The sequence below is a fragment of the Brachypodium distachyon genome, chromosome 4, assembly GCF_000005505.3.
Source record: "Brachypodium distachyon strain Bd21 chromosome 4, Brachypodium_distachyon_v3.0, whole genome shotgun sequence".
Taxonomy (NCBI): domain Eukaryota; kingdom Viridiplantae; phylum Streptophyta; class Magnoliopsida; order Poales; family Poaceae; genus Brachypodium; species Brachypodium distachyon.
In genome coordinates this window covers 2,371,688-2,432,635 of record NC_016134.3, presented here as the reverse complement: position 1 = coordinate 2,432,635, position 60,948 = coordinate 2,371,688, and the positions used below count along the sequence as shown (strand labels likewise).

General features: G+C 43.2%; 6 protein-coding genes across 8 annotated transcripts; all 6 read right to left on the bottom strand.

Annotated features, from left to right (window-relative positions):
* Positions 1-365: 365 nt before the first annotated feature.
* On the bottom strand, positions 366-2,148 carry LOC100846049 (putative F-box/LRR-repeat protein At5g02930). The gene is made up of 3 exons (XM_010240580.3): positions 1,092-2,148; positions 870-1,004; positions 366-791 (listed from the first exon to the last, which is right to left on the bottom strand). Exons 1-3 carry the CDS (start codon positions 2,007-2,009, stop codon positions 756-758), a joined length of 1,089 nt encoding a protein of 362 aa, XP_010238882.1. The 5' UTR covers positions 2,010-2,148; the 3' UTR covers positions 366-755.
* A 1,424-nt stretch (positions 2,149-3,572) lies between these two features.
* LOC100845744 (putative F-box/LRR-repeat protein At3g18150) lies at positions 3,573-8,066 on the bottom strand. Its single transcript, XM_010238792.3, has 3 exons — positions 6,070-8,066; positions 5,679-5,815; positions 3,573-5,586 (listed from the first exon to the last, which is right to left on the bottom strand). Exons 1-2 carry the CDS (start codon positions 7,033-7,035, stop codon positions 5,792-5,794), a joined length of 990 nt encoding a protein of 329 aa, XP_010237094.1. The 5' UTR covers positions 7,036-8,066; the 3' UTR covers positions 3,573-5,586; positions 5,679-5,791.
* Positions 8,067-10,151: 2,085 nt separating this feature from the next.
* Positions 10,152-12,175, bottom strand: LOC100845443 (putative FBD-associated F-box protein At3g50710; the record flags this gene model as incomplete). Its single annotated transcript, XM_014902243.2, has 3 exons — positions 10,152-10,892; positions 10,970-11,104; positions 11,192-12,175. Coding segments are annotated over 3 exons (1,470 nt in total), but the record flags the coding sequence as incomplete, so codon positions are not given.
* Positions 12,176-13,195: 1,020 nt separating this feature from the next.
* LOC100845137 (transcription factor bHLH139) lies at positions 13,196-15,020 on the bottom strand. The gene is made up of 5 exons (XM_003579167.4): positions 14,318-15,020; positions 13,990-14,214; positions 13,827-13,892; positions 13,664-13,729; positions 13,196-13,570 (listed from the first exon to the last, which is right to left on the bottom strand). The coding sequence occupies exons 1-5, from the start codon at positions 14,783-14,785 to the stop codon at positions 13,490-13,492; spliced, it is 906 nt and encodes a 301-aa protein (XP_003579215.1). The 5' UTR covers positions 14,786-15,020; the 3' UTR covers positions 13,196-13,489.
* A 3,824-nt stretch (positions 15,021-18,844) lies between these two features.
* LOC100823819 (adenine phosphoribosyltransferase 1) lies at positions 18,845-21,920 on the bottom strand. Its single transcript, XM_003578109.4, has 6 exons — positions 21,668-21,920; positions 20,566-20,676; positions 20,335-20,427; positions 20,090-20,239; positions 19,723-19,781; positions 18,845-19,161 (listed from the first exon to the last, which is right to left on the bottom strand). The coding sequence occupies exons 1-6, from the start codon at positions 21,873-21,875 to the stop codon at positions 19,108-19,110; spliced, it is 675 nt and encodes a 224-aa protein (XP_003578157.1). The 5' UTR covers positions 21,876-21,920; the 3' UTR covers positions 18,845-19,107.
* Positions 21,921-22,842: 922 nt separating this feature from the next.
* Positions 22,843-37,317, bottom strand: LOC100844828 (kinesin-like protein KIN-12F). Of its 3 annotated transcripts, none has more exons than XM_010240577.3 (38): positions 36,882-37,317; positions 36,132-36,786; positions 35,525-35,680; positions 35,357-35,440; positions 35,155-35,274; positions 34,927-35,040; positions 34,462-34,554; positions 34,213-34,373; positions 34,056-34,130; positions 33,861-33,948; positions 33,718-33,776; positions 33,562-33,625; positions 33,398-33,463; positions 33,141-33,323; positions 32,724-32,828; positions 32,397-32,632; positions 32,246-32,315; positions 32,107-32,166; positions 31,966-32,022; positions 31,755-31,834; positions 31,598-31,673; positions 29,693-31,492; positions 29,203-29,541; positions 26,309-28,669; positions 26,095-26,202; positions 25,858-26,012; positions 25,649-25,736; positions 25,331-25,405; positions 25,011-25,244; positions 24,828-24,926; positions 24,658-24,729; positions 24,520-24,578; positions 24,328-24,439; positions 24,115-24,225; positions 23,770-23,940; positions 23,622-23,687; positions 23,395-23,514; positions 22,843-23,212 (listed from the first exon to the last, which is right to left on the bottom strand). In XM_010240577.3, exons 2-38 carry the CDS (start codon positions 36,783-36,785, stop codon positions 23,081-23,083), a joined length of 8,703 nt encoding a protein of 2,900 aa, XP_010238879.2. In that variant the 5' UTR covers position 36,786; positions 36,882-37,317; the 3' UTR covers positions 22,843-23,080. The 3 variants fall into 3 exon arrangements, with proteins under 3 accessions (XP_010238879.2, XP_014758685.1, XP_014758686.1); XM_014903199.2 differs by having other exon boundaries at positions 29,693-31,471; XM_014903200.2 differs by having other exon boundaries at positions 29,693-31,468.
* Between the last annotated feature and the right edge of the window lie 23,631 nt (positions 37,318-60,948).

Sequence of the window (60,948 nt, the reverse complement as noted above, 5' to 3'; positions counted from 1 at the left end):
TCAATGCCTTCCCTTTCCAATTTAGTGTTTTGAAAATTTGACAACTTTCGTTTACTTGGGATGCAGAGGATGAGGTTTCCCAAGGGTTCAGACTTCAGAGGTACATCAGCAGTAAAAGGCTACTTACTGATGGCGTCACTTCTCTTGGCCCGCTATTGCAGGCCTTCCTATACGTAAAATTATAGAAAAATTCGCTGAAAGCATTTTTAGTCCGACTGTAAAGCGTGCTAATTTTGCATGTACTTGTGCAACCAAACCAATACGGTCTCTCCATTTATCTTTCTAGTGTAATCCAAATAATTCTTCCATTTGGGAATCTGAAAGTATATTTTACTACCATTTCAGCAAAACGAGGCCAGCTTAGGGATGACTTAAGTGCCAAGTGAAGTGAAGATACATTTTCATACCGATCCATTCAGAGTTATGAAACACGACCATCGACAAATATGAATGGTTCAGTTACATCCAAATCATGGACATGATCGTTATGCCCAATACGGCGGACACACTCATCAGTTGTAAAATGGAACTGAGCAGCTCTTGAAGCCCTGTTATCTAGCTGAAGCTTCCTTTCTTGATGTGCCAAGAACTCCTCATTGTAATGCTTGTAAGAAACCTGAAATGTCATCAACTCTAGCATCCTCGCATTCAAGACAAAGAATGTGACAAAGTTAATCTCAGACTGAATGCCCCGATAATATCCCAACACTATTGTCTTGAGATTGATGTCAAAAGATTTGGTAGCATTCCGGTGTTTACGACGCCACACATTTTTTTTCACTACCACATGGCTGAAAAGAAGAGGAATAAGAAATGAATCACCCCTTTGAAAAGAGAAGTTAAACTTGAAATTAAGAATCAGCACCTACCTTAATGTACAACCTCTCCAAGCATGGAAAGCATCTCATCAAGTTAATAAGTATGTCCAGGTTAAGAGGGTGCATATCTATAGCTAAAACTTGGACAGTGCGCACCACCGTTGTTAGGCTATCAATGTGCAATCCCTTTATAAGCATGCAACAAAACATTAGAACACCTACGAGGGCAGAACATGGGCAATTTTATGGCACACAGAAATGCTGGTCAGTTACCTGAATAAGAACGGTGGAGTCAAAATTCCCAGATGAACGGCAAACCAGGGTCTCCAGTTTAGGCGCAGAGATTACTGATATGCGAAAGAGAAGACTATCAAGATGGAGCAATCTTTTCAGACAAGGAGCAATATCGATGATGAGCTCCCCAAACTTGAGTTCCCCAAAGTGGAGCTCACTTGGCCGAGGACGTCCAACAACCACACATATGCTTTCAAGACTGGAGTTGATCCGGACACAACGAAAGCCGAAGCACCTTTTAATCGTCAAGCATACGAGAGCTGGACACGAAGCAATCATGCGGTTCAGCGAACACTCGGAGACGAGGACATGTCGGAGTTCGAGCTGTTTAAGCAGTGGGAATTGAAGGCCCTGGACGGTGCTGTCAGGGAGGTTGCATTGCTTGATAGTGGCAACACGGAGGGTGGTGGAGAAGCGAGAGACCCCGCATCGTGGCAGCGGAAGATGAAGATAGTCGTGGCTGTACCATAAATCGAGCTCCTGGAGATTGTCGAGCGCAGCAGATTGGAGCCAGGCGTCAATGGTAGCAGCTTGGTCGACGAAGTGGGCGGGGACGCGGAAGCGGCGGACTGTGCCTCGGTGGGAGGAAAGGATGCGAGACACGAGACCACGGAGTTCATCTGCATCCCCATGGCCACGGCTACGGGCGACCAAGGCGCCGCAATCGATGTTGAGAGGGGCGGAGGAGCGCCAGATGTGGCGCCACCGGGAAGCCAGGATCTGGGTGCGGACGCCGTCGTCGATGGGGAGGAGGGAGACGATGTCGCCGAGGATGCCGTCCGGGAGGTCGCTGAGGCGGTCGACGCCGACGTATCTACGCACTCCGGCTGAGCGTGAGGCTGGCGCCAGCCTCCTCCTCTTGGGGATAAGTCTGCACGACCCAATTTCCATGGCCATCGGGGGGGTGCAGGAGCAGCTATCAGGGGGCTGGTGGGTGTTGGGGCTTGGGGAAGCACGGCGCCCTCGATCTTTGGCGGCTGGCGGCGAGCGTGATGGGGAAATAGGAGACGGCTGCCCTAAGCGGGAACTGAAGGAATAATCTGTATTTGTGATTCTATGTTTATTATCCGTTCATTATTGTTTTAATTAGAAGTATCCTCCCTGACATTGTGTAGAATAAGAATTAACATGGACAAAACATAACTGAATACCCGCCCGAGGAGCAAAGTGACCGACGAACCAAATGATATACTACTCCCTAAAAAGACTCATCGATCTACAAAATTACTACCGTTGTAACCTTGAACCTTCAGTAACTGCAGATTGCATAAAAACTTCCAAAATTACTCACCCTAAGGAAAACATTCGCATGCATGATAGCGGCAAACTCATCGGTCTTTGGATGAAATCATCCCCAAATGTTCAGACCAAGCCCAGTGTTCATCTCTTCATATGCGCCATATATCCACATTTCATATCACAGAACAATTTGGCTGATCTGAACCCACCTGAATTAAGCAAATACTTCACCTTAACCTGAATTTGCACGAATTTCAGCCTCCTCAAGCATGGTGCTCTAATCAACCTGCACAATCAACCCAAAAGCATTGTTGTTTCAGCCCCTGCATCTTAGCATATCATCCTGTTTCGGCAACTGAATCTTCACTGCATGTAGCTGTCCCCACCCACCTGTAGTTAGTGCCTTCAGTACAGCATCTAATCAGAAGCAAGTCACAATTTGTGGTCTCTTTCCCCGAACTTACTCACCTCATGTTAACCGGTGTTAGTAACATTTTTGTTCACGAGGGTCTGCAGTGTCTTCAGCCTGTCATTGATCGTTTCCCTTCTTTTCGGCACAAGAAAAGAACAGAATTAGTAGAATATTATTACAACATTCAGTAATAAAATGGTGATTTCTTCACAAAAAGATGGATTATAATTAATATGTAGAACCCTTGCATAGAGGCTCCTGAGAACCACTCCCTTTCCTGATGGAAACACTTGCCCCCGTTCGGTTTTATATAATTAAACAATCAAGCATCAAACGCTGACCAAACACGTATCACACTAGGGACTCCCCAAACCGTGGAAAAATCTGCAAGGCTAATTCTCCAAACAAATGGAGTAATAATTAACTAAAGCTAACCACATGCATCAGTTATCATGCACAGGTCCTGTGAATAGGATTTGCCTGAAGAGAAGTCCAAACAAATGGAGTAGTACTAATACAATGGAAGCATATGCAAGTGCATTCTTCTCCTAGAATGTTCTTCTGCTGAAAGTCAAAAGGTCTGCCTAACCCACAAATACATATGATTGTAATTTGTCACTTGGTTTCATATTAAGATATTGGAAAATAATAACGCGCCACAAATCCTGCGGAGCACAAGAAAAGTATGTCCTAATAATATCTATGCAATATTTTTGAGTAATCAATGATATATGCAATATGGATCCTGAACTTTACAGACCAAATGTTGCACAGAACAAGAACAAAAGACCAAGTTCCAGGATACAAGATAAAAAAAACTGAATTACCTCCTATGAATCATTAACTCGAAAGGACTAAATCCACTGGAAGATTCATAACACAAAGCAGAGGCAAAGACGGTACGGGTACACACTATCAAGAATCCAAGATAATATGAACTCTATAGAAAAGTTCAAGATCAAGACTAATTTAGTTTGGAGAAAACACACAATAAATGCATGGAAAACTCTCCGGAGAGTAAATTAAGAATGGATCAGTTAAATCCAAATCGTGGACAATGTTGATCTTCCGAGAATCATGGATGCATCTATCAGTTGTAAATTGAAATTGAGCACCTCTTGAAGCCTGGTTCTCTAGCTGAAGCTTCTCATGTTGTTCTTCCAGGAATTCCTTATTTTTGTTCCCTTCTCCAATTTTAAGTCTCATCAACTCAAGCACTTGGGTGTTGTGCCCCGATATAGTTCCAACACTATTGTATTAAAAAAGATTTCAAGACATCTGATCAGATTCTGGTGTTTACAATCCCTGTACACAAAACTACTAGTTAGAAGTGCCCCGATATAGGTCATCAACATGCAATCCCTTTTATCAAACAAACAAAAAACTTAGGTTGTGCGTGCATATTATATCTCTGTACACAAAACATCCCATGCTACAAAGAATTATTCTTGCTTGGAAAAGCACAGTGCCATGTAGATAAATTATTGTACCTACGGTAATATGATTTGGCTCAGGCATTGCTCTTAAAACTGTCAGGGTATAAACTTCAAAGTTGCAACTTTGCAAGCAACAAAAGACATGATTATTGAAGAAATCATCACAGGAAGAGTTGCACATCATGCTGAATTCAAGAAAAGTATATATTATAGCATATATCTTAGGCCTATTTTAAAAGGGTGGCCCAAAAAGTTAAATTGTTCGAGTATGTTGCTGGTGTACCTTTGAACCTTCAGTAACTGCCGATGGTCTATATAATCTCCTCTGCAACTTTGATTCCAAACAATTAAATCTTTGGCACATATATTGGAGTAGATACAACACGTAAGTTGAGGTTCAGTATAATACGAAGTCTAAATAAATAATTACAAACACGACACGAGAACCAATATTGGTTTGGAGAAAACACGAACTGAGACAGGCAAGAATAATTATTTAGAAGACCAAACAAACTTCTACATTTGAAGGGATCAGCTAAATCAACAAAAATGCGGGCAGGCTTGATAAACGAAACAAGACAACAGAGACAGCCATCAGTAACTTTTAGGATCAGAAGTTTAGAATCTAGAATGCATTCACTCTTCAGGTACTTTCAATTTTGTCAGTGCTTGGGTATCTCAGTTGAAAAAACTTTTAACAATTTGACTGAAAGCACAAAAAAATTAAAATGGCTGCCACAAACTTCAACAATAATGCCAAATAGTGGTAAGTAGATCGAAGTAAGGCATGCTTGTTCATCAAACAGAGGACTATATGGGATAGTTCAAGAATACAACAGGTTAATTTACAAATAATGTACATGCTGCGGCGGTGGCACAATACTCAAACAGTTTCCTCTTGGGACACAAACACTCCTGCAGCTAAGCTTAACCATTCCCAGCGGAAACTAATCAAGTTTCTTACACAAGGAACAATATGAAATTGGCTGATAGTCAAGAATAGCTCGAAAACGGAACAAGCCCGGTTTGAACATCAACATACGAATGGATCAGTTAAATCCAAATCATAGAAATCCTTGATATCCCCGCTACTACGAACGCATCTACCAGTTCTAAATTGAAACTGTGCACCTCTTGAAGCCCTGTTCTCTAGCTGAAGTTTCCTCCGCTGTTCTGCCAAGAACTTCTCGCTGTAGTTTCCCACTGCAATCTGAAGTGCCATCAACTCAAGGACTCGCGCATTGAATACAAAGAATGTAAGAAAGCTAACTTCTGACCGGGTGCCTCAATACCGCTCAAACACTATTGTCTTCAAACGGATGTCAAGACTTGGGATCAGATCCCGGTGCTTAAGGCGCCACCAATTGGTTACCCCCCATCCAGATGACTGTAAAAACATAAACAAATAAAAAAATAGCCACTTCAGAACAGAACTAGTCGAAAGAGCAGATGCACTATCTATTAATGAAGAATAATCACCTGAATGTATAACTTCTCCAAGCACGGAAAACATCTCATGAAGAAAACAACTTTATCAAGAACAAGAATACTCATATCGACAGCTAAAATCTGGACAGTGCGCGCCACCATTGCTAGGCCATCAACGTGCCATCCCTCTATCAAGCACACAAGAAAACATTAGGTTGTCTGCACAAATATACAATTTCAAGCATCTCATATATAGTCAATTGTGTCCAGACAAAGAGGATCATCTCTACCGCTAAAATCTTGTTAGTACGCACCGCCGTCGTTAGGCTATCAATATGTAATTCCTTTATATATAAGCATGCAACAAAACTCAAAACATCAGACCATCTACAAGGGCAGAACATGTGTAATTTCATCGCACACAAAAATGCAGGTCAGTTACCTGAATAGGCGCGGAGCCAACTCCGAATCTAGTGGAGGCCCATTGAGACAAGCAGCAGCGAAAGGTCTCCAGTTTAGGCGCGGAGATTACTGCTATATGCATGTCAAGGCAAGCATCCATTTGAAGATGGAGCAATCTTTTAAGGCAAGGTGCATTATCAACGACAAGTTCCACAACCTGGAGCTCGTTTGTACGAGAAATTCCGGTGCCCACGCCGATGCTTCTAAGGCTAAGCGAGTTGATCCGGACACAGCAAAAGCCAAAGATCCTTTCAATCATCAGGCACTCGAGAGCTGGACACGCAGCAATGATGTGGTGCATCGAATGCTCCGAGATGAGGACCTGTTTGAGTCCGAGCTGTTTAAGATGTGCGAACTGAAGGCCTTGGACGGTGCTGTCAGGAAGCTTGCAATGCGCGATGGTGGCGACACGGAGGGTCGTGGAGAACCGGAAAACGGCTGACCGTGGCAGTGGGAGATAGTCGGGAAGACGCTCGTTGGTGTGCCATAGATTGAGCTCCTGGAGATTGTCGAGGGCGGCAGATTGGAGCCAGGCTTCGACGGTAGCGGCTTGGTTGCTGAAGCGGAACGACGAGTGGACGCAGAAGCGGCGGCCGGTGCCTTGGTGAGAAGAAAGGATGCGCGATATGAGGCCGGCGAGTTCGTCATCTCGAAGGCCACGGCCGCGGCGACGGCGACGGCGGCGGGTGCGGGCGACCAAGGGGGCGCAGAAATCGAGGTTGAGAGGGGCGTAGCAGCGCCAGATACGGCGCCACCGGGACGCCAGGATCTGGGTGCGGGCGCCTTCGTCCAGGGGGAGGAGGGAGACGATTTCGCCGAGGATGACGTCGGGGAGGTCGCTGATGCGGTCGACGCCGACGAGTTCACCCACTCCTGTTGAGGGCGATACTGACGCCGGCCTGCTCCGCTTGGGAATAGGTCCGCACGGCCCCATTTCCATGGCCATGGGGACGAGGGCGCAGGCGCAGGCGCAGCAAGGGTTTGCTTCAGGCGAGGAGCTAGCTCAGTGTTGGGGGGAGCACGGCGCTAGGGAAATGTGGCGGCTAGCTGGCGGAGGAGGGGGAGGCTGGCGGTGTGGGTGTGGCGGCTGGCGGCGAGGTTGATGGGGAATGGGAGCCTGCTCTGCTGCTTGTGTTCGGGAAGAGGAAGGAAGAAGAAATTCTTTCAGTTGTTTCAGTTAGTTGATGGGGAATGGGGAGCCTGCTGCCTGCTTGTGCTCGGGAAGAGGACGGAAGAAGAAGAAGCGTGCACAGGGCCCCCAAATACTGTTAAGAATAACTATTAACCAAAGGACCACAATACTCCCGAAATACTGTATAAACAAAAATCTTTCAGTGGTTTTTTTAACTGCAAAATTATTTCAGTTTCTTTGCTAGTAGTTCACCATGTGATGATCCTGGCGCGATTGAATACTCTGTATCTCCATTAAAAAAATGATATTCTCTCCCAGCCATAATAAGTGTCTATGATTTAGTATAACTTTTTCTGATCTATAATAAATGTCTCAGATTTGAAAACGTATGTAATGAAAATGGCTATTAGATGAAAATCTGTAAATTCGTGGCGTTAACTGTTGGATCTGAAACATACAGCACAAATTAGAGGCGGGAAGCTCAGCAACAACTTAAATATCCTTTTACAGAGCTACCCCTCCTTGAATCATGCGTTATTTTCCTTTTATTCGGTTGCCTCCAGACCCTACCCAGTCCACCTGGCAAGTGCCTTGGTCCATGTTGGCACTGACTGGTGGGGTCCACCCGTTAAAAACAGCGTTAACTCGCCAGACAATCCATTAGGACCTATCTGCAATGTATTAGACTAATAACTGGTAAGATCTGCAAAAATTCCCTTCAACTGGCTTAGGGCACAAGACTGTCCTCAATGAGTGGTGGAAACTGCAATTTCCTACTCGCCTGACAGTCCATTAGGACCTATCTGTAATGCATTAGACTAATAACTGGTAAGATCTGCAAAAATTCCCTTCAACTGGCTTAGGGCACCAGACTGTCCTCAATGAGTGGTGGAAACTGCAATTTCCTACTCGCTCTGATCCAGGCGTCAACGGTAGCCGCTCTGTCGTTGATGTTGTACGGAAAGGAGCCACAGAGGCGGCGGCCGGTGCCTCGGCGGGAGGAAAGGATGTGCGATATGAGACCGGCAACTTCATCGGCATCGTTACGGCCAAGGCGACAGGTGTCCAAGACATCGCAATTGAGGTTGAGAGGGGCAGAGCAGCGCCAGATGTGGCGCCACTGGGAAGCCAGGATCCGGGTGCGGGCGCCTTGGTCGATGGGGAGGAGGGAGACGATGTCGCCAAGGATGCCGTCGGGGAGGTCGCTGATGCGGTCGACGTCGACGTATCCATCTGAGGGTGAGGCTGACGCCGGCCTCCTCCTCTTGGGAATACGTCTGCACGGCCCCGTTTCCATGGGCACGAGTCCCAGCTAGGGTTTGGTTCAAGCAAGGAGGCTCATCAGGGGCGAGGGAGCACGACACTAGGGAAATGCAGCGGCTAGCACACGACAGATTCAAAGCCTAAGGAGGAGGCGGCATGGATGGTGGCCGACGGCCGGCGGCTGGCGGCGAGCGTGTCGGGCAATGCGTGTGCGGTCGGGAAGAGGAAGGAAGAAGAAGTGTGCAGAGGCCGCTTCCTTCCCCTTCACCCGACTATTAACCAAAGGCCCAAAATACTGTGAAAAGGAAAGGGCCCAAACCGAAATCCTTTCAGAAAAATTGTTTCAGTTTCCTTGTTAGTTCACCATGTTTGACATTGGCGCAACTAATACCTCTCAAAACAAATGTATACAGTGTGAAATGAATATCATTAGATCTATACAAATGTATACAAATGTATACAGTGTGAAACATATTTTCATAACCACTTGATTTGCCATTGTATATGTCGATAATTTTGGTACTCCCTCCAATCCATATTAGTTGTTGAAATATTACGCGTATCTAGACGTTTTTTAGGCATAAATACATCCATGTTTGGACAAATTTGATACAATTAATATGAATCGGAGGGAGTATAATCTTCGGTCAACTTCAAAAAATTTGAGAGTCAACAAAAGTCATACGCCCTAAATTATGGAACGAAGGTAGTATAATATTATGTTTTTTTTTTGTGATCCTTTGTTTATTTTACTATTTATTACTAGGCGAGTAAGAATGAACCAAATGTCCTGAAAATAGTTTTTTTTAGGCTCCGTTGAATTCAGTCTTGAAAACAGAACGGAAGCTTAGCTCTACTAGGCGAGTACTCCGTTGAATTCAGTCTTCTTTGGTAGAAAGCTTAGCTCTACTACTGAAACGGGACAGTTTTGATTTGATTAATTCAGAACAGACTATTTATATAGAGTACATGTCAAGGCTAACTGCAGTAAGAGAGGCCACGTAAAATTATAGAAGTATTTTCAGATAGAATGTTTAATCCGGATGTAAAACTGTGTTGGTTTTGTATGTAATTTATGGTATCTAACCAATACGGTCTGCGATTCTTCCATTTTCTTTCTAGAGTAACCAAGTAATTCTTCCATTTTGGAATCTCAAAGTATATTGTAGTTCCACTTCAGAAAAACAAAGCAAGTTTATGGGTGAATTAAATGCCCATGTGAAGTGAAGATACATTTTCCTCACTAGGAAAAAAAAACTGAGTTTGTGACCAAGAAATATGCATCCTTTTCAAAAATCAAAGAAAGAAAGACGGTTTGGTCTGGGCTGGGTAATACAGTGCTAGTTTGAACGGGGTCTAAATTATAGTATAATGGTAATACAGTGCTAGTTTGACTCAAAAGCAGGATAAACCAAAATGACCACAATAGTCAATAAACAAGAACTATCTAATGGTAATAGCCAGTCCAAATCCTTGAGATTGTTTTATGTGTTATTGAGATTGTGCATCCCAAATCCCAATACTGGACATCAGTGTATCAAAAGTCCAGGAACTGAAGCTCATTACCTAGAATGCATCCACTCTTCAAGTATAACAATTTTGTCCACATTCATTCAGATTCAGGTACAATAAAAAACATGACTCAATGCACAGAAAACTAAAACGGCTGCAACCAACATGAAGCATAATATTGATCGATCACAGTTATAAAATACATTGGACGTTGATATCAATCATCTAGTCAAAGGTATGATCCTAAAAAAAGTCAAAATGAGCACCTTGAAAGATAATCTTCTGCGCCTGTAGCTGGCACTGTTGATCAGTCGTCTTACCATTTCATTGGGATTGTGCACGGCCACTTGTTTTGTAAATTCTGGAGAATAATACAAACTAATGACCCACATAGCTTTTTTTAAACGCAAAAGGTTCCGGGTAATACAAACTGAAAATACTGCAGACAAACGGAAACTACTCAAGTTTGGACTGGTGTCAACATGAGAACATTTGATAGGCAAGAATAGCTCTAAAACAGACCGAACCACGTGCTAACATCAACATCAAAATCTGAATGGATCTGTTAAATCCAAATCACCGGCACGTCCGATATACGGAATACCACGGACACATCGGTTACTTGTAAAATGGAACCGAGCGGCTCTTGAAGCCCTCTTATCTAGCTGAAGCTTCCTATATTGCTCTGCCAAGAACTCCACAGTGTAATGCTCAGAACAAACGTCAAATGTCATCAACTCTAGCACTCTCGCGTTCAAGACAAAGAATGTGACAAAGTTGATGTCAGACTGATTGCCCCCATAACTTTCCAACGCTATTGTCTTGAGACGGATGTCAAGGGATTTGATAACGTTCCGGTGTTTACGTTGCCACCAATTGTTTCCACTTACAAATGACTGAAAAAGACAGGAAATGAGAAATGAACAACCTCTGAAAACAGATGTTAAACTACAGATGAAGAACCAGTACCTACCTTAATGTACAACTTCTGCAGACATGGAAAGCATTTCATGAAGTCAATAATTGTGTCTAGACAAAGAGAATGCATCTCTACAGCTAAAATTTGGACAGTGCGCACCACTGTTGTTAGGCTATCAATGTGCAATCCCTTTATAAGCATGCAACAAAACATTAGACCATCTACAAGGGCAGAACATGTGTAATCTCATGGCGTACAAAAATGCATGTCAGTTACCTGAATGGCCGCGGAGCCAAACGAGAGTTTGGTGGAGGAGCGACTCACAGAAGAACAGCAGCTCAAGGTCTCCAGTTTAGGCGCGGAGATTACTGTTATATGCATGTCAAGGTGATAACACATTTCAAGATGGAGCAATCTCTTAAGACAAGGTGCATTATCAATGACGAGTTCCACAAACTGGAGCTCATGTGGGTGAGGGTGGTCAGTGCTCACACCGATGCTTCTAAGACTAAGGGAATTGATCCGGACGCAAGCAAAACCTAAGCTCCTTTCAATCATCAAGCACTCGAGATCTGGACACGCAGCAATCATGTGGTGCAGCGAATCCTCCATGATGATGATATCTTTGAATCCGAGCTGTTTAAGTTGTGGGAATTGAAGGCCTTGGACGGCGCTGTCACGGAGGTTACAATTTGCGATGGTGACAACACGGACGGTGGCGGAGAAGCGAAAGACGGCGGGTGGCAGCGGAACATAGTCGTAAAGATAGGTGTGGGTGCACCATAAATCGAGCTCCTGGAGATTGTCGAGGGCAGCAGATTGGAGCCAGGCTTCAATGGTAGCAGCTCGGTCAGAGTGGCGCGACGAGGGGACGTGGAAGCGGCGGCCGGTGCCTTGGTGAGAAGAAAGGATGGACGGTATGAGACCGACGAGTTCATCTTCAGCCTCACGGCCGCCGCCACGGGCGACCAAGGTACAGCAATCGAGGTTGAGAGGGGCGGAGCAGCGCCAGATGTGGCGCCACCTGCGCTTGAGGATCTGGGTGCGGGCTCCTTCGGCGGTGGGGAGCAACGAGACGATGTCGCCGAGGATGCCGTCGGGGAGGTCGCTGATGCGGTCGACGCCGGCGTATTCACGCCCTTCGGTTGAGGGCGCCGCGGACGCTGTCCTCCACCTCTCCGGAGTATATCTGCAAGGTCCTAGTTCCACCGCCCCAGGCACAGCTAGGGTTTGCTTCGGGGCCTCAGGCAAGGAGAGTAGTCAGTGTTGGGGCTTGGGGGAGCGCACGGCGCTAGGGGGAAAATGTTGCGGCTAGGACTTGGCAGATCTGCGGCATTGGAGGGGCTGGCGGCGAGCTAGTGTGGTGGGGAATGGGAGACTGCTGTCCGTTGTGGACTGGTCGGGAACTACCGAAGGAAGAAGAAGAAGAAGAAGACGACGACCGTATTGGGCTAGAACAGAGGCCCATTACCTGACTATTAACCAAACGCCCGGCCCAAGACAAAATAATTCTTTCAGTTTTTTTTAACAGCAACATTCTTTCAGTCTCTTTGTTAGTTTACCACGTTTGATCTTTGCACGATTTAGTACACTGTACTGTTGCTCTCAAAAAAAAAGTACACTGTACTGTATCTCTCAAGAAAAAAGTATAATAATCCGTGTTTTTGATTCTATGTTTATTCTACTGTTTATATTGTTTTAGAAAATATCCTCCCTGACATTGTATAGACTAGTAAGAATGAACATGGACAAAACACAGTTGAGAACCCGCCCAAGGAGCAAAGTGATCGGGCATTGATTTTCGTGGTGAGTAAGAATGAACCAAATGCTCTAGAAAAGAGTGTTTTCGTTTGACAGGGCATAAAAAAGAGTTGGGGAAATAGTCCGCGAGTTAACCTAGAGAAACACTTAAATATTCGAAAAATAGATCATTTCCATTTCTTTTCCGTAGGTACGAACTTTTTCGTGAGGCAAAAATAAGTTAACGGAGCTAAGCTTCTAAGCATATATCTATAAGGGCGGCGTATATCTATATGACTAGAAAATGGCGATGGAACAGAGGAGTGGAGCGGTTGGAACAGAGGAGGGGCTCTTGAATTGTATGGAACTCTGGAACGGCCTTGTTCACCTTGGTTTGGTTCTGGTTTTTTCTTTGCCACATGGAAACTGACTGGTGGGTCCGAGCGGTCAGATTCGCCAGCAAATGCTTCCAAATTTAGGGTTCGAAATATTCAAGCTGCAGCTTTGCAAGCCACAACGACAAAAGGATTATTGAAGACATCACAAGATAAGAAATAATTTTATTTGCTCAAAAGAGAACAAATTCAAATTTACAACTTTCTGAGGCATTGCATCTCATGCTAAATTCGAGAAAAATGTATATTATAGCTAAATCTTGTACTCACAAGTTCGAGTATGCTACTGCTAGACCTATGAACCTCGAGTATCTGCCGATGATCTGTTTGACAACTTCCAAATTGGCTCATCGTAAGAAAAAAACATCACATGGTTAGTGGCAAACTCATCGATCTTAAGCAAAAGCTGCACTCCGAGCTCGATATCACAAAATCCTCCCTACATGTTCAGATCAAGCCCAATGTTCATCCCGTTGTATGCTAGCGGCGCATACATCCACATATCATCAGAGCTCAAGACCTGCAAATTTGGAGAAGTTTTCGTCAATGACATGTCGACGAAGAACAGTATGGATGATCTGAACTCGGCCAACTAAATTATGCAAATCCTCACCTTGATCTGAAGCTGCAGGAACTTCACGTAGTGGACTGCCTCCTCAAGCATGGTGCTCATATCTACCTGTAAGATGAAGAATTGCATTGTTGTTTTAGACACTAGACCTTCGCATTTCATTTTTGTTAACTGATGGCAGTTGCATTTCTGTTCAGAAGCATACTTTGGTTCCATTGGGCACAAGGGTCTGCAGTGTCTTCAGTCTCTCATTGATCCTTTCCCTCCTTTTCTGCTTAAGTAAAGAGCGTCATTAGTATGTTTCACATTAAGCTATGGAAAATATTATCTTCTTCAGATGCAAAAGATATTATAGTTCGTAGAAGTACCCTTGCATAGAGGCTCTGGGGATCAGTTGATGCGCCACGGGCAGCCCGAGCCTTGCCTTTCGGACAAACACCGGTATCTGCAGATTCTTGAGAAGCGTTTGAGTCATCATCAGAGGTGCAGCAGCTCGCTGTGCTTCCATTCCTGGTGGCAACAGCAACCTCCCATCCGCTTTGCTTGGTCTTCTTTGTTCGCTTCGGTTCAGCCTTTCTGGCGAATTTCTGGCCCTGCATTAATCCAAAATTCAATCAGCATTTTTTACATTAGGAATATGAACAGGTGTTTGAAAATAGTTGGTGAACAGAATGGTCAGTCAGCGTCAGGACTTACTCTTGCTTGGCAGTCGATTCCTTCTTCTGCCGAGGAGTGCTTTCGCTTGTTAGTAGGACCGACCGAAGTGAGATCCTCGCAGCTCGACTCACCATTCCCACGTAAATCAAGGGAAAGATTTGGTGTCATATTCAGAAACTCAGTTGCATCTTGCTCCTGGACCAAGTTCAGGTCATTTGGTGCAATGCAGGAGCTCAGGTCCAGGGACTCACTTGAATCACCCAAATAGTAGCCCATACACTCGGATGGAACAGCAAGACTACTAGCATTGCTTTCACTACTTGTATTAAGATTACAGTCATAGTAGGATGGGTCAGAAGCCTGGTACCAAGGCAGATCCTGATGGCCTTCCTCAAGATGGGAGGGGAAGGCGCCTAGCAGCTGCGACATGATCTCTGATTCCTCGCCTTGCGACGGGAAGTCAAACATGGTCCAGCCAGCCTCAGAAATCAGCCCTCCAGCCTCCATTGAGATGTGAATTTGTGACTTGGAGGTGAGGGGTGACCTGGGGAGTGTGGTTTGGTCTGTTTGCTGAGTTGCTGTTGAAGGTTGAAGACAAATGCACAACAGTTGTGGTGCTTTTATACTGTTCAGAACTCTGAAAGGTTGCAGGGGACATCATCTCAGAACCATAAAAAAATGCGACCATAATTAAATAAGTGACAGTCAATGGCTGGGATGAAGTGTATGGTGATAAGTTAACTCTTAGCAATAACCAAGGTGACAAGTTTAGACAGATTCAACTGCTGGTTGGTAGGCAAGACAGTGACTTGTCCAAGATTACGGTGATGTGGCATGTCTGTGAAGGACTACTCAATGATCGGAGACATTTTACTAATCATTGGTTCATTATTCATGAGGACAGCCAAAGGAAGTCTATGATCTTTGAACCGGAATAGCAAGAGTTTACCTCAGAATAGAATAGAATAGAAAGACGAAGACAACTATGTACGCATGCTGGTTTTCTTGAAAAAAATATGTACTTGTGTTGGTTAGAGAGATGGAATACAGAAAACTAGGATATGCAAAGCAAAGACAGGCCTGCACGAACATAGGAAGGAATCTGAACATTCTTAAGAACTCAAAAAGGATATGAAATCACACCCCCACAGATGTCAAGGCGTTCGCCTTCTTCAAAGTACAGATGTTGGTCTTGCAGACATCTCACACCTTGTGCCCGCAGCAGCAACATTGGCATTCATCACTTGCAAAACTGCAAAGGCTGGTTAAATATTAATATGGTAAATCTTTCAAGATTCTACCATGTTAACATTGAAAACACAATAATCACATCAATATAGTGAATTTATTTTAACTTACTTACCTTACAATGAAACCTCTTGTGCCTACAGCATCAAACAACACAGTGAAATAAATATTACTTCCTCTGTTCCATAAAGATTGGCATGGATTTAAACTAGAGATAGTTCAAAACTGTGCCAATCTTTATGAAACGGAGGGAGTACTAAAGAATGAGAAAAAAATATTCCATATGTTGTCATCACCTGATTTTTCAATTCTAACCTGTCTGAAGGTCAACAGGGAAACATCACAACAAGACTACCAAAAAGCTTGCAGAGAACACAATTAGATCCTAAATTCAGATTATAGCACGTTTTAATAATCAATGTGCATGTGCTTCATCAAAATGGATGCCACAACATATGTCTCCATTTAAGTGTCAAGTTTGCATAACACCCGACATGGAGATCTGATCCTGATATCCTCATCGGTGGGCAGTGATCTGCATATCTATCTAGTAATCAATAGCTGCACATGACTCAGATCCACCGCAATGCACAAATCAGCTGTACTTCTGTCATGTCCTGAAAAAGGATTGCCTGCCTCTCATTGGTAAACAAGAACAGCTAAGATGCTGGCAAGGAAATTGATTCAAAGGGAACAATGAGAGGTTTGTTTATGGCCCATGATCCTTAACCTTTAGCTGTATGAAAGAAGCAAAGTTGCCTCCGATGTTACGCGGCAAAATTGCATGTATATGCATTATTGAAGACCTAAACATGCAATCAGATATCATTAACTGAGCATATATGATAACTTGATTAAGATCATTACCATACATGCGGATATATTTTCTGACTCTGGAAAGTCAACTTCATAGCGTGGGAAAGCAAAATTGCTTAAGAGATTACTACCTTTCGAATTCCCTAAAAGACATTCTCCCCTTAGTGTTTCTTAGCTTATAAATCAAATGCACAAGCTGGCACTAATAAACTATGTTGAGGAATAGCCTTCCCCTGCTATGCTTTCTCTGAAGAACAGCTGTATTTTAAGATGAGCATAGTTGCTTGAAAAGATAAATAAAATTCTAGATCTAATAATATATCTAGCATGTTTCTTTTTTACTTTCTGAAAGTAATATTGTAATGTTGAGTTTTTGACATTATCATTAAGCTCAAGAGCATGTTAGTTGTTAGTTTGTACACCTTCTCATAGTAAATATGTATGAGCAGTGAATTCTGGGAAGGTGGGGGTAACTTACCATGTCAACATCAAGTGATCACAATCCACAGGATTCTAAGTCACTGGATATATTACTAAAAATAAAAGCAAAAGTAAGAACAGAAGAGTTGTGATATTTTCTGTCACTTTCAGTTGACAATAGTAATGCAATATTGTTTAGACTTCATTGATTTATATTGATCGACTTCTCAGAAGTCAATATGTGTAAATCATAAATCAAGTTCTAGAAGACCTTCAATACTAATGCAATATTTTTTATAAAGTTAATATCAGGGAGAGAAAAAAAAAGGCACTGTTCTTATGTGTAAAATACTAACTAGTAAAAGTTCATCTAAACTAGTCAAACCCAGATGTTGTGCTGAACTAAGGAGCTTCCAAAAAAAAATACATGCATTGGCATCCCAAGAACATCTCAGATACAAGTAGAAAAGCACTTCAAATACAATTTCCGTTCAGCTCTAAGGCATTTACTGAAAACTTATTTTACCAAAACCATGTACATATGAAAGTATGAAACTAAATTCAAAGGGAAAGCAACATGCATACAGACTTCAGTTATCTGGAGTTTCACTAGTGTCGTCTGCCCCACTCTGCTGCAATTCTGCTAATAGAATGCTACTACTGGGTGATACAAGTTTCTATGTTCATGACTATTTGATTTACTAAAGTATTTTTAATCCATCCTCTATTATAACTCAAATCGGAAGGTAACCATTTTGGGTTCAGCAAGCATGCTGGCAAGAACTCCTGGTTGATCTCAGCACATAAATCCCATCCTTGTCACTACAGAAAAATATGAGAGAGAAAATAAAACATGTATGAAGACACAAGAGGTTACAAAGAGATAAGAGAGAATAAAACATACTCCCTCCATCCGGAAATAAGTGACGTTGATTTGTATAGATTCTTATACAAATCCACATCACTTATTTTGGGACGGAGGGAGTATATGAATAGAGGTTACAAAGGGATACAATAAGCCCCAATACCATCTAAGCAAAGATATTCCAGGACTTGAACACCACCAATATAGCATGCTAAAAAAAATGCAGGCATCAATGGCAAAATAATATATATATTTTTTCAAATATGAAGATTAATAGGTACCATAAAAAAAGAAAATGAACATTCATCAGTTAATGTGAGGCAAAGGAAGTCAAAGTAAACAGCTGAAACTTTCAAAAGAAAATGGAACAAATTAGAAGTCAGAGATTATATTATCATGGCAAAAGGCCATCACAAAATAATCTCCTGACTCCATAATAAACTTTAAGTCAAACAATACTCAATCATCCTCAATTAGGACATTCAGAAGGAAGCATCAAATTATTTGAATAATTATTGATTAAAGGCGGCTGGATCCCAAGCAAAACATTTTAGCTCTATAGTTTCAACATTTAAAAGCATAACCCAGCTAGGCCATACTGCGACTTGGAATAACACAACTAGGTAGGAGACTTTCGTTCAAAATTAATTTGATAAAATTAGGTAGGGGCCTCCCTTCCCAACTTCATCCAAAAAAACGCAGCTGGACTATTGTACAACCTCAGAGAGGTGAACTCTCATTTGGTGAGGCAAAGCTATTAAAGTCTAGTATCCTCTAAATTTACCTTCTCACAGTTTTAGGAGTCCTTTCATGAGGATGGTACCCCCAACCCTTTTTCAGATAGGAACAGAATATGCTTAGTAAAGATTCAAGATCCTGATTGTCCGAGGAACTAATTTAGAATCAGAAGTTCAATTCTTTCTAAGGGGATTCTGGGCCATAAGACATATAATTAACAGCATGACAACCACATGCAAAACTAAAACCTGTTTAATACGACAAAGATGTCAAATGTACAGTGGGCCAACTCTAACCCCCAACATTATCGGTGGTCATGAAAGAAAAAACATCCATGAGTGATTCCAAAATACCAAGTACTCGTACCACTGGCAACTTATCTTTAGATAAATGCAGGACAAATCTAGACATCAACCAGAAATGCGTCACACCTGCCATTTTCAGTCGTGACAAGTTGTACCAAGAAAGCTTGAAAGTAATCATGCTCGCAATAGCAACAAATATGAACTATCCTTGATTGCCATGGATAATTTGCACCGTTTTCGGACAGAAATATGTGTATTACAAGGAACAGCAATCAAGTCTGCATTCCCAAATAATTTGCACGCTGACAAATCTAAAGATAGAATTCTTATTGAGCAGCTCCACATAGGAACTAGCTAAGATTGGGTTGTTGCTTCCAGTATAGTTCCAGAAGGGAAACACAATGAGAACAACTCGAAGGTAACTCGCTTCATCCTACTTAGTCCGCCTTCACAAGGACAAAAACTGGCCTGTCGCCCAACTTGTCCCGGCCCTGAAAGACATGCCATAGTTAGAGCACTACACGAGAATATAAAAATCTCATGACACGCAAGGGTAAGTCCTTTCTAACTAAAGATGAATTTGGCACATAGATGATAAGTATGTTTCTTTGAGTTGCAATTCATGACCTAAGAGATGGCTATCATCACAAAATGCAGATAAGCTTAGTTGAAGTCTTTTTTCTGTGAACTTTGGTCATGGCTTGCACATATTTCCTCTCTTATTAATGGAATGTGCATTGTTCTTGTGTGTAAAACGGTCTATTCCTAGTACATTTAAGTGGCACAAACATGCAGAGCAACATCAAAGAAGTGTTCCTTTATTTTCTAGACCATGCTAGCTAACCAGAAATTCAAGCAGATGAACAACTAGTTGTGTGCAGTAAACTGCCTCGAAGCAAATCTTTCGATGAGTATATATCAACACCTAACAAAATAAGGAATACGCGAAAAGAAAATCTGATTAATATGCGTCACAACAATTCTATCATGGTTTGTGAACAATGTTTTGCTCGATTAAACGACGAGGTTGGTGCTTTCAAAGCACAATGTACCTTCAACTCTGGCAGTTCAATAACACAAGCACACTCAACCACCTCTGCTCCAACGCGCTCTACAAAGTAGCAAGGTATAATTAAGTAAACTGCGAATTAGAAACCATTGGAACACAATGCAATAAGATTGATAAAAGTGCATTCCCTTGATAATTTGAAGAAATGGTATCATTTCAGTTGCAAAGCTAAATACAAATCCAGAGCCTTAGCATGTGCATGTCGGTACATATGCACAATATTGTTGTAAAGCTACAACCGCGAGAAATGTGAATAAGTCGTATATATTTTGTAACTTACAAGGTGAATGGTACTTGTGGTGATAAAAGATCTTTCAAAAGAGAAAAATGAAGTGAATATAGGAGCTCACCAATAAGTTTGGCAGCAGCACAAAGGGTTCCCCCAGTGGCAATTAGATCGTCCACAATAAGAGCCCGATCACTGGGTAACACAGCTCCTACATGCATTTCAATTTTGTCGGTGCCATACTCCAGAGAATACTCTTCCGAGATGACCTCACCTAGTATAAACATGGAACAATGTTAGCTAATATGTCCAGCTTGTGCCCTGAAGAAAGGCTGCAGCTGCATACAAAATAGGGAATACAAAACGCACCAGGTAATTTCTTCGGCTTCCTTATAGGAACAAACTTTGCACCTATGGCTAGTGCAATGGGAGGACCAAAAATGAATCCTCTTGCTTCAACACCTGATTTTGACGCAATAAATACGATAAATGAGCACAAGACAGGGTAATAATCTCAATTTATTTTTAAATTTGAAGTTCTTATTATAAGTACACATAATGACAACAAAATAAACTACAGAGTACTAAATTTCGCATTACCAGCAACTACAGTGATCCCTTTGTCCTTGTACCGCTCGACAAAGAGGTCAGTTGTGTCATGGAACGCCTGCGGATCGAGAAGCAATGTTGTGATGTCCTGAAACAAAATACCTACACAAAGAAACGAGACACATGATTAAATAAAACAAGCAATCCTTACACTTAACAATGTAGAGTAATGTTTGTCCGATTTTTAAGGTAAAGTTGCTGGAAACCAGATAACCAATGGATCACATGTGGCTTCACACTATGGAAGAAACAGACTAGACCAAAAAGTCACCCAAGCCACTAATTAAGTAATTGCTCACTATTTCACTGGTTGATACAGAGCAGGCGGCTTAAAATTGTACAAATCTACAATAGCTATTTACTCATAAAAAAGTCTATCGCTAGTTTGATTAGGTTACCACGTTAGGTCGTTAACTGTAACTGCCAGTGGCAATACCCTGCATAAACCGCCGATTGGTTCCCCAATCACAATTTAAAAGGCCTTCCTTACTTGCACGTACCACATCATTACTACTAAAATGGAAGCAACACAATTTTTAGGAAGTTTAGTTCATGAATTTTTTTAGGAAGTTCAGTTGTTGCATAAGTTTTAGGAAGTTTAGTCGATGCACTGAGAAGACCATGATTTGCCTCATCAAACTCTGGCAAGATGATTTTGGTGAAGATATTTACTGTACAATTTTAGCTAAAACCTGGTCAACCCATTTGAGCGCGTGGGTTAAAATTGGCAAGACTGAAAGTCAGTCCGCTTGGTTTTACACCTGCTGCATTTGGACTAGAAGACAGACAGACCGATCTCCACCGCTGCTACTCTGCTAAAGCCCCGATGGAACGAACGAACAATAAATCGCGGAACCGAACCGCGCAAGCATCGGAGACTAACCCACACCGCCACCCCGCTAAACAGAGCTAGCAACCCGCCACCGCCGCCGCGGCTAAGAGCGGCGAGTCAACTTGGGTCAGAGCCGCCGCCGCCGCCACTGAGACTGAGCATCAATCGACCAGATCGACAACACCACCTAGTGTGGGTGTGGGTTCCAGAGAGAGGGAAGTCGACGACGACGGGGGGAAAGGGGTGGGGGAACCCACTGACCTGGCTTGGGGAAGTCGGGGATGACGCGGATGGTGGACGCGATCCGCTCCACGCGGCCGTCGGTTGCCATGGCGACCGCCCCGCGCCGCCGTGCCCCGGATCCGAGCCTCCGCACCACACCCGAGCCGCCGAGAAGAGCAGACGGAGCCGGAGCAGGGCTGCAGCAGTGAGGGATTCGGAGGTGGAGACGACGAGGAGAAAGCAGCATGCCGCTTTTTATTTCGCCCCTCCAGCGCCGTCAATTATAGCGGCCAGAACCAACAAGGAAGAGAGCGAGCGAGAGAGAGGGGTCAACAGAACTGACAGGTGGGTCAACGTCGAAGGCTGGTCCCACGTGTCAGCGTGACGGGTGGTGGTCGCCGTTTTCGCGTCGGCCTTGTTCCGCGCACCTCGTGGTTCATGCGGCCTCTCTCGACCAATAGGAGAAGGGGGCGTGTCAGTCCTTGGTGGGTCCCAGACATGTGGGCCAGGGACGTTGGGTGGCTGACACGTGGGACCCGCACTGCGGCGGCCTGTCTCTTGCCGCCGGCTCGCGAGCTTCGGGCGGAAAGCGAGGTTGTACGAGTAACAGGATACGGACTGACTACGGAACGGACTCCGTTGTATGAGTATTGGATATCGCTGTCCCTCTCTGCCGGTGAGTTATACAAAAAAAGAAATTAAGCAAATGTTGATTAACAATGTATCATGGTCTTTTGAGCCGTGGCTTATCATGCCACTTCCTCAACCGAAAAAAAAATAGATTTTTCTTTTAAATCTATAAGAAAAGGATGCACGTGAAAGGTAAATCCAAAAACGACTGGAAACTAACGGAAAGTGTCTGCCAATAATATGCGTTGAGTTTTGAGTTGAATTTAAACAAGATGCTTTGATTGTCCCATGTTCTGAGTTACAGTAACTATCCAATCTACAATTGAAACTCTCGGCACAGATGGCAGCACAAAAATTTCAGCAGTTCCTTGCTTCTGGATATATTGTTGCTGATGTGATGTGTCCATCAAGAATGGAGCCATGACTGGATAGTCATTTCTGGACAGTTGTTAATATGCACAAGTTTGTGCTGACCTCATGCGTAATAGAGCATGATCCCGTCGTATACATAAACAAAATATATAAGCTTGGTTAAATAATGGCTGCACTGGACAAATTTACATCAGCGTAATAGAGCATGGACAAATGAAAGAATGATTGCATTGGATTTCATTGATTAAATATACAGTGTACATGGTTAAGCAGTAGACCAACAAATACAACATCAGCAACAGAAATTGCCGAATCCCCATCCTCCCTTCTAGCAATTGAACTGTACTAGAGGAGATGCTTAAGAGCTAAAGACCTACCGGATGGGTGTTAGCTGATGACTAACCAGTAACAAACTATGTGTTATGTACATTTTGTTTCACCTGCGTCGACTCATCGGAAAGGCGAAATGCTCGGAGATCTGCACACGCTTGGTGATCTGGAGCCCTCTTTCGCCCCCGAGCTCAGAGAGGACGAGTCGCTACGGAGATCGTCTAATCGGGCCTTTTCACGCAACAATTTGCACTGCAAAAGTCACAATATTTGGGCATCAGTAAGATGAAAGCATTGGATAAGTATATTTTTGCCTCTATGATTGAATAGCACAAAAGCCGCAGTTAACTGAAACTGGTTTCCATCCTACTAATAAATAAGGTTCAGTTAGCTCGATATGAAACGGTTTTTGCACCATCACACATTATTATTACCTTTAGCCTAAGATCGTCGACCTCACTCTCCAAAGAAGAAATGCAACACTGGAGTTGATTTAAGGCTTCCATGGCTTTCAGAAGACTCGCGTCAGACTCACAGCTTCTAACTCCAGCTACCTGTAGCATTAGTAGGATTCATGTTTGATCATGTAATCTACTAAAATGGCAAACTCGCTTCAACCACTCCATGACGTTGCTTTGCTTCTTAGTAAGAATATCCATACCTTCAGAACAGTGGTACACAAACTCGACAGATTTTCTGCAAGTTTGTTTCTATCTTGTTCACTTTCCTGTTGGCATGCAAATAAACAGAATATCAGTGTCCTTGTACCAGCCATAATTCTTTACAGATAGAAACTAAGTAATACGCACCTCTAATTTTTTCCTCAAAAACACTTCCTCTTCCATCTGCTCATCTGGATCTTTTCCATCTGAGACTCTGTTGCGGCCAAGCTTTTCCTTTGAGCGGGAAACAATGGCCCCTAGCTGCTGCAGCTTTGCACTTAGTTCTTCATTCTGCTTTTTCAGCAGGATGTTCTCTTCCTATTGGGAATTGGGAAGTGCACGAAAGATGCTCAGATACTATAACAATAATTTTCATAAATACTACCCCCTCCGTCCCAAATTAACTGACTTGGATTTCTATAAGAATCTATACAAATCCATGTCAGTTAATTCGGGACGGAGGGAGTAGAAAGTTGTAGAAGTACTTGATACCTTTGTTTTGACATGGTGATTAATCCGCAGCTGAAGATTCTGTTGTCTGGTAAGCTTCTTTACTTCATCTTCAAGATTAAAAATTATGGTTTTGTAGTTTGCATTCTCAGCCTTCAACATAGCAGCCAATTAATATAGCAAAACAAATGTATACCACAACAAGAAAGAAAGAACACACCCTTTCTTTTTTTGTGGAAAGCTGAATTGCCATACCTTCAGCAAGTCAACTTCAGCTACCATAAAATGTTCCTTTTGTCGTAATTTTTCTATGGCAATGCGAGCAGCTCCATGTTCTGATTGTCTTTGGTTTATTTCATCAATCCAACTGCAGCAAACACATTAGCATGTACGTCATATCATCTATCATTGAGATTTTAGAGAGGCCATAGATGACTAAGTATCTACCTCTGTCTCTCTTCAATGAATTCGTCAAGCCGCTTCTTCAACTTAATCAGCTCATTGGACTGGTAAAAACTTGGTATTAAATACAATTCAAGTGATAGGATCAGTTGTAAGGAAATGCATATATAATGTCGAACTTACCTCTTTAGATTCTTCGGTTTGACAAATAGCTGTCTCTTTTGTACTCATCTTTTGCTGTTTGTCAACTAGTGTCTACAATTCCATAGGGAAACGTCAATAAAAAAATAGTGGTATATATGTATAAATTGAAATATACTTATATGAATAGGCAAGAGACATTGTATTCCTACCGCCCAAGTTGTCATGTTCATCTTAACCCCTAACATATCACGAATCACATCATGTGTCATACTGTCTGTTGCAGCTAATTTCGCATTCAACATGAATATCTAACATTAACATAGAAAAAAGAAAGATTAGTAAAATTACGAATAGAATAAACAGAATAAGGTGGGAACTTGGAGGAGTCTCACCTCCCTTTGCCGACTAGCTGCTATGCCCTCGAGTTCTACAATACGTTGCTTTGCAGCACTAAGTTCTTCATCTTTCTCAGAATTTACTTGCTGTACAAAGCCCAACCCAATGCACTTAAATGGGGAGCCTGAACCCCGAGGTTTCAAGCTAATCTTCTCTGGTCTCGTGGAGAAAGCATTTATGGATGCATTGTCATTATTAACCTGTTGTGCCATGGCCTCTAGCTCCGTGAACTAACCAGATCACATTTCATTAGTGCTCTTGAAGACTGTTGATAACTTCACTTCTTAAAAATAAATCAGGAAATCAAATTTCTTACCTTTTGCTTATATTCTCGTGCTGCTGCCTCCGCATGTAGGTTTAGCTCTGATATATGTGACTTGCACTGATCAATCTAAAAGAAAAGACAGTGAATACTGAAACCAACAATATTTGGATAACACTATTACAATAACCTAGGCTATATGCATCTTGCATGCAGAGGCTGGGCGTAATAAAGCTTCCATTTTCTAAATAAAAAATGATTACAATAGGCAATGATCATAGTCATAGCAACTAAGAAACTTTTATTTTAAGTGAGAAATGGTTGCCTACTTGGAACAAAAAGTACATGCATGGTTAGAAATTAGAACATTACCTCTGATTCCTTTTCTGCAACCTCCTTTTCAAGTATTCTTATATTCTCCTGAGCCTCCAGTAGCTCATTATGTATCTCTCTTGAGTGTCTGCAGGAGAAAGTTAAGGCACATGAAAAATGTGTGGAAACCAGGCGAAAACCTGAAACAACTAGCAAGTGTTACAGTTACAACTGAGATAACCAATAACTAAATTCGTAAACATACAAACCTGAATGAGCCAGTTGAATCAACCATTCCATCTTCCATGGAGCTCCTTACTTTCCCAGCGCACGGTACTGATGTCATTTGGTGCCTGACTTTCTCCACTTCTAATTCTTCTCTATGTATTCTTAGCCGTTCAGCTTCTTCCTTGATGTTTCCCACCTTAAGGGAAATAACCAATACACTTAAGTAAAAAGCTACTGCAATGAATCAACACTGAAATAGAGGTGGTAAAACAGCTCACCTGATTCTCCAAAGCACATACAGTACTTTCGAGCTCCTCAATTGACCTCTCCAACAGCTTGACTTCTTCATCCTTCTCTTCAGCATATGTCTTCCTTTCATCCGCTATCTGTAAAAGAACAATAGAAGCGTTGATAGGTTACTAAAGGGGAATAACACAAGCAGTATTCAAGGGGGAAAAGTGGAGAACAATTATAAAGTAGGTGGGTAAGCACCTGTCGAGCCTCCGCAGCAATTGCTTCACTTTCTTCTGCCACTGCCTGAGCCATCTCCAGCTTCTCTCTCAAGATATGCACCTGTGAGTCGCAGAATTGCTTCTCATCCAAAAGCTTGGAGAAGTCATTTTGCAAAATCTGAAGAAAACTGTTCCTTTCATCGAGTAAACTTGTCAGCTCAGCCAACCGTTCTTCCATTCTTTCAGTGGCTTTACTTCTATCGGCTAACTCCTCTTCCATGGCATAACTGATCCCTTCCATATGGTTGAGCTGAGATTTAAATTCACTGTTCTCCATAGAAACTACCTTTAGTTCAGAAACTGTACTTGCTAGCTGCTCCTCTAGCACAGTGATCTTTTCATTACTACTCATGATTTGAGCTTCTAGTAGTTGCCTTCCGGAAACAAGATTATCAAGTTCATGTGATTTAGAAGCAACCTCTTGCTGCAGGGAGTTAATTGCTTCAGTCAACTCAATAAGTTTATCTGATTGATCTTTTGCAACAGATGCTGACTCCTGTAATAGGCTAAGATCAAATGATAAGCCCTTGGCCATTTCATCTTTCCTAGCTAATTCAGACTGTAAAAATGAATTATATATGCTTAGCTCCTCAGCAGACAACTGAATTGAGTCTAAGTCATTGGAGAACTTCATCACCGTGCTCAATTGTTCATCAATGTATTTATGTACTTGATCACTAACTTGCTCCAAACAGCCTTGAACGGAAGCAGACAACTTCTCTGTGTCAATATTAGAAACCAGATCAACCATCCTTTGGTCCCTGCACAGGATATCCTGATTTTCATGCTTCAATGAATCATTCTCAGACCTCAAAGCATTTTCTCTCAATATTCCGAGTTCAATGACCTCAGATTTCAACTCAAGCTCTTTACATAAGGCTGCATGGGAGCATTGCAACTCCATCAGAGCTCTGACTTTTCCATCTAGGTCTGTTTGCAACAAACTGATGTTGGATTCCAAGGAGTCAACTAAAAATCTTTGTTTTGAGTTTTCCTCACTCATTGCAAGTATGCTTTCCATAACTCCATCCTTGTTTTGCTTCAGGTTCTCCAAATCAATCTTCATATCACTGTTCTCCTCATGTAAAGCATGTAATGAAACACTGCCCAAATCCTGGTCAACTTTCCACAAAGTTGCTTCCATATTCAATCCTTCAAGTACATCAGTAAACATATGCCTTTGTTTTTGAAGCTGTACTTTATGTTGTTCCAGTTCTGAAGCCAAGACAGTAGAGTCAATTTCTTTTGCAATTGTATTGATCATAACCGCCTCATGGTGATAGTTTGCAAGCCAACTGCAAAACTCAAATTCATTACACCTTTTCATGTCATTTACAGGTAGAGCATTGTTCACTTCAAGCACACTCAAATCTTCAAGTATTGTATCCTTCAACGTTGCATTGAGAAGTAAAGCTTCTTCCAATTGGTGACGTAGCTCTTTCTTTTCTATGGATTCAGCTACCAAAGCACTCCTGTTGGTAGCGTCAATCTCTTCAATCAAAACGGAGAGTTCACTATACATGGAGTCTGACCGTGCCAACATTGCTTCCTCTTGTGCTTGCAAATGCAGAATCTTCTTCCCGAAAGAATCCAATCTCGAGCTTAATTCAGTTGCTTCTTGTTCCTTCTTCGCAATACGACTGAAACTGTGGTTGATGTCAAGCAGTAATTTTCCTTTGAGAACACTACAAATTTGGAGTTCATTCTTTGCTTTGTCATTGTGCTCTCGCAGCTTAGATATCACAGAATTAGTCTCACAGAGCCCATGCTGAAGGAAACCATTTTCTGCATTCAACCCAGTAATTCTCTCCAACAAAATTCCCATATGGCAGAGGTGCAACACAGAAACAGCACAATCTTTTCCAATTATCTCTAACCAGTTCTCCTCTAACCAAGTTCTTGCTAACTCTGCGAACTGCCGAAGTTTTGACTTCATCCATTCAACATCAGAAGAAACAAACTCAAGGTTCTCTGATAGCAGATTCTTCATATACCTAATGCCATCTTCCAGTTCAAGAGCTACCTCATTTGCCTCAAGCAGGCTTGACTTAAATTTCCTTTCCATATCCTGGTAACTCTGTTCCTTCAAATCTAGGAGCATCTTCAAACTACTGACCTCCCTTAGCAAGTCACCCTTTTCAACTGTAAACAAACTTTCTTTTTGTTTGTAGTTTTCTACTTGAAGTTTCGTGTTTTTATTTGCTTTGACCAGTGCATTTACTGTGGAGTCTGCATCAGCTATAGTTGCCTGTGCTTCTTGAAACTTGGCTATAAGAGTACAAGCCTCAAATGATTTCTGGTGTGCCAGACCTTTTGCCTCTGAAACCTCAAGTTCAAGTACCTGAAAGAATGATCACAATCGATAGCAAGTAATCAAGATCAACTATCTTAAAAAATTAAACATAACACCATCCTCAGATATACAAACTCTTTGCTGCATTTACATACAACATGAAACAACAAAATTCATTCAACCCATGTGCATTGATTCAACCAGATCCATTTTCACATAATCCAGTAAGGATAAGTAATAACTATGTTTTCTTACCCATGTGACAATGACACGTGATTAAAAGAACACAAGAGGCATTTTGCCATAAATTCCAAAAAGCACCATCCTATTGCATTTTGCACATCAATACCACATCCCTAAATGTATGGAGTATCTTTTTTGTCTAGTACAATCATGCTTTACTGCAAAAGGAAACAATTCTAGTGGGGGGTTTTCTGGTGAAGAAGAAATAAGTCTCTTGTGAATATGGTAGTTTAGAAATCCAATTGAAACCCAATATGTTCTTATGTTCTTCAGAAAATAATAAACACAATCATAGAAAGAGAACTTCGACGGAGCCCAATGGCCTTTCAAAATGTTACCTCTTTCTCTTTATGCCATGAAGTAAGCGATGTTGCTGCATCATTTTCCTTTTCTTGCATCTTTGTTTCCAATTCTTTAAGTCTGACTTCATAGCACTTCTCTTGATCAATTATGTGTGACTTCAATTGAAGGACCTCGGAACTTAGATCTTCAAGAGTTCTTTGACTCTGCAAATGGCATTCTTTCATATTTTCCTTTTCTTGCAGAAGCTTGGCCATTTGAGACTGCAGCATCTGCAGTTCATGAACTGCAGATTCCATCTCAATACTAAGTTGACGAAGGGCTTCAGCATTGCTTTGATGTCCAGCTTCAAGGGCTCCCAGCCTTTTAAGTTCAGCCTAAAGAATGGAGTAAAATATTGTCATGACATCAATGTTTTAAGGCCGACACTTCTAATTGATATCAATTGATTAACAGGAGGAACTTACTGACATAAATAGTGGATTGTACGGTTCACCTCGATACCAAATAACAAGAGCATTATCTTACCCGAGCCTCCAAATTCAAGTCTGAATTTTGACAAACGACTTCTTCAGGGTCCACAGAAAGGCTTGACTGCAATGTATTAAATCCAATTCCAAACTCACGTATAATACCCTTTGCCTTCAGAACATCCGACGACATTCTAAGCAGAACTGCACTATCTTCATTTTTTAGCTTGTCAAAACTCTCCTCCTTGTCCTTGCTCTGACTCAGTAATTCAGCTATATATTTCTTTGACTGGTCTAACTGAGAATTGAGCTGATGAATCTCTTCTTCCACCACCGTCAATAATGATACATAGTTTTGTTCTAGGACCTCCTTCTGCAGAAAGGTCCCAATGGATTCATCCAACAAAAGCTCTACTCTCTTAAGTTCTTCAAGTTGATGCTGATTTACATGCCCTTGTTCAGATACTTGAGATCTTAAAAGAGCAATTGCTTTTTCTTGATCATTCATTTCATGTTGATGCATTTCATTTACGGCCTCCATTGCTCCTCTTAAGGATCTTAACTTCAGGTCCAAGTCATATTTTATAGCATCTGCCTCCTTCAGCTGGTTCTGAAGGTCTTCAAGTAACTTATCTCTGTCAGATATACCTCGACACATCTTCCGGACTTGATCCTCAATCCACCTTCTCCGAGAGAAGGACTCAGAAATAAAGGCAACCTGGTCAGAAGCTTCATCAAGAGAAGCATTTCCATCCACAAGAAAGGTTCCAATGTCAACAGCTAACCTGTTCCAGTCATTAGTCAACAGCTGAATTTCCTTTTCTTTGTCCTCAATTAGTGCAGAAAAACCTTTATTCTCATTCATCACCACAAATAGCCTATCATTCAACTGTTTCCTTTCCAGCCGAAGCTCATCTAGGCACTGTTTGGCCAATAACTCACTATTGCTACTAGCATCTAAGTTTTGTTGGAGTGATATAATCTCTTTTTGTAAGCTCTCGCAGTCATTGGTCATCAGCTGAATTTCCTTTTGTTTTTCTTCAGTTAGAACAGAAAAGCTCGCGTTCTCTTTCATCACCTCAAGTAGCCTATCATTCAACTGTTTCATTTCCAGTTGAAGCTCATCTAAGCTTTGTTTGGCAAACAATTCATTTTTTTTACTACCATCTAACTCTTGTTGGAGTGATGTAAGCTCTTCTTGCAAGCACATAATCACCTCAGTTGTTTCAACTTCAACCTGTCTCCGGACTTCATCCATTTCTTGCTTGGCAGAACTATCAGATGCCTGATCTCTTTGGTACCTTGTATTTAAGTCATGTGCCTTCTCAAGTGAAGCTTGCATCCTTTTCAGCTTTCTCTGCAGAGGTGAGTCTTCATTTTTTAAACACTTTACAAGTTGCATTTTGGAATCTCCAATAGCCAATAATTCATGTCTTCGGTGGTTGTCAAACTCAGTATTCAATCTTGAGATTTCTATATCCCTCCTCTTTAGAAGCTCAATGCTTTGGTGATTATTATCCTTCAACTCATCTATTTCATTTATCAACAGAATCTGTTGCGACTCGAGAGCTTCAATAACAGATCTTGCATCATTCAGTTTGCTCTCTGTAGCATCACTCTGTTTGCAAGCTTCAAGAATACGTAAATTCACTGCTTTCAACTCATCACCTAAGCTAGTAGCTCTTTCCTCAACCTCCACACGGGCTGTCCTCTCTTCTGCAAGAATTGTTTTAAGTATGTCCAACTCCAGCTGCAGGCTCAATGTATCTTCTGTCTTCTCCATGAAAGCCTCCTCAACAAAATCTACCATCTTTGCAAGTGTTTGAGAATCACTCTGCTGTAATGTCGATGAAAAATTCTGTGTAAAAATATAATCATAAAGTAGATTTTCAACCATAACCACAATTGATAGAATGACTAGTGTAGAAAATAGATCAGTTGCTTCACAGCCAGATGTCCATACCTCGAATAGATTAGAATGTTCCTCCCTCTTTGAGCGTTTGATGGTACTAAATTGTTTTTGTAGATCAGCTATTTCCCTGTTAAGTAGTCTAATTACTTAAGAGAAGTTTCAGCAAAGAAAATAGATGCCAATACTATTCATATAAGTATTCAGTTACCTTGTTAGTTTTTTATTCGATTCTAAGCAAACTTGCAGCTCGCTTCTAGAGGTTTCTAACTCTTGGCGGGTCCTTTTCAACTGGAGGGAACATAGATCGAGCAGTATCAGTTAGTATATGACATCCAGATGGCATGCTTGGCCATTGCAATTTCAGTCAGTACAAAATATAAGTGAATGCATAAAATGATCCTAAGGTGGCAAAAATATACCTCCATAGGTAAAGCTTCAGGGTCACTTGCTAAGTTAGAGCATTGTAGTTCAGTCTCCTGAAAATGTCACCAAAAATGAAGAAATATACAAAATTGTAGGAAACATAACTGGGGGCAGAGAAAAGCTAGACAAAATTAAACCTCGGCTGAAATGTTATTTTGCTGCTCGGATAATATCCTCTCTTCTAGTATTTGCGAGACCTGTCAGCACAAGGAATGTTGATTAAGGAAACCTATCAAATAGTACTCATTAGAATTAAATATGAAGGTCAATATAAACCTGATTTCGAAGGTTGGAAACCTCATTCAACAGAAGTTCCCTCTCCCCTTCATTACAAAATTGGTGGGACCTACAAAATCATCAAAATCATCAAAACCTGTTAACAAAGAGCAACAAATATCTGTGCATGTTTATATAGACTATATTGTACCTCTTGAGTTGGTCTGATAAACGAATATTTTCTAGCGCAAAACGAGTTACTTCTGGATTTTTCTCAACTCTTGCACGAAGCAACTCAATTTCTTGCGACAAAGCTTTGTTGTCTTCTACTAGATATGATTCTGCAGGCAATTTGCTATGAACAAGCGCCTCCATCCGGTGGATCTTATCTTCACGGAATTTCAGTGCCATCTTAGCGCACCTTGTATCCTCCTCCCTTTGAGAAACCTAACAAGATGCCAAAAACCATATGGGATATCCCCTTTCAAACATTATAGAAATATTTTACAGAAATTGTTTGGTGTTGCCAGGAAATTACCAATCTGTTCAAATGCTCAATTTCAGCTTCAAGTTGCCTTACAGTAGTTTCTGCTATTGATTCTCTTCGCAAAGCCCCTGCTAGTGTTTCTTCCAGTGATCTCAGCTGCAAGGCAATTTATTTGTGAAGGGATTTTCAAAGAGAGATACACAAGATGCACAACAGAGAACCAACTTTTAGTCTAATCCATGACTTAACATATGGAAAATATCTTCACTAGGATCTAGAAGAAATTGGACAAAGCCACCCAATAAAAGATGTTCAGTGTGACTTGAATAACATACAATACTGATTTAAGTTTAGTAAATGGCAATATTTTAATGGCTTAAAATATAAGATAGGTTAACACGATCGACATAAAAACGTGTGAACCTTGGAGTAATGAGTACATAAGAAATCCAGACAAAGGCAGCTTACCTGCTTATTTGAAATTCTTAAATTTTGCAAAGACTTTCTGTTGGGAGCATCATTATCATTTTCCTCATCAACATTCATGGTTTCAGTACCATTGTCAGCATCACCTCCAGATCTTTCACTAATGTTAGCACTGAATGGTAAAGATCTAGTAACACGTTGCCGCTTGAGGACAGCTAGCTCCTCCTGATGTAATGACATTTTAATTTTAGATATATAAAATAAGAAATAAGTAGGACTACAAGTGCAGCATACATCACCTTTAAGAGTCGAATCTGATGCTGCAAAGCTAGCACGTCTCCTGAAGCATCTTCATTCACAACAGCCTTCAAATTTGAAGAGGCAAGGATTTGGACGTGGTTAGTAACCAAGATATTTCATAAAGAAGGAAAATTGACTTACGAGGCAGATGCTTAGTGCTTACATTGTTTTGAATGAGCCTAGCACGCTGAGCAAACTTGAGAGTACTAAGGGTTTCATTGCCAGAACTATGTAAATGCATAAAAAAGTGTATGAGGATACCAAACATGATCTCGAGCTTTTTCAAGTTATATCGAATATGAGTACAACAATTCGTTACCACAACGAAGGGCTGACATTTGCAATGATCATTGTTTTGGAGTTTCCGCCAAGTGAATCCTACATGTATCAGGGGGTAGTTTGATTTTTTAAGCATCATGGAAAACATCGATAAGGATAATATGGTATCCTTGAGGTTTTTACCTGGAGAAGAAACGTCAATCTTGAGTCCCTATAAGGAACATGCCTTTGTTTCCCATGTGTAAGGTCAACTAGACTCATTATCACAAGCCTGTAATCAACAATTCAGGAAATACTCACGGGAGAGTAATAGTGCAGATAAACCTTTTTGCATATTAAAATATATATTCATCTAAGACTTTCAGTTTAGACACAAACCCTAATGTTGATAATGATTTGTTGATATTAGCAGCTTCCTTCAGCCGCTCACCTTCAGCACCAGAACTCCGCTGCCTGTTTTAGATGAATGAATAGAGAATTGGAATCTTACAGGGCACAAAAAATTGTGAGACAAGTGAGAATATTGTATTCCTACCGTTCCGACCCAGCAAGATCAACTAGATTCAGTCTCGCAAACCGTAAGTTGGATGTAGAGTCTTTTTCCCACCGACTCTCAATAATACAAGTAAAAACACTGTGGGAGCGGCTACTCTCGCGATTCATATTTGTCGCAGCTACTTTCCTATTCACAGAACCCTGAGGCAAGCACATCGAGTTAAAGTACGTTAACAATCTGCCATAGAATATTTGCACAAAATAAAAACCCTAGAAGAAATGTATATACCTGGATCAGAAGTTTTATAATATCGCTGACACTACCAACTTCAAGTTCAGTCAAATTTTCAACATAAACTCCATTCCTTATATCTTCACGGAGCTGCACGTTAGTTTTTTTGCTTAGTACAAATAACGAAGTAATGGTATTGTACTTGCATGTTCTGTATATATATATATCTAAACTACTTGCTGAGATAGAGTTAGGATTTGACGCAACTAATTATGCTCAATTGTTCATCTAACCATTAACCCCTTAAGTGAGCAATATTTTCCTAATGATAATTACCCTCTACATCCTCCCTTGTTGTTTCAAATCAATTCTCTGTTTTTATGCTCACAGGCCTACAAATTCAGCTCCATCACCCCTCCTCTCGGTTACAGTACACATTTCATAGACCATATGTTATGAAAAACATGTATAGCATGTGCACGGTTGCTGGTACTGACTTAAACCAACAACATGAAAGCTTACTGGGAGATTTGTGGATGAAGGATCAAGGAGATCCGTAATTTGTTCATTGTAAATCTCCAAGAAAGAACACTTGCAGTTGTACTTAAGCTTCTCATCTCTCCTGCTTTCTTCTTCCTGCAAATTATTTGGTTGCCAAATAACACATTCAATATCCATAGCATGATGAGATAGTTGATCATCTAATCGGCAAAAATCCATGTGTGATGTATGGAGAGAAAAAAAAATTACCGCTCTGATTCTAGCAAACAAGAACTCAAAAATGCGCGGTGTCATCCCACGTTCTTGACTAGGTCGAACTTCTAGATCACTGATTTCACCAAGCATCGTGTACGTCTTTCCACTTCCAGTCTATAAACATTTGAAATGTCAAAATCTTGATCGTGTTTCTTTACTAATCAACAGATAAAACAAAACGAGTTGATAACGAAACCTGTCCATAAGCAAAGACGCAGCTGTTGTATCCAGCCATGCAGTTCTCAACCATTGGTAAACCAGCAACGCGGAAGAGCACTTCCTACAGAAGCAAATTCAGCAATTAATCACGATCCAAAATTAGAATCAAAGCATGAAATCGAACTGTTTCCAAAGTCAAACTCACCTGATTCACTCCCTCACAAGCAACATGGTCGAATGTAAAACGGCTTTCTGGTTGTCCAACCCATGTGATACTCTGTGCACTTTCTTGTTTCAAGCATCTATTATAACCATGCAAGTGTTTCTCTGTGCTATTTAAGGGACGGACACGGATAACAACCTGGACAATGAACCACAAATGTGAAAGATGTGTTCAGGGTTTTCATTTGAATCATGTGTATGTTAGTATGTAGAAGCTGACTCTCAAGAATATGAACCGGTTTGTAAGTTAAAGCTCAAATACATATTGCATAGTAAGAAATGCAAAAGGAAAGTACTGAAATAGACAAAACATCACTAGCTCACTATTCGGGGCATCTACATAATAATTAACCCTGATAAGCATACCAAATAAGAAGAAATTAGCTAAACATGGTTCCAATTCCCCTTTTAATACATTGAAGATTAGCCTGCCAGATGAAAGTATAGGATTCTCAGTCACTACTAACAAATGTGTACTTCGAGTTGAATGAGTAACCCAATGTCTATTTTCTCCCATCATGCTTCCCAATCAATCATTAATCAAATAATCAGTACACTAGGAAGCAACAAAAATCAATCAGGATGCATACTTGGACGTTGTTGTCCATCCAGAAGGAGGGATCCTCCCGCAGCTCGAAATGCGGCACCTCCACGGAATTCACCACCGCCGTCACCGGCTGCTGTCCAAACGACACGGGCCCCGCACTGCCCCTCGCACCCGTCGAGAACCCCAACCCGCGGGCGCCACCGCTCATCACCACCTGCCTCGACCCGCTCATCCCGACGCTGTAGTTGTGCGCCGGCTTCGACACGCTCTTGGTCGGCGTGGTCTGCGCCGACCCGCCGCCCTCGGAGGCCGCCGGCGCCGCGGCTGCCTTGCCGCGATGCGCGCGGGGGGTGGTCATCCGAGGGGGAAGCTCCTCGGCGCGGGGCGGGGCCCAGCCGAAGCGGCTCCGCGCGGCGGCCTTCTCCGGGGTCCGGAAGGGAAGCTTCGAGGAGGGCGTGGGCGCCGGCGACTCCTGCTTCCGCTTCAACCCCGACGCCGACGCCGACGGCTGGATGGCGAGGAGAGGCGGCCGCGACGCCGCGTCGGGCTCCGCGGTGGCGGCGGCACCGACCAGTGCTGCTGCGGCGGCGGCGGCGGACGAGTCATCGGCCGGCGCGTTCTCGTCGTTGCTGCCGCCGGCTTCCGAGACGGAAGCCCTCGACGGGGTGCGGCGATGGGCGACGAGATCCCTCACCATTCTGCACGAAACACCACACTCCTCAAATCTCTTTACCCCAAACACCAAATCAACCGAATTAGCAGAAGCTCTTCTCTCCGGGAAAGCTGGACGCACCTGAGGCCGGACGAGGCGGAGCTGGAGGTGGTGGCGGCGGTGACGAGGAGTATCGCGAGGCGGCGAATGGTGCCTCTAGGCCGGGCCTTCTTCCCTCGGGAGAGATCCGCAGCCGGCAGCAGGAGATTCCGAAAATTTTCGGGGAGGGGGGAAAACGAAATTCAAAAGCCAATCGACGTCACTCCGGCGCAGCAGCAGATCGATCCCTCCGAATCGCCTGCTGGAGGAGGACGGCCGGACCTACCTGGGTACCGCGGCTAGCCGACGAGGCCAGCGAGGTTGAGCTGCCTGGTGGAGGTTCGCTCTAGAAGGTTCTAGAACCCTGTAGCTGGAGGAGCATCTCCCTCTCGGTCACTCACTCTGGAAGGAGGAATGGGGAAGCAGAAGAAATGGCTGCGAGGTGCTCGAGGAAATGTGGGGCAGGAGCTGTGTTTCTAACGGGATTTGAATCCGGGTGGAGGCATTCGAAACGGACGGCCGAGATGGGATCTGAGCGAGGAGGGCGCTTGAGCGGGTTCGAATTTCGGATGGGCGTTTTCTGGTGGGGGCAGGTAGCCGGCAACCGAGCCGTGCCGTGTTGGAAGGAAAGCTGGATTTGATTCACGTCGTGCGTTCTTTTTGGCTGTGTTTGGTTTGGGAGTGCTCCGTTCCATTCCATTCTTATGAGAATGGAGTGGTTCTAGTATGTTGTTTGGTTTGGAAAATAGAACGGTTATAAATTTTGTTTGGTTTATGGGATATGATGGAATGTAATGGTTTCATTTTGTGTTTGCTTTGAGAGATGGAATGAGATGAAAAGAATGTCCTCACCTTCCGGTGAGGTTACCTCCAGGAGTAAGAAATGGAGCTGATCTACTCTTCATGATTTTGAAAACACAAGAAAAAAAATTGATAGCATTTTGTTTGTATTTTTTCTCATAGACAGTTTAGAATATATGAACATAACACATATACGAATAAAACATACTAGTAGATGAAGTATCAGATCCATACATCACATATATGGTCCATGCAATCAATCAGATTACAGTCCAAAATACATCACATAAAGCATACTGCTACAGTAGATATTTGGTGTCCATACAATTAGTAGAGAACATTAGAGGAGTCCATACAACAGCAAAATATGCCAGCCTACATTAGAGGAGTCCATAATAAGCCTTCATAAGCATCCAATCATCCCATTGGACCGTTGGTTGGACCGAAGTTCTTCGTGACAGGACCGAAGTTCTTCGTGACATACCTAGTCACCCAAATCAACTCGTTAGAAAGGCTAAGCATGACAAAAGCCCTTGCAGTCGATGGATTATCCACAAGATGAGCATAATAGTGAACAAGATGGCCCTCCCCAAATCCAGGAAGGCCGTCCAATGCATCCCAAAGACCTTCTGGTATTTCATCACCCCCACCACCACCCTTCTCAAGAGCTGCAACAACCCTTTCAAGGTCAAACTTGATTGTGGACAGCATAGGATCTTCGTCTTTTGCTTCAACCTTTGCCTTCTTTCGTGGTGCTTGTTTCTTATGTGAAGACTCTCCAGCATTTGCATTAGCAGACTCACCCATATTAGGTGACATGTTAACCTCAGTACCGCTTTCATTGGGTGTGTCTTGATCATCTTCAACGTCAAGCACTTCCACAGCAATAGGATCATTTCCAAACTTGGCATACTTACCCGTTGCCATAGATGCTCCAAAAATTGTTGCCATAGCATTATAGTGCTCAATAGGGGTGTTCAAGTAGCTGGCATCACCTTTGTGGTCCTGCAGAAATATGGAAAAGATTAGCACAACATGTGTATGAAGGTAGAATGCTATGAATATAAATATAACAAGATTACCTTCACATGGTTTGCATAGTGGTCATCAGCAAGACGAATGGTACTAGTATCCCCATCCCATAGAGCACCACTCAAATTCCGAAGCTTTGTAACATTGATCCATACCTTTCTCCATTTTTTAAGGTGGTTGCTAATCTGAGCGCCAGTGATTTCTGTCTTGAAATGTTCATTCAAAGCCTTTGCATAGTTGTTAAGGTGCATCGCCTCGAATCCACTTGAAGTTCTTGTGCCAGTAGCCACAAGGTCAGCCAAAAGGCTTAGCATCATGCTAGACATTGAATTTGCCACACAATCTGTCCACTCCCACTAGGTTGTCCCACATTCTCCATTGCTGTCCAGCAATCAAAAACAGCAACAAATAAGGAATAAACCATCACAAGTAGCACATAATGGCATACAAATAGCTAGAATCTGTCCAGCAGTACAATAGTTGGTAAAACAATAAATAAAACCACACAAACACTCACAAGTAGACCATTACACGAAGGCAAAGATACAGCACTCAATGACCATAGTATTGTTGCCTATCCTCCCACATTCTAGTGGCAATTTGTTGCCTACGGTCTACCATTGCCCTATTATTACTTGCTTCTCCCCTTGATGCCCGAGTAGTATTGGTGGACCAAGGCACATCTGGTATAACAAAGTCATCAATCCCTTGAGAGAGCACATAATTATGAAGAATGCAAGAAGTTACAACAATGTCGACTTGAACCGGGAAAGGGAAGAACGGGGTGGCATCATTAAGAACTTTGAATCGTCTCTTGAGAGTTCCAAAGGCACGTTCTACCGTCACCCGTAGAGATGAGTGCCTAAGGTTGAACAATTCCTTCTCATTTTTTACTGGATTGCTGCCCCACTCGTTCAAATGGTACCTCACAGCACGAAAGGGTGGCAAGAACCCGGGCTTGGCTCCATAACTAGCGTCAACTAGGTAGAATTTGCCTAGCAAATGAAAACAAAATGATGACAAGTCTATGTTTATATATTGGACAAATTTCTTTGAATCAAATTATTACCTTGTGGGACATATAGGCCATTCTCTCGATCTAAAGCATCTGCTAACACAGTCGCATCATGTGCTGTCCCCTCCCAACCAGCCAAAACGTATGTGAAGCAAAGGTCAAAATCTACCGCTGCCATCACATTTTGAGTAGGAAAAGACTTCCTACCACGAAATGAAGGTTCCATATTTTTAGGAACTGATGCTCGAACATGTGTACCATCAATTGCTCCAATGCAATCCTATGTATTTAAAAAAATTGTAAGCCATACTATTTGACACGTATGTACATAAGGAATACTTTCACAAAATACCTTAAAATATGGGTCAAACCGTGGGTTCCCTTCGATTTTTGTTGGAACCTCCAATGAAGGTGGCCTGATATATTCGGTTCGTAACTCGCCTATTGCATGAAGGACTAGTCTAAAATAGCGGTGCACTGTCTCATTTGATCTGTCAAAATTAGCGCCAATAACCCTATTTCGAAGGTTATGTCCAATAGTAAATAAAAACATTGCTAGTTGCTCTTCCACGGATACATGTATAGTGTCTTTGAGCAGGGAACGGTCTCTCATAATTTCACACAACCTAAAAAATGGAGCTCTTTCAAGCCTTAACATATTTCTGCATCTAAGATCGCACTTGAAAATTTTGTTTAGCGTCTTGAAAGCTGCCTGGCTGGCTAAGGAGTAATGTTCCGGAGCTGCAGTTGACCTTGTCAAACCCTTGAATCTATCTGAATAATCTGATAGCGACGTACACACGGCAAAAAGACCCTAACTTTGCCGCCTAGAGGGGGCGACATGAATCTACAACGACGATCCGCCGGTTCCATCCTAAAGGACTAACTCGAGGAGAATCAGAAACCAAAAGACCATCTTGACGGCAAAGTGCCGACATCCGCCAAGCGTTGCCTCCCCGTGGTCGAGGCAGGGAGACCTTATTCCATGCGAATGGCGTCACCGTCGTCTCTCGCAACCGACGATTTTTTGACAAACGATGACTTATTGAAAGCCTCTAGGCGGAGAAAACTATAGGTTCCACATCCCCACCGACGGAGCCGAGAGAGAAGAAGAAAACCAACGATGAAGAAGAAGAAGGGTGACGGAAGGTAAAACCTTAATAAGTTTCCTACTCGAGGAGAGACGCTGCCGTCGAGGTCTCGAAGAAGTGCAGGTGTTATTTTGTCAGGCATGTTACTCAGTTCTCAGACCGAAACAGACTCCCCGTGGAATTGAAGAAGAAAAATACATCTGATTTGCATGGATACAGACGCGGCACCCTGTACATGGGCTAGTTGAGCACGTACTTCCTCTGATCTTAAATTCTTGTCTCAAATTTGTCCAAATATGGATGTATCTATTTTTAAAAAACGTTTAGATACGTGTAATATTTCGACAACAGTTTAGGATTGGGAGTACATTACTACTATGGGCTGGGTGTTCTGCAGATGGGCTAGTTGCAGCTGCTGTTTGAAAATTCAGACGGAGGGCGCAAATCCCAACGGCTATACGTACAGTTTCCGGACGGACTTTATTTCCCTTCTACGAGTATTTATCTCGCGTACAATTGATCCCTGTCCGGAGCCTTTGGGATTCACTCATTCCCCGGTGGTGAATCAGAGCCACGTGTGCTCTTATCTAGAGTGAATAATCAAAATTCAAAATTTTCACATCATATCGATCACCCTCTCGTCCACAAGCATCGTGCCCTTCGAAAGTTGACCAGCCATTAAAACTACTAAAGCACTTGATGATAAGTTTAGCATTAAATTTCGGGACAACCAGATCCAAATGGATCGTACTGTAAATGTAATAGCCCAAGTTAATTAATCACACTACTACTAATGCTAATAGTTTAGTACTCATATTAACTCTTCGCACAGCCTCAATTTGAACTCCACAAATTAATCTGGTGCATGTGCTCGATCGTTATCATGCTGTACGGATGACACATGGGTTTTGTGGCACAGGTCGTATCTGGGCCTACCATATGACACGATACCGGACGTACGGATGTCACATGGGCTTTTTGGCATGGAAAACTAAACTAGAGTGCTATTTTGGAAAGGATGGTTATTTGAATGGTATTTTGAAACATTTGATTTTGCATAGTGGTACCATGTCAATTATCTCATGTGACATCATCGATCATGTGCATGTAAGCCTATTGTGATGCCTTTTATTTTTTCTTTTCTTTTTCAAGAAATCAATTATCCAAATTAGGGCTAGAAAAAAGAACTCGAGACACCAACCAAGCTCGATTCTTTTTCTTATATGTTCGACTTAGGATTGGGTCGAAAGGAAATAAACAGATTGGGTCGACAAGTCTGGGACTGTTGCCACATTCATATGTGGTTAATTACGGCATTCATGTGGTTTCAAATTATATTTGTGGGAACCTTTTTACTTGCAAATTTCCATGTATTTTTTTTTTGTCGAAGTTGATTATTGTAGAACGTGAAAGAAACAATTAATACATCATTTAATTTAATGAACTAATATATAAAGAGAGCGAGAACTAAACAAAATATCGTAACCTCCCAGGAGAAATCTTTTACCCGAAGAAATCACAAGAAGAGACATTGCAACTGGCAGAATCTGGACGAACTTACTAAGCGGGTTGATGGAGATGGGGCTTGGTTATGACTAGCTAGCGGGTAGGTTTTATAGCATACTGATCTGTGCGCATATTATTATTTAGTACTTCTCCTGATCCTAAATTATTGCCGACGTAACTATTTATTATCGAATTAAGTGCAATGTATACCCCTGTGATTAATTCCCATGATATGAGAAGTTATTGAATAAGCGCATCAAGTAGATTATGATCTATTGATTATTACAGGTGTCCATTCTTGAATATGGTACGTAGAGTAGTACTATTTAAGTTTAGTACTCCCAAATTATCAATTCATTCATGATATGTGGTTCATAAGTTAGTGCCAGCTCATCAATTTAGGATATGTTTACTATTTAAGATATCACTGCCAAATTATCACCTCATGATATGGTTACTACGTACTACTACCTCCGTTCCCAAATGTTAAATGTAAAAAGTGCTAGTTTTGTGCCAAGTCGAACTTTGTAATTAAAGTTTGACCAAGTATACAGAAATATCAAATAAGTATAGTATGAATATATATATCATGATAGATTTAATAAAACTAATTTAGAGTTATAAATGTAGGTAGTTTTGCTATAAATTTGATCAAGCTTGCAAAATTTTGATTTAGAACAAAAATAAGACTTCTTACATTTCTAATTTTGATTTAGAACAAAGATAAGACTTCTTACATTTATGAACCGAGGGAGTACCTCACACATTGTTCATGTTTGCAAAGAGGATACATGTAATTAACATCTCACATGGTCTTCAGGGTCACGTCAATGAATACGGGCCATCTTCCACCCACCACCTTATATATATTTTGCCATGTATATCCACCTTATATTTTGCATTGTATATCTTGATGACTCCACGTATATATATCCTAGCTTTGAGACCATCCCGTCCATCCGGCCTCTATACCACCTTCTCCTCTCATTTATTTATATTCCGCCACCACCTCCTCATGTGATGCTCAACAACATCTCTCCATCTGTGATTACGAGGATTCATATCTCTTCTTCCACAATTTCATTTCTTTCCCTGCTTCTCAAATGCATGCAGATCTATTTAGGGATGAGCGGGGTCAGAACGACTAGGACTTGGTAACCCGACCGATTTTGCTTTCACAGCTTCCACACACTACTACAAAACATCCCTTTCATGAACCCTCACCAGCTGCCATTCCCAGATTGGCGGCAGGCCTGATACCCGTCACTGATCTTAAAATTGAACCGCCACTGGTAGCAGCAGGGGCGGACGCACGTTGACGTGACTGGGGTCCCAGGCCCCCAGTCAAGTTCGCTGCTTCGTATGCCCCCAGTCCATCTCTCCCTGTTGCCTATTTGCACAAGTTGGACCTGACTCACGGCTCATGGACAGCCCAGCTAGGTACTTGCATGTGTATACCAACAGGCGTTTCGCTGCTTCTTCTCTGCCTGACGGCTGACGCTTCGACTTCGTGGTACGACGGTTCGTATACGAAACAAAGCCATAAACGCCGCCAGGCCAATCGCCGATCGCCCGACACGGTGACGCCCATCACCGGAGAGCGGAGGCGCCAAGCTAATTGCCAGGCGCCGGCTGCTCACGTTGTCCCCAATTTCTTCCGTCAGTTGTCCCCAAATCAAGGTTATCGGTTGTCATCAATCTATTTTACAGATTTCTTTTCTTGTTTGCAGAATCTATTAGATGGTCATTTATAATAAATGTTTTATTTATTTGGCAGGGAGATAATGGACAGATTTTTGAAAAGGAATTCGGAGTGCCTGAACTAATTGACTTAAACAAGCTTCCGAGAGATCCAAGTAAAAGGAGGAGGATGTCAGATTATCACCCCCAATCAGCACGAAGAGATAAGGAGGAAGTACTTATGTTGGGGACCTTTTCAGCCTCGTGATTGTGAGTATGCATATACCCCATTTGGGAAAAATAAGAAGATGAGGCGCTTCAATCCAGATTGGTATGAGAAGTATGCTAATTGGCTAGAGTACGACCCCAATGAGAAAAAAGCCTTTTGTTTTTGCTGCTATTTGTTTAGGGACAGCATCAAAGACAATCACCATGGTCATGATGCATTTGTAGTAGATGGGTTCAACTCATGGAATAAGACAGAGCGATTGGTGACTCATGTTGGTGACCATAATAGTTTTCATAACAGGGCACTCTAAGGTTGTGAGGATCTAAATAAAAAGGATCAGTCAATCCCTGCAGCCTTGCATAAACAGAGCCAAATTGAGAAAAATGAGCATCTCATTCGTTTAAATGCTGCAATTGATGTTTCCCGGTACTTGCTGCACCAGGGACAGCCTTTTCGTGGACATGATGAATCAAAGAAGTCTGAAAATAAAGGAAATTATCGAGAGATGATCGATTATACTATCAAACAGAATGATGTTATTGCCAAGGCATTTAAGAATGCTCGCCATAATAATCAAATGTTCTCTCCATCAATTCAAAAAGATATTACAGAGTGCTTTGCAAGAAAAATATTGGACATTATAAGGGAAGAAATTGGCAATGGTGGTGTGTTCAGCTTGTTGGTTGATGAGTGTCGAGATGTTTCGGACAAAGAACAAATGGCAGTGGTTATTCGATATGTCAATAAAAGTGGAGTATTAAATGAAAGTTTCGTTGGTGTTGCTCGTGTAGAGGAGACAACAGCTCTGCATATTATACTTGCAAAATTTGGTTTGAGTCTAAACCAAGTGAGAGGCCAAGGTTATGATGGCGCAAGTAACATGTCAGGTGAATTTAATGGTTTGAAAGCTAAAATTTTGAGAGAGAACAGCTCTGCATATTATACACATTGTTTTGCTCATAAGCTTAACCTGGTTGTTGTGGCCATTGCAAAGAAAAAAATTGACGTTGGGGATTTCTTTGATATGATATCACTTTTGTTGACTGTGGTTGGTTCATCTTGCAAAAGAAATGACATACTTCGAGAGAGTCACCAAGAAGAAGTGAGGAAAGCAATTGGAAGTGGAGAGATTGCTACAGGAACCGGACTGAACCTGCCAAGAACTTGCTCTTCAAAGACCAGGTGACACTCGATGGAACTCTCATTATAAAACATTGGTGGGCTTGTCAAAGATGTTTCCTTCAGTTGTTAAAGTTTTAGAATATGTTCAAGAAGATGGCACCGATGGAATTAAGAGACGGCAAGCTAATGGCCTATTAAAATATTTTTAGTCATTTGAATTTGTATTCTGTTTACATATGATGATGATGATTTTAGCTTTGACAAATGGGCTGTCAAAAACATTACAGAGAAAGGACAAAGACATTTTAAATGCAGTTTCAGATGTGGAATCCACAAAGCGAGAGTTGAAAAAGCTTAGAGCTGATGAGGGTTGGGATTCTCTTTTGAACAAGGTATACTGCTTCTGCAATAAGCATGACATTTCCGTGTTGGACATGGAAAAAGAATATGTGAATCCAAGCAAGTCAAGACAAAAGACTGGCATTAACAATGAGCATCACTTTCGTATAGATTGTTACTTTGCTGTTTTGGATCTATTAGGAAAAGAGTTCCATGACAGATTCAATGAGGTGAATTCCGACTTGCTTATATGCATATCTGCTTTGAGCCCGAGTGATTTATTTAGCTGTTTTGACAAGGAGAAGTTGATGAAATTAGCGACATTTTACCCAAATGATTTTAGTGACATGGATATGGTGACTCTTGAGCATGAACTGGACCTGTACATAGATAATGTACTCCATGATACACGGTTTGCTACCTTGGAAAGCATAGTTGATTTAGCTAAACTGATGGTGGATACAAGGAAGCATCTTTCCTATTATTTGGTCTACAGGGCTTTGAAACTAGCACTTACTCTTTCTGTTGCCACTGCAACCGTCGAGAGAAAAATGCTTTGCAGAACAAAATTAGGGATGACTATGAGCCATAGCCTGATTTGCTTTGTAGAAAAGGGTATGCTAGACACAATCACCAATGAAGTGATAGTCGATGAATTCCACAAGATGAAAAATCGTCGTGGGAAGAATGCAGTGTAATGTAGCTTATTCCCTTTCTTTGTTTACTGTCATTAGTAATCTGTTTACATAACTAGTACTACTTAACTCATATTTTCTCTCCACAGGTAACACTATTACTTGGAAAGCAACTGCAATTTGTCTCCTGTCCGCATTAATTTACAGGATGTCATATTATGCTATCTCAGTGTCATTTTTCTCACTTGTCAATAAAGCTTAGTTCACTTCACTGATAGTCTGTCTAGACTTTGTGTTATATTTAGGCATTTAATACTATATTAGCATGATTTCCCTAAACATGGGTGCCCCCACTCGATTTTTGTCCTGTGTCCGCCCCTGGGTAGCAGTTTATGTAGTAGTGACGCGTTCGTTACCTCACCAGAGTTATGCATGGATAGTTCCCCTTAGGCTCAACACGAGGGAAGCAAGAACCAAAGACACATGCATGAAACTGGTTGAGGTGCTGGTTATGTTTTTCCCCCAAATAGATCATTACCCTTTAAGTTGAAGCCGTTAGTTTTTGATCTTGACCACTGATTTTATGAAACTTTGCCAACGTTTGGTACTGCTCTGATTGGCTGCTGGGCCGGAAGCTCATTGGTACAAGTTGACCCAACCGAAGCCCAGAATCGGAGCACCCAATTCAGCCTGTTCTGGCCATCGATGGAGATCGAGCCTGTGGAGCAGTGGCCATCGATCGAGGGGGATCGAGCCGACGAGGAGACAGCCCGACTGTAGGGGCCGATCTCGCCGACTAACACAAAATTGCGCATGCGTGTACTTAGCATTTTCACATGGTTGAAATTGTAAGAATACAAACACTGTATATACAAACACTGAGTTCAACCCCTATATATACAAACACTGTCGGAGCCACCACCCGGCGACCCCGGGCAGCTGCCCGGGCTCGCCAGAAATTTTTACATTAATCACAGCACTAATATGAAAGCTATGAGATGGTTTTTCTTAAGCAAAAATACTAGTTTGAATAGGCTTTGCCCAGGCTCTGGAAGCAGGCTCGCTCCGCCACTGTATACAAACACGCACACACACACTTTGGTTGAGTTGTGTACACAAGTTAACCGTTTTTCTAAATGGAGGCATAATTTTTGCCCCAGGATACAAAAGTTAATCTAAGGATGATCTACATGCTTATCTTAATGCACTCACCTACCATTGGAAGAACATCCTGATCTAATCAAGTTCTCACGTAGTCCTACGTGGGGTGTAACAGTGCAACCTCCATCAATGAGTTCGGCTCATGTTTCACCTACCCACCTTTTATTTTCACATTCTATATATATCTTCACCAAAGCTTATCCTCCTCACCAGCTTCTCTAACGTGTCGAGGAATGTTGATATATCTTCGTTCCCTCTCCCCTGTTTGTCAAACGCACATACATTTACTAGGGATGAGAGGGGTCAGTAATACATCTAAGTTTTGCGAGTTTGATGTACGTCGAGACAATGAGACAGTTTGCCATGTTTCTGCTGGCTCTCGCTCTTTCTGTTAGGAGGATACACGGACTCAAGCCCACTAGCATCAATCTATTTCCCTCGCCTTCTCTTTTTTTCCCCTGCTTTCATGCCATACTGGACGCAGCAGCAATAATGCTCATAGTGGAATGCCATGACTCCTAAGCTATTAGGATCGGAGCATCTCTGAATGATGAGATAGATAGACCTGGGTGGAAATGGGAAAAGTCCCGGAAATTCTTAGCGATGAGATCTATAATCTATGTATAAACATAGATGACATGTCATTCAGATCTATCATCTATGTTTTTTTTTCGAAAAGGAGGACATCCCCCGGATCTATCATCTATGTATAAACACGTATCTAGTTGTGGGGTTGCCATGTCATTTAGACACCTATGAAAAGCTAAAATCCCTTTGAAAATCAAAACTTGGTTGTGGTTGATCTGGCACAATGCAATGGCTGCTAGCCACAATATGATTTTTTTTGCGAAGGGAGCGTTTTTTTTACGGGCAATGGCAGGTGCTCTGCCGATTCATTAAAGCAAGAAGAGAAAGAGTTACAGCGAACAGGAATGGGAGGAGAAAAAACCTCCAGCAGCAAGCCAGAAAAAAGAAAATGAAAACACCGATGCTGTACTACAGCTCGGCTTTACAAAGCTCAAATTATTGACCTCTCGCAGACCTAAACAACTCCACCTCCCCTCGGAGAAGCTCCAACAGCTGAGAAGCAGGCAACTCCTTTCCCTGGAAAATTCTGCGATTTCGTTCCTTCCATATATTCCAAGCCAAGTAAGTCCCGAAAGTCACCGCCTCGTCACGTTCCTTTGATCTTGCCCCTGCCGCTAAGCAATGCCACCATCTTGAAATCGAAGATGCTCTTAAGACCTGCTGCGAACCGGGCGGGAGGCTGTCCCTGGCGCGAAACCAACAATCTTTTGCATAGGGACATCTCAAAAATAGATGATCAGCACTCTCCAGAATCTGATTGCAAAACCAGCAGCGCTCCTCGTGCGACCACCCCTTGGCCCTCAGCCTAGAGGCCGTCCACAGCCGATTTTGGAGCAACAGCCAGAGAAAAACTTTTATTTTGCCTTTAGCCTTGGCCTCCCAAACTTGATTCAAAGCCGGCACCGGGATACGCCCCAAGAACTGACACTCGTACGCCGACTTCGCCGAGTACTTTCCATTTCCATTGAATTTCCACCTCACCGAATCAAGCTCCTGAGAAAAGGTGACACTCTGAAGCTTCTGCCAAAGAGAAAAGAACTGCTCAAGCTGCCCCGCCGTGTGCATTCGATGCAGCCCCTTCATCCACCTTCCTCCCTCAACTGACGATTTAACATTTGCCCTCTTTCGCTGAGCCAGCGGGAACAAATCAGGAGCGATGTCCCTCGGAGCTGCCCCGTCGATCCACCGATCAGACCAGAAAGAAACGAGCGCCCCATCCCCCAAAGTAATTTCAGTACAGGCGGAGAAAAGGTCGAAGTTCGCCTCTCCACAGGGCAGCGCCGTCTCCTTCCAAGGTCTCTCCTCTGGTTGCCATCTAAGCCAGATCCATCTGAGTCGAAGAGCCGCCGAGAAAAACTCCAGATTTTTTATTCCCAAACCTCCAAATTTCTTCGGCGCGCAAACATTTCTCCAGGCAACCGCGCATTTCCCCCCAGCCGCCTCCTCTTCCCCATTCCACAAGAAGTTTCTTCGCAGCTTATCAATTCTTTTGATTGCCCAAGAGCTAGCCGGAAACATAGAGAGGAAAAAGGTAGTAGTCGAAGTCAGCACTGAATTCACCAAGAATAGTCTCCCGGCTTTACAGAGCAACTTTCCTTTCCATTTCTGCAGCTTAGCCGCCACCTTGTCAATCAACAGCTGGATCGCCACACGCCTTGGCTTCCTGACATTCAGTGGCAGACCAGGGTACTTGCAAGGCAGCGCCCTAATCGCACCTCCAAACGGCTCCAAAATCAGCTCCATATCCAGCTCCTCACATCTGATCGGCACGGCCAAACATTTATCGACCCGCAGCCTAGAAGCGTCCCCAAAACACTTTAAAATCTCCCGCACAACCACGAAGACTTCCCTGACTGGGTTCACAAAGAGTGCGGCATCATCAGCATACAGGCTCACCCTCATCCGACGAGCCACATGTTGGAGAGGAGAGAGAGTGCCCCTGTCCGTTGCCAACTCAAACATTTTCTGCAGTGGCTCCATCACCAAAATGAAAAGCAGAGGGGAGAGCGGGTCTCCCTGACGAAGCCCACGCCTGTGCAAGAAGGGCAGACCCGGGATTCCATTGAGAAGCACTCGAGAAGAAGAAGAAGCCAGAGAAATGGCCACTAAATCTCTCCACTTCTGCCCAAAACCGATCCACTGCATAAGTTCCAAAAGAAAGCCCCAATGCACCGAGTCAATGCCTTCGCAATATCCAACTTAAAAAAAACTAGAGGCCACTTCCTTCTGAAAGTGTCCTGAATTGCATTTTGGACGAAGAGAAAGTTGTCCTGAATACTCCGACCCTTTAAGAAAGCACTCTGACTTGGGGAAATTAAATTCTTCATCTCCGGGGCGAGTCTCCGAGCTAGCAACTTGCAAAGAATCTTGGCAGCACTGTGCATTAGGCTCACAGGCCGAAACTCAGAGGCTCTGCAAGCCCCATCCTTTTTAGGAAGTAAGACAATATTAGCAGAGTTCAGCAATTTCCAATTGTCCCCACGCAAATCATGCAGTTGATTGAGAGCAGCCAGCAGGTCCTCCTTTATGTACTCCCAACATTCAGTGAAGAAGGCGCCAATGAAGCCGTCGGGACCGGGTGCTTTCTCAGCGTGCATATCCCACACAGCTTCCTTAAGCTCCTCCAAACTGAAAGCCTCATCCAGATGACTCAGCTCACAGCGTGGGACACATAACCTTTGAAAGTTGAGCACACAATCCCTAGGTGCCTCGGTCCCCAAAAGAGCAACAAAATGATCCCTCAGCACCATAGCTTTCTCATCCTGCTCCCTAACCTCACCGGCACCGGAAAAGAGCGATTGAATATGATTTTTTCTCCTCCTTCCATTTGCTCTAAAGTGAAAAAATTTAGAGTTAGCATCTCCCTCTTTGATCCAAGTAATTTTTGATCTTTGTCTCCATTTCACACGATCAATAGCCGCAAAACCAAGCAGCCGCGCCTTAAGTGATTTACGAAGGTGAGCCTCACTAGACGTAAGAGGCCTCTCCTCTTGAGCTACATCAAGCTGGAAGATGACTTTGTTAGCGAGCAACCTGGCCAAACGACTTATAATCTTCATATCTCTGTTCCACTTTGTCAGAGCTTTTGCCGCTCGAGCAAGCCGGATATGCAGCCTCCTAACCGCGCAGCTGGACATCAGCGGCTTGGCCCAAGCCTCGGCCACCACCTCCTTGAAGCCCTCTAAAGTCAGCCAAAAACTTTCAAACTTGAACCTTTTAAAGTGGGAAACATTCATCTTCTTAAATAGCAGCGGACAGTGATCGGAAACAGCCGTGGAGGCCAGGCTTAAAAAATACTTGGGGAACTTGGTGTCCCAGTCCTTAGACACCATCAACCTGTCGATACGGGAGAGTGTGACATCCTCCCTCTCGTTGGACCAAGTGAACTTTCTTCCAGTAAGCGGCAAGTCAATCAACTCCAAATCATCAATAACATTACGGAATCTGCCCATCATCCTGATATTCACATTACTGTTGTTCTTGTCCTGCATTCTGGAAATCAAATTGAAATCACCAAGAAGCAGCCACTCATCTTTAACGCAAAGCTTGATTTGCCTTAATTCCTGCAGAAAAAGGAATACCTGTTTTTTCAATGCTCTGCAACCAAGTATGTATTGGGGGACTGTAAGTACAATAATTGGAGCACAAACTGGACTTGGATACTTTAGATGGATTATCTTTCATATCCAAATTAGCTGCAACATTCAGATTACAGGCCTGGCAAGCTGCTTTGTGCTGGGCTATCTGGAAGATTAGAAACATAGCATGTTTTGAGAGGAGGTTAATTCACTATGAAATTCTCATATCAAATAATTTATAGACATTACATTAAAATTTAGATGTTAACATTTCTACATGCAAAGTCATTAATTTTGGTCTCTAGATCTCTCATCCAACAACCATTTCGATCTTTTAGTTGATTGCGTCACTGGAATATGGAAATCGCCAACAGAAACCGGGAGCAATTATGCTGACTGCCGTCGTGGAATCCAATTGATCGATTGTTTCGATCGCACAGCCTCCCGGAGTCGTGGGCTCATGGGCCACCCGACTAAGCCTAATGCCTGGGCCTTCCCAACAGAGAACACTCCAATTCGGAATACTTACCGGCAAAAAAAAACCTGGTTCCTTATTGATGAATTCGGATCATGCTCCACCCATATTCCATTTTTTTTAGAAACACAGTTAAACGTAGACACGCACGCCGCCTTTTTATTTATTTATGTATTGTACCGTCTCAGCCTCTATATATGTATGCCACCTTCCCACCGGCACAATGTACTCAATCCATTTCTCTTCCTCTACTACCTTTGCATAGTGTGTGATGCTCAGCCACATCTCTATTGCTACGGGGATGTGGGATGCAAGGAGAAATCGCCTGTGGATACATATATGGATCTAAGCCAAGTAGGGTGAGGGGCTGTTTGGATGGACACCAAAGGTGACCTTACCAAAATATTGGTCTTGCCCATGTAATTTGGTCTCTGTTTGCTTGGGTTCCAATTGTTGAACGCTCGTCCCGATTTGGCGACGCGCCCATGACATGTTCGCCAACGTGCGGACGACACGAGGGCGGCGAAATCGTTTGCCAAAATATTGGCGCGCGCCGAGTTTGTTCCTCTTCTCAATTTCATGCGGTCAAAGCAGATTGAGGGGAGGACACAAATCGTGAGGGACGGCTGGTCGGCGGGATTCCAGGCTTCCAGCTTCAAATAGAGATGCTCCTCTGGACGCCAGCCGGCCGGTGACTTTCGAAGCAACTCCGCGGCCACTATGAGCTGTTCCATCTTTCTTCCTCCTCTCCCAACGGATTCAGACGATTTCCTTTTTCTTTTATGGTGATTTTCCTTGCCGTTGTAGGTGGAGATGTAGTAGAAAGCTAGTTTGTTTTGCTAGATCTGAAATATTCCTTACCAAATTGTTGGTTCCTTTCGCCGTTAGATTACACAAATGTGGCCTAGATGTAGAAACTTAACTAATATTCTCCTGATGGTACCATGACAGTCGAGGAGACTATCTTCCCACGAGTGAAACCCTAGCCGCCGGAGAGAAAAAAAAAATCCCCTTTCCATCTTCATTGGTTCCCCTCGCCTCCGCTAGCCTATTGGCCATCAGGAGTTGAGGGGAACCACGGATCAACATCTGACATCGTTTTAGTATTTTCTTTGTAATCCGTGTCCTTGGCGGCGGCGGCCTGACGGTGGAGGCGGAAACATGCGGATTGTTGGTCTCCTAGCTCCATCCCCGTTCTGGTATGGCTATCATGGTCTACTCTACGGAGCCTTGGGATCTCACGGCTCGTAATTTTGTGATTTTGGTTATCTTCCTCATCGGTTCGGCGATGATTCAATGGTTCGACAAGCTGTCTTGCGAGGGGTGTGTCCCCGGTCACCACATGTTCAACGATATTAAGTTCTCACCCGCTAGGGTGGGCAGCTCAGTAAAACCTACAAGGTTAGTCCAGCTTAAGCAGATTTGATCTTTTACTGTTTCCTGATCGCTAGAGATTTGGAGAAATATCAAGATGCGATAGGCGCAGCTAGAGAAGTTGCTTTCAAAGTTTTTTGATGTAACTTTTGATTTATCCGAAATCTTTGTTGCCGTTTTAATTTTTTTGACAATTTTATTACGTTCATTGAATAAATAAAGCCAGATCGTTGTTTAAAAAAAAAATTACCCTTTCAAAAAAAAAATCCATAAATATACTAGGGGACCCCTGGTTTCACGGGACCAGGGCGGATACACCAGCATGCATGTTCCATATATATACCACCTTCCAACTAGCCAATCAATTTCTCTTCCTCTCCACCTTTACATAATTTCTGATGCTCAGCTAGCACATATCTATATAAGATCAAGAGGATATATCGATCAATTGCATTTTTGTTTCGCCCCCCTGCTTCATCCAATGCACACATGCAAATTATATACTTAGGGATGAGAGGAGTCAGGTGGGCACCATGTGTTCGCTAGGACGACGTGGGATGCAAGGAGAAATCGTCTGGGAATATATGGATCTTAGCCAACTAGGCTGAGTCCCAAGGAGGCAAGGAGCATGATAGCTGACTGCTCCCTGCGGCTCGTGTGGCAACTCCGGATATTTACATGGAGGTCCTGCGAATTAAATAGCACATGGCCAGCCGGGTATGCCCGCGAATTCTTCCAGCTGAGTAATATGGTCAATGCATGCAGAAGCGTTCATGCTTCATATAGATGCTTAATAAAGAAAGAGAACTAATGATGCCACATCATGAAGCATTATATACTTAGCCAGATGGTTTGGAAAATATGATAGCCAGTTTAAGCGTCGACTATTCACTCCAGTACAAACTTCATTACAAACACTTGCACGATTTTAGTAATAACTAAAGTTGCAAATGTACGAAAGAACGTGCTCTTTCCTTTCGATTTATAAAAAATGTCGCCAAATTAAGTACAAACAGCAGGGAAGTCTTCACAACAGGAAGAGAAGCTACTGGGATGTGGGACCAGGGAGGAGCTCTGTGTCGCCGGATTTGCATGGACGGGAGACGATGAGGGCGACCGTAGCGGCAGGATGACAAGTAGCTCGGCAGTGGATCGATGTTGGACCAGGAGAGGAGCTCCGTACGTGCCGCTGGATCTTTGTGGCCAGAGGCGGCCGGCCAAATTAGTTTGAAAATTAGGCTCAAACCAAATACTACCATAGTACTCCAATAAACTCGGGTCAATATATAAGTTTGAAAATTTGACTAGACTTCTGTTTCAAAACGAAGCCGTTTTGTCTACCAGAACATCGGAAGATAACAGGTGAAAAATACTCACACGGTGATTGGTGTATTCTCCAACTGAGTATATGGTTAAATCTTGGTGTTACCACTATGTGCATTATTAACGCTGGGTGCTCTGCAGAACATGTACTCCCAGCACGTACTGCATCGTGGGCCCCGGGTAGCTACTGCTGCTGTTTGAAAATTCGGACGGATTTACCCCTGATTTATTTCACGTACTAGAGATACGCTTCCATGGATGCTAGAGATACCCTTCCACATCCCCGGTGAATCAGAGGCACGTGCTCCTGTCCTGGAGTAAATAATCAAAATTCAAAATTCTCACATATCCACAACCACAAGCATACCACCCGTGGTAAGCTGACCAGATTAAAACCAAGCACTTGATGATAAGTTTTTAGCATTAAACATGGGGACAACGGATCCAAATCGATCATACTGTTAAGGGCGTGTTCGGAAGTCTACCGCTCTAGCAAAACTCCCAAAATCCAGCTTCCCGTCTTGACTCCGGCGCCTGCGGTGGAGCGAAGAACGTTCGGCAGTGCTCCTCAATTCGTACTGGGCTGGAAGCCCATAACCCAAGCATTCATAGCCCAGCCGGGAGAGAATTCAGCCCAGCCAAGCATTCACGTTCTAGCTGGACCATTGCAGGGATCCAGCCCAGCCTGGCATGGCTGAAGGGAAAATAGCTGCTACTGCAGGTAGGCTAAAGTCGTGGTCGGAGCTGCTACCTGGTAGGCGACGGGGTACTGCAGGTAGGAGCGGAGGAGGTCGTGGTCGGGGAGGTTTGAGGCAGGGACGTAGGAGAAGGGGGAGGAGGAGGTCGCCGCCGGTCCGCCGCTCGCGACGAAGTGGAATCGGCCTCCTCGGCGTGGGGGATTTGGTCTCCTCGGTGTGGATTTGGCCGCCCTGGATGCTGCTTCGTGTGGAGGAGGAGGGGCCGCGCCGGCGACGGGGTGGCTACCGGAGCCGGGGACGGAGGCGGGGAAGGCCCATTCCGGCGGCTAGGGCTTCCGCATCGGGAGTGGGGGCGAGTTGGGGGTTGGGCGCTGGGAAGAAGGAGAAGGGGTATCGAGAAAGAAGAGGACGGGGAGAGAAATAAAAGCAGGCGAACCGTTTTTCACTTAGCGGGCATGTCGTCCGTAATTTCGGTTTTCGCTTAGCGGTGGCATGTCGTCCGTAATTTCGGTCTCCTCTCGTTTTTCAGTTTCGGAAATTTACGAAAGAGGTGCTGCGCGTTTTTTGAAAAGAATTGGACTAGCTTCTCCAATATAACTTTTTGGAGTTTTTGTGTTCGGTGCGGTGCTGCTTCACATACGGTGAATTTACAAAAAGCTGGAAACTGATGGGTTGCGGAACACGCCCTAAATATAATAGCTTCAGTCCGAACTCTACATGTCAGATCTGGTGTTTGTGCTCGATCTTTTTTGTGCTATACGGTTTTTTCAAGGAAATCTTAGCACGGCATAAAATGCATGCATTTCAGAACGTTAATCATACATACTGAAGAATATATGGAGAGAGGTAATTAACTGAGTTTATCTCATACATAGCTTATACAGAACAATATCTGCCACTATAATATTGTTTTATTAAGCAACATCGAATTAAAATATTGCAAGTTTTCACATATAACGTTCAACTAGCTTAGCGGGGTAGAATCTGACACTTGCAGTTCTCAAATCTAAAGCTGAAGAAAACGGTGCACTGAGAGCAAGCCACAAGCGCTGGGTGGTTTCTTTTTGTCCAATCTATCAACTGCAGGTCTATTTCGAAAATTTACAGGAATTTCTTTGCAAAATAGCTGGCGCCAATTAATTAGAAACGGAGAAAGTATCGTTCAATTTATATCTGTACACACACAATAGAGGGGCTTAATAATGAGTAACGTTGTAAAAAAAACAAAAAAGAAGGGGTGTCAAACAACGCACGGTTATCCATCTAGTACGATTTGAATCATAAACACCTCAGCCAGTGCAGGGGCAGGAATCCAGAGCTGAATGGCGGCACAATCACTGCACAAGTGTAATTGTACAGAAAATCCATAAGACAAATAAAACATAAGCAGGGATGCAGTGGCGATAACCATAAGGAGCAACAAAAGTGTGCTGAAAGTAATACTCGAACTTCTCCGAATGAAGGCAAAATATAACATCGTGGATTCGGGGTTCACGGATATTTTGAGTTACCTTTCTACAGTTCTTCCTGCGGGCAACATGTTGCCTAAGAGCACGTACGAAGCGAAGAAGGTTGCATGTCCCCTCGGGTCAGAGGTTGTCAGATACCATGCTTGTCCGTTGGACTGCATCATATATAAGGGTGACTACAAAGACATGCACAGCTGTCCAGTATGCAAAACATCCCGATACAGGAAGAAAGACCCCAATCCTGAGGGCCTCCAGGAGGAAGAAGTGACTCGTGGTCCAGCGGCGAAGACGGTATGGTACCTCCCGTGTGGAAGCCGGCTGGAGCATTTGTTTCAAAACGAGAAGGAGGCCAGGTGGTTCATCTTCCACGACGTGACTCAGAAGGATATCGATCCTGATGGGGTGTACCATAACGATGATGGTGTACTTAGACACCCCGCCGATGCGGCTCAATGGAGGACCCTGGACGAGGAGTTTCCAGACTTCGGCGCAGAGCCCAGGAACATCAGGTTAGGGATGAGTACGGACGGAATCAATCCGTTCGGAAACATGAGCAGCAAACACAGCACATGGCCGGTGATCCTGTTCATATACAACCTTCCTCCGTGGCTTATCATGAAGAGGAAGTACATCCACCTATCCATGCTCATACAAGGCTCTAAGCAACCGGGAGCTGATTTGAACGTGTATCTGGAGCTAGTGAAAGATGAACTTGCGGAACTTTGGAGTACGGGCCGAAAGGTTTGGGACGCTCACAAGAAGGAGAAGTTCACCCTTCGGGCAGCTCTGCTGACATGTGTGCATGACTACCCTGCGAACAGGAACTCATCTTGCCAACGCACACATGGGTACAAATCGTGTACAAAGTGCGGGGATGAAACGAACTCACAGAGGCTGCCAGTTTCATAGAAGATTGTGTACATGGGACACCGAAAGTGGTCGCAACACGATGACTCATGAAGGAAGGACAAGAAAAAACTTCAATGGGAGGACAGAGCCTCGCCCGAAGCCCAGGGAAAAGACTGGGCACGAAATCTATGAAATTGTTAGGAACTTGGAAGTTGTTGACGGGAAAGCAAATCCGCAAGCGAAAGAGAAGGATGGCGATGGACCTGTGTGGAAAAGGAGGTCGGTGTTTTGGGACCTGCTTTACTGGAAATTCTTACAAAGCCGTCACACCATAGATGTCATGCACGTCGAGAAGAACGTGTGCGACAGCTTGTTGGGCTTGCTAATGAACAATGCAGATAAGACAAAAGATGGGCCGAAGGCACGGAAGGACCTGGAGTTCTTGGGCATAAGGAAGAAGCTGTGGGCGGTAGAGGAAGAGTCACCGGAAGACCACAATGGTGAAGTCACGGTAACGACACGATGTAAACCTGCGTGTTACACCTTGAGCAAAGCCTAGTTACACAGAATGTGCCAGTGTTTCCACAGCATAAAAGTTCCATCCAACTACTCGTCCAGCATCAAGAGACTCGTTGACATGAAGAGTCACAAGCTTGTTGGCATGAAGTCTCATGACTGCCACGTGATTATCATGCAGGTACTTCCAGTTGCAATAAGAGGTGCCATGGAGCCATGGGTCAGAGAGACGGTGATGAAGCTTTGTGACTTCTTTGACACAATCGGGCAAAAATCCATCACGATGGAACGCTGCCTCCAGCTGAAGGATTCTTTTTTTTTCGCGGGGAAAGAGCGATCTATTAAGTCATAGAATAGTTTGGTTACACTCCGTGTTTAACACACCCAACAACTCGACGGGACCCGAGCTCAGCCAAACAGTTGTCCTCGCATCTCTCCTAGCAACATTGGCGAGAGTGTGACTAGCTATATTCTGCAATCTAGATATCTTTTCGAACTTGAGCGCCCTTCCGTCTTCGAACAACAGACGCTTGATTTCTTGAAGCAGGAACATGTAAGGAGAACGATCCTCTTCATTGGAGCTGACCAGCACAAGCGCCCTTGAACAGTCCATCTGGATGATAACAGGAATTGTAGTCCTCTCGAGGGCAAGAGCAATACCTTCCATGCAAGCTGTAAGTTCCGCCTCCAAGGGATCGCTGCATGTCCCTAGCGAGCGACACGCCGAGAACACGATCTGGCCCTGCTCATCACGCATGATCATACCAACACCAGCCTCCTGCACAAAAGAACCATCACAGATAGTTTCAGATCCCCGCTCTCCTACATAAATGCCCCCGCCTCGCCTTCACCATCCCATCCAAAACTCAAATCCCTCGAACCTCTTATCACCAAACCCAAACCCTAGCGCTCCCCTTCTCATGGGTGACTTCTTTACAGCAGTACCATATGCGCCAAAGCAACAGGATCAGAGGCGCACGCATCACCGCTTGTATGGAACTCATTAGCATTAGAAACTAGTCTGGATCTGAAGGTTGGATGTCAGAGCGTTGGGGTAAGGGCCAAAGCTCCTGCATAGCCCGCCAAAGACTCACGGCATGTGGACAACGGCAGAAAGTATGGAAAGTATCTTCTGCCTCCAAGCCGCATATAGTACAAGTATCAAAGTCCTCCATATGGCGGTGGTGTCGATTACTCCTGGTAGCCAGTCCATTGACGGCAATACGCCAAGCAAATACCCTCATCTTAGCCGGGACAGAACTTTGCCAGATAGCCTTCCATGTAGCGCTAATACGGCGATCAGACGAGCTGGATTGAATGTCATGATTATCAACTTGAAGATGGCGCCGGGCCAGATGATAGGCACTACGCACTATGAAAACACCATTCTTCTCCGGTAACCAAGCTAAGCAATCCTCGTTTCGCCAGGGGGATGGTCTGATTTTCAGAATCATATCCCAGTCCACCTGTAAGAAATTTTGTTGCACCTTCTGGAAGTCCCAACTGAAGGATTCAATGATACAAATTTTGTGTGAATGTGAGATGTTCTTCCCTCCAACATTCTTCGATATCATGGTACATCTGATGGTCCATATCACTGACGAGATAATCATACTAGGGCCCTCCTTTCTGCACAACATGTATGGGCCCGAACGATACAACGGGGTGCTGAAGCGGTATGTTCGTAACAGAGGGCATCCGGAAGGTAGCATCATGCAAGGCTACCATGCAGAAGAGTGTGTGGAGTACGCCACTGATTGGTTGGCGGATCGCAAACCCATAGGAGTACCCGAATCACGACACAAGGGCAAACTAGAAGGTGAAGGAGGGCTTGGCCGGAAGGTTCTGGATGTGTATTCATCGGGGAGAGAGGACGACTATATGAGAGCACATACAATGGTGCTGAAACATATGTACGAGGTCCAGCCTTTCATCGACATGCATATGGAAGAACTTGAAAACCGGTATCCTAACAGGAGTGCTGATTGGATACACAAGACCCACAATGCAACATTCGCCATGTGGCTCAAGAGTTTTTGGTATGCCAGGGTGGCGGCAAATGAAGAAGAAAGGACCGCTCAAAAGTTTTCGCGGCTACCCGACGGCTGCGTAGTGACTTACCAGTCGTACGCAATGAACGGGTATACGTACTACACCAAGGATCAAGATCGTAAGAGCAATTACCAAAATAGCGGTATAGTGCTGGTTGCTGAGACTAGTTCTGATAACCAAGGCACTACAGAAGCGTACTATGGCGTGATCGAAGAGATCTGGGAGCTTGACTACACCTTCCCCACCATCCCCATGTTCTGTGTCAGATGGGCACGTGATGTCAGACAAGAAGATCATAGATTCACAAAAATGACCCTGCCTCGTCAGGTTCCTCGTCATAAAGTGGACGTGAAAAAAATCCCGGCAAGATGGGAACCATGGCAGTTTGCTACAAAATGCAAATAAGTTTTCTTCATCGACGACCCGACAAGCAAAAACCGTGTTGTCGTAAGGAGAGGGAAAAGAAGCATAGTTGGCGTCGACGGAGTTACTTGACAACAAGACTATGAAGGTTTTCCTGATCCAACGTCAAAGGAGAAGAAGAAGAAGCATCACGGACAATCCAGACAAGGAAGA

What these genes read in the sequence shown, in the direction of transcription:
- LOC100844828 (XM_010240577.3), bottom strand. Translation starts at nt 36,785, where the DNA reads ATGGTGAGGGATCTCGTCGCCCATCGCCGCACCCCGTCGAGGGCTTCC. An exon ending in TGTTTGCTAGAATCAGAGCG is followed by an intron (nt 35,041 to 35,154) that starts GTAATTTTTTTT and finishes AATAATTTGCAG; the next exon opens with GAAGAAGAAAGCAGGAGAGA. An exon ending in TCGAATAAAAAACTAACAAG is followed by an intron (nt 31,674 to 31,754) that starts GTAACTGAATAC and finishes ACTACTTAACAG; the next exon opens with GGAAATAGCTGATCTACAAA.
- LOC100846049 (XM_010240580.3), bottom strand. Translation starts at nt 2,009, where the DNA reads ATGGCCATGGAAATTGGGTCGTGCAGACTTATCCCCAAGAGGAGGAGG. An exon ending in ACTCCACCGTTCTTATTCAG is followed by an intron (nt 1,005 to 1,091) that starts GTAACTGACCAG and finishes ATGCTTATAAAG; the next exon opens with GGATTGCACATTGATAGCCT. An exon ending in TGGAGAGGTTGTACATTAAG is followed by an intron (nt 792 to 869) that starts GTAGGTGCTGAT and finishes TCTTCTTTTCAG; the next exon opens with CCATGTGGTAGTGAAAAAAA.
- LOC100845137 (XM_003579167.4), bottom strand. Translation starts at nt 14,785, where the DNA reads ATGGAGGCTGGAGGGCTGATTTCTGAGGCTGGCTGGACCATGTTTGAC. An exon ending in GAATCGACTGCCAAGCAAGA is followed by an intron (nt 14,215 to 14,317) that starts GTAAGTCCTGAC and finishes GGATTAATGCAG; the next exon opens with GGCCAGAAATTCGCCAGAAA. An exon ending in CCCAGAGCCTCTATGCAAGG is followed by an intron (nt 13,893 to 13,989) that starts GTACTTCTACGA and finishes TTACTTAAGCAG; the next exon opens with AAAAGGAGGGAAAGGATCAA.
- LOC100823819 (XM_003578109.4), bottom strand. Translation starts at nt 21,875, where the DNA reads ATGCTGCTTTCTCCTCGTCGTCTCCACCTCCGAATCCCTCACTGCTGC. An exon ending in CCCCGACTTCCCCAAGCCAG is followed by an intron (nt 20,677 to 21,667) that starts GTCAGTGGGTTC and finishes TTCTTTGTGTAG; the next exon opens with GTATTTTGTTTCAGGACATC. An exon ending in AGGGATCACTGTAGTTGCTG is followed by an intron (nt 20,428 to 20,565) that starts GTAATGCGAAAT and finishes CGTCAAAATCAG; the next exon opens with GTGTTGAAGCAAGAGGATTC.
- LOC100845744 (XM_010238792.3), bottom strand. Translation starts at nt 7,035, where the DNA reads ATGGCCATGGAAATGGGGCCGTGCGGACCTATTCCCAAGCGGAGCAGG. An exon ending in TTGGCTCCGCGCCTATTCAG is followed by an intron (nt 5,816 to 6,069) that starts GTAACTGACCTG and finishes TGTGCTTGATAG; the next exon opens with AGGGATGGCACGTTGATGGC.